Source organism: Pangasianodon hypophthalmus, chromosome 4 (assembly GCF_027358585.1).
Source record: "Pangasianodon hypophthalmus isolate fPanHyp1 chromosome 4, fPanHyp1.pri, whole genome shotgun sequence".
NCBI lineage: Eukaryota > Metazoa > Chordata > Actinopteri > Siluriformes > Pangasiidae > Pangasianodon > Pangasianodon hypophthalmus.
In genome coordinates, this window is record NC_069713.1 from 13,138,688 (window position 1) to 13,210,776 (window position 72,089).

Sequence of the window (72,089 nt, forward strand, 5' to 3'; positions counted from 1 at the left end):
ACATCCAGTTGGTGGAGGTAAGGGAAAGACTGGGTTCTACGATTTTTGTATTTCACATTTCTCATGATTTACATTAAAATCAGCACAATAACTGACATCTTTCACAAAAACTATGGATTATTAGAAGGCAGTTCTGAGATAAATGGATGCTTAGACTTGGCTTTGGCACTGAGTGTGCTTTCGGCAGAGCAGCATATAGCCAGATTCAGATCCAACACACACACACACACACACACACACAGTCTATACAATCTATGAGCATTCTGCTATAGGAGTGTGTGTACACAATCAAATCCCAGGTCAAACATTTTTTAACACCTTATATTTTAGCGTTTTTAGTGAACGAATTTACATTTTTTTTTTTTTTATCTAACCAATTAATAGGTATAAGTGAATTGAGAAATGGTAGAACATTACTGTATTGGAACAAAAAAAAAATCTTTATTTATTTATTTGTTTGTTTGTTTGTTTGTTTGTTAAGTTAAAATTAGCCCGTCTATGAGTCTTTGATCTACAGCCTTGACAGATTTACCTTCCATGTGTGCCTGCCTTTAATAAAGCACTCATTTAGAGTCCCATTAGCATCTGAGAGCGACCAGTTAATAACTTCCACAAAGATTCAGGTTTAATTGCTATTCTGTATCATGTTGTTTGGTCTGTGGCAATAACAGTGATTAAACTGCAATAAAACATAAGAAGAAACACCAGGTGTTCAAAAACTTTTGACTGGCAGTATATATAAGATTTATTTATTTTATTTTTTTTGCAGCATCTCTTTCATGCTCTTAACTATAAATTGTTCTGGGGAACAGGGTCTGCTGGAGGACAAAGTAAAGGGTAATATTTTTTTGTACAGTCCATATATTTCGAACGAGCCCATTACTGCGCCCTTTGGTATATCCTACAGCAAAGCTTCCTCTGTAACAAGGGAATCGATACCAGTCTCTGTCCTAATGGCTACTCTGTAATACAGCATAAATAAACAAGGTCATAGTGAGGCCAATAACAGAGCTGGGGATAATTGTGGAAACAATTCCAAGTTAATGATGAGAATAATGTAACACTTCAGCTCTGCTTCGTGAATTTATGTGAAGAACTTGTGGGTACGACCCCACTTAATTATGACTTCCTGCAAATACACTAAATCATATCATATCTACTAAACCATAAATGCCCTGTGATGGACAGGAGTCCGACCCAACTTGCACCTACTGTGACCCTAACAGAATAAAGCACTTACTGACAGATGGAAAAATTAATGAATGGATGAATGAATGAATGTACCATATAATTTATTTTACTGAGAATGCAAGAAAAGTAAATTCTTAATAAATAGTAAGTTGCCTTAGAATAGTAGTCTTAATAAATAGTAATAAATAGCAAATGGCTGTTAGAGTATCAAAAACATTTACAGTTGAAATTAAGATGCCAATATAACTTATCAGACAGCTTAAATGATTTTGTAATAAACAGTACTCCACTCATTCATTTCCATACATGCATTCAGTACCAAGAAAAATAAGCACACAGAGAAATCAAGTGGCTTTAACACAATCACAAATGAAAGTGGACTAAAGAGGTGAATAGAGCGGTGTACTCTAGCGTGTCACCATTACTTCAGTTCCAGAGTGTGGGTCAGCACCTACCAACACTACATTCATATTCAACATATTCAGCCTGCAGCTGGACTCTTGTGCTTTGAGGCAGGAAATCAAATGTGTAGGAAAAGCTGCTTGATGCAGTTTACAAGCTGCTGTGGCATGCAGCCACTGTTTGTCAGCTCAGCTACTCTTTGGTGGAATTTCTGCCATCTTTAGGGATGTCCCTTTATCAGCTCGAGTGAAATTCATTAGAGGAGCCCTTGGGTGACCGATGAATGGAGTCTACATAACATTATAAGACTGTAATCTGAAATAATTACCTTTTCACAAAAGAGAAAAATGGCAAACAAAGCCATTCATAACTGCAAGCAGGGATGTTTCATTCATTTTCCTTCCAGCATTCCCAAGCCAAGATATAATCTCTCTAGCAGGTCCTGGGTTTGCCCCGGGGTCTCCACCCAGTGAAATGTACCTGATACTGCTGTAGCTGACCAGGGGGCATTCTTGTAAGGTGCCCAAACTACCTCAACTGGCAGCAGCTCTACTTAAAGCCTCTCCCAGGCTGTCAAGCTCCTCACCCTGTCCCATAGAGTAAATCCAGCAACCCTGTGCAGGAAGCTCATTTCTGCTGGCTGCCCTCATAACCTTATTCTTTCAGTCACTATACAGCTTGTGAGGATAGGGATGTAGACTGTTACCAGGGCACGCACTTGGAGCCAGGCCTAGGGGTGGTGTTCACTTGTGACCAGGTCACCCACATAACCCAAAATGCCAGTGTGGAGCCATCTTGTGGGCTCACCACCTATAAGATGACAGGTAGGGGTCTGGTGCAATGGCATTCAGATGGCAGGCATGTCATGCCCAGACTAGGATCATGCCACTAGACAAGATTTTGTTTACTTTTGCTAGTTAAACATCATTAGCAAGCTTAGGTCTATCTAGCAAATATTTCTGTCTACCTAACATTAACATGAATTTGATGCATTCATTTCTGCATTTACTGAATAATTAGGGGAAACTGACAAGGATGCAAAGGCCTAGACTGTGTTCTTATAAAAAAAAAAATAGATAGATAGATAGATAGATAGATCCTATATAAGTATATAAATATATAAGCTTCCCATCATGATAAGGTTATGCTTAGCATTTTCAAATATTTAAAAATTGTTGATATAATTGAATTAAAAATTAAGGTATCTGGTTAAAACATAATTAGGTATCATAACTGATACATAGGCCCTAGACAGTACATTGTGCATTATTTAACTGGCATATCATTATACATCCATCAGCAAGGTTTGGATGTCATATTAAGACACTCTCTAAATGATGCCTTTTTGATAGACTATGTTGATAGATGGCAAACAAACACCTCAAATTATAAGAATATTAGGGGTTTGTGAAACCACAGCTAGTTTTCCCTCCTAAATGATCCTAAAGTCATCTGCAAAGTGACTCAGTTTCAAAAAATAAATAAAACCAAGATAAATAGTCCAGTTTTGGCTATGCTCAATGGACTTCCTGTAGTTTCAGCCTGGTTTTGTCTCAAAACCACCAGCAAAACAAACCAACCAATTAAAAAAACCAAGTTAAATGAGCAAATCAGTTCAACCAATCTAGTAAAAAAATCACTCAATGTCATATCTGATTCCACCCGGATCCCAATCCAGTCCAGACATTTACACACACACACACACACACACACACACTCACACACACACACACACACACACACACACACACACACACACACTCACTCGCTTGATCACTATCGCACCTGTTTTTATTTTAGCTCCAATCATTCTGTCTATTTAAACTGCTCTCAGGAACTTGTTCTTTGCAAAGTTTTGAGTCCATGTTCTGTAGCAACTCTGGTTGTTTATTGTTGGTTATCATAGTTAATGAGTTCCTCTCTTTTCCTTTCCATCTTCTGATCTGTTTTTGCCTCAAAGAATCCACAATGATTCTTATCATGATTAGATATGATTCAACATTGCTTCCTGTTTCTGAATAACTATAAAAATGATGTTGCCATATTTAGTAGAGGTTGGTACAGCCTGGATTGTTGCCACCTCTCGGCTATGAATGTTCTCCCTGTGCTCGTGTGGGTTTCCTTCAAGTTCTCTGGTTTCCTCCCACCTCCCAAAAACATGCTGATGGGTGGATTGACTACTCTATTGCCCCTATATGTAAATGTATGTGCATTGTGCCCTGAGATGGACTGTTGTTCAACACGTCACAATCCACCACGCTCCTTAAGATCTCAGAACTCTGGACTTCTGGTTGTTCCCAGAATATCAAAGTCTACAAAAGGAGGTAGAGCGTTTTCGTATTTAGCTCCTAAACTTTGGAATAGCCTTCCTGACAGTGTTCGGGGCTCAGAGTCTCCCAGAACACAGTCTCCCAGTTCAAACATAGATTAAAGACATATATCTTTAGCCAGGCATACACTTAACACACACCATAACCTTGTGCTTCAGTACATCTGATTAATTGCAAATTATGACTTAGGGCTTACTAATATTATGAACAGCAGCTACGCTAATTCCTTTTCCACTTGTTTCCCTTCTTCTACCCATCCCCGAGGCACATAGAGATTGTGCTAGCTCCAGTAGATGAGGCCAACCCTATGAGGATCCTGAGGCATCTCGAGATGGACCTGCTCCAGCTGGTTTCTGCCACGTGAGGATTTGGGTATTCAAAGCAATGCTGCCAACCCTATGTGGACTTTGAGGACTTTGAGGAAGACAACAACCTACATGACTATAAATAAATACAGAAAGGACATTGTTCATATCACTCTCTCCAGTGTCACCCAAATGAGGATGGGTTCCCTTTTGAGTCTGGTTCCTCTCAAGGTTTCTTCCTCATATCATCTAAGGGAGTTTTTCCTTGCCACAGTCGCCTCAGTCGCCTCAGGCTTGCTCACTAGGGATAATTCTGTCTAACATCTAGGACTGTTTGCATGTTTTTGTTTCTGTTTGCATGCTTTTTGTTTCTTATGTTCTGTAAAGCTGCTTTGAGTCAATGTTCATTGTTAAAAGTGCTATACAAATAAAATTGAATTGAATTGAATTGAATTGTCCCTTCCAGGCTGCTCAGTGTTCCCTGGATGGGCTCTAGATCTACTGTGACCCTGACCAATTAATACCTACTGTTTACTCAAGGAAGGAAAAAATGGAAGGAAAAAATCGTGGCTTGTTTCTAGTTGTTGAAAGACATGACAGCTGATGCTTCCATATTGTTCCAGCTCGGCTAGACCGAGTTCTCCAAGTTACCACTCTGAGGTTGACATCGATAGCTTTTACAAGTCAGAAATTCAAAATTAGTAAAGTCCAGCTAATGATATGAGTGTAGCATAAGCAAGTGCTGTTGAGTCTGGAAAGAGGACAGTGTTTACTGAAGCAAAAATGCATGCAAAGTACAAAAACACACTGGACAAATGTGCAAATCACAGAGCACTTTCAGAAAGCACGCTCTACATTAGGCTACTTCCTGGACTGTTTTTGTCCTTTCTCTTTCTCGCTTTGCTCTGAACAGATGCTATTTCATATCAAAGATTCAGCAGCATGACCAATTTCTGGCAGAGCCTCGAATTCCCTCCTGACACAGAGAGAGTAATTAAAATTTTAATTTAATTAATTAGAAAGACAGAAGAAGGAAGAGAGACAGATAACTGTCGATCAGACAGAATTTTTACGAGGCTGTAGTAAAGAAGCAGGGCAAGTGTAAGTGTATAAGGACAGACACCATTACTCATCTCTTGTTGTATGTCTTTTCTCAGCAGCAAGGCTACAAAAGTAACAGAAGGCAGGAGACAGTTTCTTGAAGCAGACTCAGCATTTATCCATTTCTCTAGTGAGTAATAAAGTGTGAAATCCCACAAGCTGAGACTAGTGAACACTAGGTGACTGCCAAGGACCCTGGTGTGCTGAGGGGGCCCCCATGTGGCCTTTTTTTGTTATATATTCAATTAAAATGATCTGCAGTGTTGTGCTCACATTGAGCAATTATGTTTATGTCTTATGTTATATCTTCATCCTAACAGTCAGTGATTGGGGTGTAATGTGGAAGTAGAAGTGTAATAAAAAGTAAAAACATGCTATCTGACTAGATGACTAACTAAGTCTGCCCAAATGACATATCACCCATAAGACATTGTGTAATTACATCACATTGAATGATGTACACTATATGGCCAAATGTTTGTGGACACCTGTTCATCACACCCATATGTGTGTCTTCTCCAAACTGTTGCTACAAATTGGAAACACAAAATTGTCCAGAATGTCTTTGTATGCTTCAGAATTATGATTTCCCTTCACTGGAACTAAGAGGCCCAAACATGTTTCAGCATGACAATGCCCCTGTGCACAAAGCAAGGTCCATAAAGATATGTTTTGTCGAGGTTGGTGTGGATAAACTCGAGTGTCCTGCACAGAGCCCTGACCTCAACTCCACTGAACACCTTCAGAATGAACTGGATTGCTGACTACGTGCCAGGCCTCCTCGTGCCAAACCTCATTGATGCTCTTGTGGCTGAATGAGCACAAATTCCCACAGCCATGCTCCAAAATCTAGTGGAAAGCCTTCCCAGAAGAGTGGAGGTTATTACAACAGCAAAGAGTGGACTAAATCTGCAATGGAATGTTCAACAAGCACATATTTTTCAGCCATATAGTCTATGAATATATTCTAATCCCTTAAGGTTGCAACTTATTATTCGGTTATTCATCTTGAAGCATATTATTCAATAGATTGCATTTTATTCATCTGACTGACATTTTTATCCATGGCAACTTACAATGAGTTAAGGGGTTTGCTCAAGAGCCCAACACTGGCAGCTTGTGTTGGGATTTGAACTCTGATCCAATTTCTTAACCACTTAACTCAATCATTTTTGACAATGATCTTCTATCTTGCATCCCCTAATGCAATAATTACCAGTTAAAGTGTATAATTATTACACTCCTGGTACTGGAGATGGTCTTCAATGAGAATACCAATGATACCTACTATGTGTTATTCAGTAGTCACAGTGATTTTACTAACAGTAAAGGTGTGTAAGTCTGGATCCACTGAAATGTGCTGGGAGTTTAAGGGATTAATACGTTTTGTTGCTGTGACTCTTGTACAGTTTTATTAAAGCAATTACAGATGAATCATAATATGAATAATCAAAAAAAATATTAATGATGATAGAGATCACCAGATCTCCACCCATTTGAACACCTGTGGGAGATTTTGGAACGACGTGCTGGAGTGACAACTGAGGGAACATGTTTTGAAAGCATGATGTTCATCCTATTCCAGGCATATGCACAACTGATGACGAGGTGGCTCGTGGTGGTCGAACACCTTACAGAGACAATTTATGGTGTTTTTTCCCCTTTAATTTGTCACCAGTCTGTATTTCGTCTAATCCAGTTTCCAACAAATCCAGCCGAAGAGCATTCCTCATTTTCTATATTAGGTTTCTTGAAAAGTGGATTAGAACCAAATGTGGAGTCCCCCAAGTCTGTGGAGGACCTTGACAATGCATGACGATTGGACATGTGTGTGCTGATAAAGCTTCGTGATCTAATCATCTGACTAGAGAAGACCAGAGAAGATTAAAGCAGCAAACTAATGTATCACCAGCCTGAGCAGAATTAAGGGAAACTGCACTGAGGGCGAGAGAGTAAATGAGAAGGCAACAGCACTGCAATACATCCCAGTCCAGGGACAGCTGAGCTTATGACTGCGATCAATAAGCTTTAATTACATTTAGCACTTATAATGATCCATCACATCACAATTTTCACACTTCAATTGTAAGCTATCTGAAATTACATGACCTTCAACCTGATAACCAGGACTTTGCTAGGAAGGCATTCTGGGTAAGTGGATGAGTTTTTTCACATCTATACACACATTTTCAAGCTCATTATTGAATAAATTGTGTTCAAATATGAAAAATTTAAGCAGCAATGAGTAATGAAAGAAGAAAGTATTTAGAAAGGTATTTATTTTTTTATTTTGCACTTGTTACCTTCATTTCACAATTTTATTTAAGTTTGTATTATTTGTTTTTTGCAAATCTGTACAGCATCTTATCAATGTGACTTTTTTGGTTAAACTATAGAACTATAAAAAAAAAACTATAAAAACTATATTAAACTATAGAAATGGAACATTTTTTTGTGTATAATAATTTTATTTACCCTGAGGGATGGCAGGTGTGGCCTCAGTCTCATCCAGGAGAATGTTCGTGAGCTGGTTGATGGCCTCAGCCCTTGCCCCATCATCCACCTCTTTCAGCATCTCCATTTTTATTTTTATTCTTTAAAGTTCAAAATGTTAGTTTTTTAACAGCAAAGTCAGAGCTGTGTAGCACAGTACATCACATTTTATGGTGATATTTTGTAACATTTTAGATTCCTTCATTGTCTCCCATTTAATTTCATGAGTTTATATTATTTCCTTTTGAAAATCTGTACAGAATTTTATCACTGTGAATTTAATTGAATTTTCAAATTTAAACATTATTGCCATATTATGAATTCAGTTTCTTTACTTACCCACTGGCAGGTCGATTGATTCCTCAGTCTCATCCAGGAGAATGCTCATGAGCTGGTTGATAGCTTCAGCCTCCGCGCCATCATCCACCTCTTTCAGCATCTGGTTTTTTTTTTTTAAGTTCACATGGTCAGTTTTTTAACAGCAAAGACAAAGCTGTCTAGCACATCAGTACATCACATTTCATAATATTATTTTGTAGCATTTCAGTTTCCTTATTTCTTTCATTCTCTTCCATTTGATTTCATTTAATTTCATAAGTTTGTATTATTTACTACTTACAGCATTTTGTCAACATGAATTTTATTTACCTTTGGAATTTAACCATTACCGCCATAATCAGCCTCTGCCCCATCATCCACCTCTTTCAGCATCTCTGTTTTTAACAAAAGCTAAAATTGTCAGTTTAACTTAGTGTCTATCAGCAAATCAAAAATTTATTTGTACATATTTCACATATGCTCCAATCTGAAGCTTATCTTTTCCTTGAATTCTACTTGATACAGACAACTAAAATGCCTTCAAAATGATTTTCGTGCCAATTATGTTTATGGTCCCTAATTAATCACAGCTTTTTTGCCCCAGCACTTTTCAAAACAAAGTTATGGCCATGTTATCATCTCCATGGGCTATAAGTGATTCCCAGGTTAGCAGTCATGTCAAGCAGTTATTTTCCATTTTGTCTTTTAAAAACAGGATTTTTGCTAAAATACTCTTTTGATTTTACTAAATTTCTATTACACTATATTTATAAAACAATATATTTTTACATTCTTTATACAGTTATAATAACTAGCAGAATTTTGCTATGTAAGAATTTCACAGATTTATACATTATTCCTAACAAAATTGAAGTGTAAGTGAATCTTAAGTGAGAATTGTGATCTCATGTTTGAGCCAAAAAAAAATCACATTTCACAGTTAATAAAGACTCAAGCGGTCCTAAATTACAATCAGACTTTTTCATTTTGTCCAGTCCTAAATGATAAGAACGTTTTTGATAATAACATCATTCATTTGTGGGACTGAATCATAGTGACAGATGAATATTTTTTAGTTTGCTATAGTAGACCAGAAAAAGAAACCATTAAATCAACATTATCTTTAAATCTAAGATACTACATTGTTAAGTCTAAGAGTCTTTGTCAGACATTTTGTTCTTAAACATTGCTAGCATTCTGAGGCAGAAAAATGCAGGTGCCTAGTGTGTGAGATGAGTATGTGCCCAAGAGCGCATGCAGACACACACACACACACACACACACACACATCCCACAAAGTAATACTGGCAGAATGTTTCACAGGGGAGACTGGCTAGGGCACAATGATTATTACTTCCAACAAGCTTTTTATGAAAAAACAAACAAAAAAAACAGAAACCATTTGGCTGAACTATCAGTCCCACAAAACATGGTGATAACTGTGAAATAATAAAAGCAAACAGGGAATTGTGGGTATTAGGTAAGGGAATTTAGCAAACCTGTGTAATTGAGAATAAGAGTTATAGGTGGTAGTGAATAGGCATGAGACAGAAATTCGTTGTCTTGAATAGCGTGATACAAAATTTGCTTCTCTGAGGTGTATCGCGATATTTCCAGTTAATATTTATTATGAGCTCTACCTCTTCTTACACAGTAGGCAGCAGCAGCGGAGGTAGTAACATAGAGAGCATGAGGTTTGCAAGTGGGAACCTAACTGCTTCAAAGCAGGCTTCCTTAATAGTCCAAAAAAGATAAGCTAATCATAAAGAAGTGTTATGGCACATGTTTCAAACACAAGGCATAAATGTATTTGATTTGGCCCACGTGAACTTGGAAAAATAATCCTGAAATGGCCGTAGTGCACTACTGCTCAATTTGTCACACTATTCAGAAGTAACAGATCCATAGCGTAGCCATCTAAAAACGATTCAGAAGCACAATGTGTGTCCTGCTGGAAGTGGCATAACCAGAGATTCATTTCGATGGGATGAGGAAATATACAAAAAATAAAATCCCGATTATTATCCTGATCTGTACAATTAAGTTAGTAAATGTGACACGTTCATGCATTTCAGGTTGATGTCAGACAGCAGTAGGATGACACTAATTTGTTATTTAATCATTTAAAACACAAGCTACTGTCAAACAATCTTTCCTTATTATAAACGTTGCCGTCGAATACATTTATGCCACTGAAAAAGATTAAAATAATGCAAAATTACACTTTATATTTTAAATCCTGATTTACATTTCTTTCAGTACAATGTATCGATATCGCAGTAGCTCGATCTCTTGTCCTTATACAATAAAAGTATTAAACTTTAATATTTTATTTGTGTCATTATGGTCCCGTGAAGCCTGTATTGAGATATGTGTCATATCGTGGCTTTAGTGTATTGTCTCATGCCTAGTAGTGAATGTAGGGAAACCCGTTCACATTCTTCCTCTGTCTCTAGTAAACATGAGAATCAGAGAGCGGTGAAAACATTCTCTCCAGAAACTATTAATGCTCATGCATTTCTAATGGAGATAAATGGGAACAGGCAACAGAGCAGGACAAAGCATGTGAGAGGCAATATAGAAGAGGAGAGGAACTAAGGGACAAGGATGAAAGATGGATGAAATTAGGTAGAATTGTTGGATGGTGGAAAGAAAGGAACAATGACCCGGAGGATAGAAACACCAGCACAAATAAATGAAGGAGAAAACAGTCATGATGGATCTGCACTCCCATATACGTCACACATACTGTACCATGTACAAACACGACAAATAAACTATCCCAAAGACAAAGAAAGATACAATTTAGTACAATTATTTCTAATTATACATTCCCTGGTGGTCTAGCAGTGCTCTCACCACTACAGCCACTGGGGGTGTACTCTCAGTGCCGGTCCCAAGCCCGGATAAAATGGGAGGGTTGTGACAGGAAGGGCATCCTGCATAAAACCTGTGCCAAATCAACATGCAGATCAGTGATTCGCTGTGGCGACCCCTAACGGGAGCAGCCGAAAAACAACAACAACAACATTTGTAATTATACAACAGTTAGTTCTGGTCCACTAATTTGATTGGTCGTGCTTGTTTCCAAGAGTCCCTAAATTTCCTAAAACTGCACTGGGACGTTTCACTGTGTGTATCACGCCACTAGTCTGTTTTCACCACATAGAATTCCACTTCCTAGTTCAAAATGGTTACTACAGTAGAGTTAGCGACATCATGATCGGACAAGGCAAACGATACTTTTCAGGAATATAACTTTTGGCTCAAAATATGAGCTGATCAGCTGAAGAAGAAAAGGAAGAAGGGACACCAGTTTTACCAGAGGCATCTTTAACGGGATTGTACAAATCCATGTGAGCTAGCTAGCCAGCTAGCTGGCGAGCTATAAAGTGAGTTTTCTGCTAGCTATATTTGTCTGAAATGTCACTTACTCTATATTAATTTCTCATTTATAGAACTGTTGTATGAAAGCAATATCTCACTTGCAGTAGTGCTGTTATACTGAATATCACCAAGGCTATGACTGCCTACGGTACTTGCTCGGTGGGCTCATGCCTGCGACTAATCACAAGTGTGCCGATATTCAGTATAATCGCACTCTTGCTCACGCAGTATTGCTTACGTGTAGTGATGCATGACATATTCTTTCCAATGCCAATGTCGATGTCAACACAAACCTCAGCTGGCAGATTTAGATCCTGCTCAGAATTATGGCCCAAGCCCAGCAACCTAAACAGCTTGCTCGTAGCAAGTGTCCACATCTGGCAATGACTGATTAGCACAATAGGAAGCCCAGAAAACAGCTTGAGTTTTCTCCCTAGATTTGAGCTTGACTCTCGGGATGAATTAACATCTTGGCAGTTCTTCTCAACAAAGTTCACTTTATAGTGCAATGACCAAGGATGCTATGTCTGGGGGATTCTTCCAGACCGTACCTCAGACACTGTTGAGACTGAAATTGAACACGTGTTGTGAGAGTTCATTATGCCTCAGTGCAAGGATTTTGTTGACAGTTTTCAGCATGGAGGATAGAATCACTGAAATTGCTAGGTTTGCTGAATTACAGGATTTTCAAAGTGGATTATCAGCCTATGGCTGGACCTCAAACATGGCCTTTTCTCAGCAAAAAGAGCCCAGGCATGGGCTTGCTGGAGATGCAAAGAGTCTGTTGGGAGTGGTGCTGCATCAAAGAGAGGTAATCACCTTGCACACCTTGCTGGGAAGTGGCACGGTGATGGTGTGAGGTCAGAACATATCAGGCAGCTAGAATTGAGGGCCCTTGTGCTTTTTTTACAGGTTGGTTCAGTCAGACATCATGATCAGCTACAGTATATCAACCATCAGGGTGGAACGACGTCAAGTGTCTCTCTCCATCTTGGATAGAATCTCCTCAAATGGGCGCATTCACAACTGGACTCAACAGTACAGAGGATGATCTGTCTATGGGAGTGGTGTCTACACGCAGAAATGGTAACCAATGCCAAGTCAAAACAGCCGATTGCGGGTCTCCCTTGCAGAACCAGACAGCCCGCTGGGACAGGATGCCCTGGCTCGTGCCTTTCCTCATCTACAAAATTCAGCAACAATGCCACAGAGTTGTGCTTGTGGCCTCCAGAAAGCCCTCAGGATCCTTCAGCCAATCTGCATATTTGTTGTTTCAGCACTAAAATCACCAGAATTAGGCAGCAGGATCTGGAACTGCCTGGGGGCCATCGCAGGCTGTTTAAGACACCTAAGGTCTTGAATGCCAAGTTACACTTGCAATAGATAATAATGAACAGCACATATGGGAGCATCTGCGTGCATAGGGATAAAAATAGAAGGGAATATATCTATCATATCCATATACAGAGTTTCACATCAATAAACACTCACACTTGGAATATCCTCCAAAGAAAAATAGTATTTTATTTATATACAGTATGATATTTATAAGACTTTTATAGATACTAAATATTTTAGTATTTTGTATTCCTTACAAAGATTAGTCCCAGGATTCTTTGAGCTTTATTATTACAGGCAGTGTGTGGGGAGAAGGAGCTTGAATCTGACCTTTGACGCCAGTGATGCATAGTCTAATGAGTGTTAGTCTGTCATCTTTATCTTTACTAACAAAACTGGCAGGAGCAGCGGCAATGGTAGTGTGCAGCAGTACACAGACCAAACTTCAGGCAACGTTTGCACCTTCTAAACCATATCCACTGCTTTAAAGTCCAGCATCATGAGTATCAATGCAACGTGCAATGTAAAATTTAAAAGTAATGAACATTTAATCTGTACGTCTAAATAGAAAAGTGGCATTACATGTATTGTCATAAATAGACATTTGCTATGAGAATGCATAGATAAATATGAGTAGACTGACATAACAGCCCATCCATCCCAGTTCTCTTGTAGCATTTCTCCAGTAAATAGGATTCACTGCTCCTTATATTGAATGTAAATTAGAGCGCTCAATTTTAATTCTTATCACCTCTTAGCTGTCTTGCTTTTTATAGGGTCTGTTGTGTTTTCTTTCAAATGTACCAGTAATGTAATTTAATGTTATGTAAATGTACTGTCATGCCATTGTATTGCTCCCACCTGCTGATCGCAACAACATCCCCAAAAATGAGTGTATTTCAGATGTTGTCAGAAAACGTAACAGTGCAGATAGTATTTGTGTTGTGTCTGTGTCCTTGGGATCCTGTGTAACCTCTGAATAAGGAGGTAAGGTTACATGGTGGCCTGGTTCCCCAACTGCCCGAGGTTCAGTCCAGTCCTGACCCACTTTACTTAGCCTAGGACACCAGACAAAAGGAATCACAATGGGATAAACCATAAATTAATAGCAAGGCTATATATTTTAATTCCTGCATTCTTACTGGGCCCCATGGTGGCCTGGGGGCCCTGAGCAACTACATATACTGCTTACAGCTAGACATAATGGTGTAGTTAGGGGTTTTGGTGGAGCTCAGAGGAAACTAGCTGTTCTGAAACCTAAAATTCAAATACACAGTCCCTTTGTGTTTCAGAGACATGCCCTGAAACATTCCCATAGTACAGGAAGTGGAGTTTTCAGAACTGACAGGCTATGTGATTGGCAGGCAAGTAGATATGCCACCTTGTCGTGATTAGTTGGATAATGGTGATTGTTTTTTTTTGTCCCGGTTACAGAGCCTGCGGCAGCACAGAGACTGAAGGTCAATTATGTTCAAAAAAACTGAAAACCATTTTTATTATTTACTAAGCATTCAACACGTAAAGTGTAGCACCACAGAGAAATAATCATATGGACTACCAGATTTAAGTTTGTTATTAAATGCAACTTTGTTATAAATTTATAACCATAATCTGTTTAATATGTTCTCTTTAATAGCCTGTCTTTGCCAAAGTCTGGTCTGTTTAGTCCAGCTCTTCTGGGATTGATTCTGCCTCCAGCTTCCCCCGTGCCTCCACTCAAGCTAGTGTGTATTGACAGCAGAGAAGGGAGAAGAAAAGGACATCGTCTTCTGGTTGAGTAAGGACGACAACGTCGTGTAATATCCAGCAGTGCTGGAGTAGCCATGGTTTTGAATGACAAGCAGGTGTAATGTGAGAGATCCCACATGCCAAATGATCCATGTGTCCCCTGTGCCCATGTGCCAGACTGCAAGGATGTATGTGTCTGGCTGTAAAACAGAAGGTCCAACACCTCTTCTTGCCTCTCGTAAGTATTGGCACACATCTCAGTCAGTTGCCCTTCACTCATTTAGTTTGAGGTGCTTAATTACTCTGTGGGTGTGAAAATGGACTAGTTGCATTCTGGACACTCTGGACATGAGCAGTCTATGAGCTGTATGAGCAATTTAGAGGTGTGTGTGTGATGTAGTTATTGAAAAAGGAGAAAGGAGAAAGATACACTAATGCATTTCACATGGAGTAGGTATTGCACAAAGATGTACCTGCTAGCCAGGATGAAGAGAAGAATGCGTGGTGTAAGACCACTGTCCTCTGCTCTACTGTCTGTTACATGTTTGCTTACGCTTTTATCACCAGCCTAATTATCTGATTAAAGCAGATCTGCAGTACAGAGACTGTGATGTGCTGTACCACAGCATCCCCTCTTGGCCTGATATGGCACTGCAGCCGCATTCGATCGCAGTTTCTATTTCTCCAGTATAAAATCAGCACAAGTAAATCGTTGGGTTAAAAAAATAAGTGTGAAAATGTTCATAACTGATAATAACAGATCACGTACACCAGGGGTTCTCAAGCTTCTTGCAGCCAAGGGCCCCTTTAACTGTTTGAAAAAAACACCCAGTGACCGCTACAGATAAATTTTACAAACATAATCCAACTATTCAACTATTAGACATATCATTGAAATATGTACAATAATATTTTGGATATGTCTATGGTTACTTAGACATAATAACTTCAAGTGGTGAGAATCACAACCCACTATTATCAAACAACATTAAAATGTCATGGACCCCATTTTTAAAACAAGGGATGCACAATAACATGATGGGATGGAGTGATAACAACATTGTCCACACGCTCGTTTCATGATGTAATATTTTATTTCATGCTACGATTAACAGCATCGCACATGATTAAAAAGATAAATAATAAAACAACCAAAATGCCTTTAGTGCATTACAGCAAAATACACACACGCAAAAAAAATCAGTAAATCATTTGGTACAAGAAATATATGCAATATAAACTCCTTTACATATCACTGCACAATTTCATTTTAGTCTTGTTTTCGATCCAGATTCATTGAGATGAAAAAGTAATTTAACATAAAACATGTATACATTCGTTAGCATTGTTCACTCCCTCACGTTATGACCACACTTCTGTACAGTCACTTTAATAACTGCCTGTTTGATAAAATTACAGCCTTGCTTTGTCAACGCGTAATGACTGCAAATGCTGGGGAAAGTAGCGATGGTTCTATGCTTTGGTTTTTATAAAGTTATCACATCCAAATTGTGGCTATTAGAACATCCTGTCATCCCCTGAGGCAGAAACTGTTCGATTTGTGCCACTGCAATCGTTTACTTCTGTATGAAATGTTCTTGGTAATTACCGCAGCCAGGGCAAGGGCTCATATTTCACTAAAACAGATATGCTCCTGACACACACAGCGAAATTGCATAGGACGATTGTTCATATAAGATTAGGCATTGTACGGTACAGTGATCAGACTTCAAGAAAACACATCCATTAATGTTCTGAAATGATATAAACACTCATATACATAGTGTACACAGTTCAAGCCTATTTAAAGAGCCTGTTTAAGCAACACCTTACATCCATTACATTCTGCAGTATCCGAGCATGATCTAAACTCATCCTTTGGCTTCTTTTTTTTTTCTTCAGTTGAAGTGTACAACAGTTATGTGCTTTCAGTCTATTCAGTAGTATCCCAACTCTCAAGTGCATGACATCAACCTATCAAATCTATCACATTTACAAGCAATTTACAGCTATTCAAAAAAGAAGACGATCACAATGAGCCTGTTTTACAGCACACATCATTCAAGAGCATGACTTCTGCTTTCTGGTTACATTCTGGGATGTGTCAAACGCAAAACTAAAGAAAGGATGCACTCTGATGGAGAGAGATGGATAAAAGAGAGAAACAAGGATGAGTCAGACATTACGAGAGCGTGAGAGATGGAGAGTGAGAGACACGGCTGTCTGAACTCCCAGGTGCTCCATCACTTCTGGCTAATCTGCCAGTGGAGACTGCTGCTGGGTTTCTCACTACATCCATCCCTCCATCCATCCCAAAGCAACCACGGCACATCTGCTAAGCAAGCTCTGACCCGAAACCACACACACAAACACTCTGCCAATTTCTCTGCGGATCTTTCCTATCACACGTGTACTATTATCATCCTCTCTTGCTATTATCATAATTAGCTTAGCTGATGAAACTAAAATTCTACAGAGTAGTTCAAAACACATTTATCAGGAGCTTCTGTATTTATGAGCTTTCTCTCACACGCACGCACGCACACACACACACACACACACACACACACACACACACACACACACACACACACACACACACCATTTTGATAGCAAACAAAAAAAATATGAGCATGAAAGTTACGATCATATATCTATATTGTAGAGATTACAATATAATCAAGCACCAAGCTGAGAGCAAATCAGCAAATCAATGTCAAAAGCTAAACCAACAAACATGATACACAATCATAGGACACATTACCAAATTTAATGAAATCATCTTTTGACAGGCAGAAATATTGACATTTCTTCATCAGGATAGTCAGATCAGAGCTTCTTTATTTGTGCCACTGGCAGAATTTTGCTCTGTGGTTCTGTTTGATTAAATGTATTGAATGCAAGTAAACAGAAAACGTGTCAGGAATGCACTAAGTGCTGATGCTGTTGTAAGAAAACTCAAGTTCTGAAAAGCTTCAGGCCCGTGGCTTTTCCTAAATATAGCTTTAGTGCAGTTATGGGGCTCAGTCTAGTCTTGCATAAGACAGGCTGACTTAAAATAATGCACTGGAGACTTGCTAGACCTTTATCTCAACCTCTCTTTTATCAGCTAGCCATCATGGCTTCCTAGCCTAAGGCTGCCTTTTAACTGTTGCCTGTCATTTGAGACAAATAAAATAGTAGGAGGCACAGAGGCAATACCATACACACTGGAAATGCCTTCATCTTCACAACAAAAAGTACCTGAGAAAGAGAACGAGATGAGTAAGAGATAAAGTAGAGGAGTGAAGAAAATCATATTCAGTGTTAAAGTCCATCAAATTCCTTTACAATAAAAACATTCAACATCCAGTGATTTGAAATGTACCTTGGTTTAGATCATTGCCCACCTTCCTGCTTACCAGTGTATAACAGAAAAGAAAGAGATTCGTAGCAGTATGTAGCAGGATTTAAAATCCCTTAACTGAACTATTGTTTCAAGCTGTGCAAGAAATTATAATCCAACACAGGTTGCAGGATTAAGATTTCACTGAGCAATACAGCTTCAAGGCCTCTCATCAAATGGCATACAGGATCCAAAAACAGCCGCTCTTATGCCTTCCTCCATTTGGTGATTTGTGTTTCTTTTGGTAGCAACAGCCATGTAGCTGACAGCAGACTTGATTTGGGACAGATGGTCTCTCTAGTAGCAGCTTAATCATATTTCGCAGAGCTGGCTTGCAGACTGTAGTGTTGGCCAAAATACATCACTGATTGTGCCCAGCCTGCATGTGAGGGGTTTAATACAGTACAGCACAGTGGAGGAGTGTATGTGTGCTCTTAACTTTATTAGCTTTACCTCAGTGGCTAAGGAAGAAAAGAGGGGCGTTACTTTTTCCTCAGGCAGTGTGTAGTGCTCTTGCTGGGGCTCCACCATTTCAGTAGAACTTATCGTCAATGCGGAAGTGCGGTCTCGTCACGTCATCTGGGTTGAGGAAGACCGAAATAGACTTGCCGGGGTTTTCTGTAACCAGCTGTTGCAGTCTCTGGGCTAGACGGTCATCTTGTGGGGAGGTGGCTTTGGAAGAGCTGGAGCTTGGCGATGATGCCCCGTGCCCGTTACTTGTCCCAGCAGCTTCTCGTTTCAGTTGGCATGCCTGCCGAGCTTGCTCCAGTGCCGCACGCAAATGTTCAGCTGGATCCGAGCGCAAGTGTGCTAGTTTCCGGGCCACTAGTAGGGCTGCGTCGTCAGTAAGATGTTCCAACATGTTGTACTGAGGGAGGAAATAGTTGGGGCAGTTTTTACCCAGCACACAATGCGCCAGGTCATCCAGGAGACCCAAGAACAGGCGGGCTGGCGTCTCTTGCTCTGAACAGCTCAAGTAGGCCGCAGGTAAGCGGTCACAAGCCCAGAAAAGTAGGGTGCGCAGGTGGTAAAGGCTAAGACCAGTACGGGGGCGTGCCAACAGTCTGGACACAACAGCTTTGGCTGCCTGGAAGGCTGCGGCCATAGGAAAAGGCACACACTTTTTCAACTGGACCTCACTCCGAGAAAATGCAAGTCTCCATTCGCGGTCTGGCCTGGAAGCCGAGCCAACAGCTGGGGAGCAGCAAGGCAGGAGATAAAACCCACTGATTGCCTCCTCCTCAGTGATCTTTCCATCCCAGAAGTGGTTGGTAGTGAGCCAGCTTTGCGCTACAGCTGGCCAGCCTCGAAACGACACAACAGGCAAGAGATCATAGAGGACACGGCTGGTGCCTGCTTTGAGGATCAGTGTGGTCAAAGGTCCATTGCGTTCCACGCGATCAGGAACTGGAATCCCTCTTTGTGGGTGCCGCTTTAGCTCCTCCACCGCTGTGCCCACTACGTTCCAAAACCATTCCGTGACCAACAGGGGTGAGAAGTAACATCCATCCAAGGACTGTGGAGATTGGAGGGAGGGAATTGAGCCCAATATGGAACCACCTTCTTCCTCTTCCCCATCTTCCTGGCGCTGAATGTTAGGTTCATCCTCGCAGCAGATACCCCACCGGGCTAGCATGGCTGGGTCACAAAGCCGTAAGCTGAGCCAGGAGTGGCACGGTGGAGACTGGCGCATGTCCAGAGTTACAGGCTGGTTGCGGTCGTGCAGTTTGAGGGCAGGCACCAGAAGGGTGAAGTCCAGGTCAAAGTCCACACCTCTGACATAGTCACCCAGCTCCTCTGGGTTAAGATCAAGAACACCCTCCCTGGCGCCACCTGACAATAGCAGGTATTCATTTGCGACTGGGAGCCTCTTGTCCACCTTCTGGACCAGGCCTGAGAGAAGACACATTCAGTGAGTCAGAAAATGAGTTTATTACACATTGGGAGAAAAAAGAGGACTCTGACTGCCTTTGAATGAAGCATGGTACAGAATGTTCAATGACATTATCACTAGGGTATGAATCCAATTGCCTTGGACTTTATGTTTTAAATGTCAGCCTTTCACAACCTAAGGTAGCATTTCACTGAACAGTATGGCTTTCAGAATTTTACCAGCCTTTGGAAAAGATAAAGTCATTTTTAGGTCTCACAAAAGCTCCAGAGACTTTCCATGTTAGCAGAACACAATAGGTATAAATGTGAGAGACAAAGAAATCCATCCTGCAGTTTAAATCTTATAATATAATTTGACTCATTCAATTATGTGCAAACTAAATCAGTGTGTGAACCTTGTTCCACACAGTGATGAAGCCGTGGGTGTAAAACTTTTCCTGCATGTGTGAATAAGTGTGAAAAGAGGGGGCTTAAAAGGGAAAAGAGAAAAAAAAATTGGTAAAGAGATTGAGAGCAAACATGCTGTGAAGCATGTAGTAGAGTGAAAAAAAAAAAAAAAAAAGCAGATTTCGAGTTCTTTTTAGTTGTTCACTGTACCATGAAATAAGCAGACATTTTAGATGCAATATCATTAGGTTATATTCATTTCTCCTGGCTAGTCACCATGACTCTGTACACTCTGCGGAAATATCAGCTGAACCACAAGACCATGAAACAAACTAACCAGCTTGTATAATGTTTAAAGATGAGAAAGTTTGACCTGCCATTCTTCCTTCATACTCACAGCATATTGGAGTTGCTTACTCATGAATTCCCTTCTACGCCAATCTGAGGTAATACGTAAGATCTATAAGAATATGTACGATCTGTAAAATAATACCTTATCGGACAACTTATGGGGAAATGATCAAAGATGATGTGGTGTGATGTGGCCCGATGCAAAGTGGAGTTGATTATTTTCCAATAATAGCACATCCCAAAGTGTGTTACTGCTCTTATACCACAGCAATTTGCCTACAATTACTATTTTTATTCATTAATGAATGACACATCATACTTTTTAGTTGTTTATAGTGACATTTAATGTCGTAAAATGCCTGTGACACAATTTAGTTCCTGTGATCACTTGTGTTAAAACAGCTATTTCGTAAAGTTATTAAGACCAAAAAAAAAAAAAAAAATCACAGATGGCAGCTTCCATTTTTCTTGGTAACATAACGAAGCCCTCTGAAGACTTTTCCATGGTGGAAAACATAATCGATGTTAAAGTGTTGGATGTTAAATGTCCCAAGACTCCTTCAATAAATGGTAATTTTAAAAAAATCACCTTATAGTAACCTTTATAACATTTTTAGATAAAAATACCTTTATGTGAGTTGTCCACCATACAAGAGAATAAGCTGTTACTATGGAAACAATAACCTGTTAGAACAACCGCATTAATATAAACCTACAATTTGAATTACAACCTACACTATTGACAGAGCTGCTGTTATAGAAAATTAATCAACACCTTCTGACCAATCAGATTTGAGAATTCAACAACACCTTAGTATAAGTAAAATGTATCACATATTCTACATACCAAGTTTCTCACATGCATAGATGATGATGCATAGATGATATGAATGAGTATGTGCCATACCCCTCTGCCAGAAACAGGCAGTGTATTCTCAAGCAAGATAAAAGGATAATAGGAATAGAAAGGAAATAAATAGTCAAGGGAAACCAGGCTGCGCAGAAGGGCAGAGGGCAGTGCTGTAACAAGGCCCTCATTCAAGTTTGGTTTGTTTTATCTCAGAGTGATAAAATGGGTTAAAATGGAGAGCAGAGGAGTAAAAACTCATCTCAGTGTAATAGCTTTATATACACAGAGAAACTATCTGTTAGAGGCAGTCTCTACATTCCACTAAGTATCAGTGGAGTCTTGCGCCTATCACCCAAGCAAGAATGAAAAAACATTTCCAAAATACTTTTTAAATCTGACTCCTGTCAATATTCAGGTTTCTGGGGAGATGTGCAGACTGGAAAATTAACTTACAGACTCTCAGCATTGACACTTTTTTATTCAAATATTACAGTTAGTCCTTTAAGTTGAGAAATATGCCCTGTCTTACTATACATTAGCTCCACAGTGATTACAACACTGATGGGTGATAACAGGATGGTGATAATGTGTACTTCAACTTCTAGATCAGTGCGTAATGTGTAATGTCACTGGTAGACTGGGGAAAGACTGTAACAAGGTGCAATTGCTATATAGAACTGGAAATCCTTTAATGAAGCTATTTTGCCACAAGCTGCAAGCCTGGATATTCAGCTGGTTTTTTTTAATAAGCATGAAAAGCATGAACGCTACTAAAGCCGTCTGGAAAGTCAAAGAGGAATAGAAGTGATCATCTTTTCTCTCTTGTAACAGAAAGAACCATCTCTGCGATTTTAAGAAAAAAAAAAGACTTTTTCTGTATTTATTAAGACAATTTATGTGATAGCACTGTTGGATTCTCAACTCTGATTGGTCAGAAGGTGTTGATCAATTTTCTATAACAGCAGCTATGACAATATTTATATTAATGCACTTGTTCTAATACATTATTGTTTCTATAGTAACAGCTAATTCACAGGGACTTGCATGGAAGACATTTTACATAGGCCTAATCCAAGACTAATAATAAGCACATAAACAGATGTGTTGTTATTTAACAAAGATAACTAACTGTTGATATAGTGAAGCTTTCTGTAAGGAGACATTTATTTAATATTTACTCAAGCAGTCTCCAGTTTCAGCACTTTGTAACTGTGAGGACGTTTTCGATCACCGCACAGTCTTCAAGACAGATGTCTTTGCACTTTTATTTTTGTTTTATTCACTTTAAGAGAGTGAAAAAAGAGGAGCTGGTCTATCGCTGCTCTAATGTAAATGATAACAGGAACTAATCTATCTCACGCACAGTCCACAATATAAAAGCAATTATAAATGCATTGTTTTTTAATAAATAAACAAGTATTAAGAGTTCACAAATAGCTGTGGTACAAGAGGAATAAAACACTTTGGGATGTGCTGGAAAATATATAATAATAATAATAATAATAATAATAATAATAATAATAATAATAATAAACTTGGGGGCAAGACGCTTCACGTGAGGCCGCATCCCACCCCAGCATTGATTATTTTCCTATAACAACACTCCCTGTCATCTTTCATTCCTCATATATAACAAACAGGTACAGTTCTCTAGATTAAATTAGCTAAGGATCTGAAAGCCAGAGTATTTTCTATTTGCTGTCATCTGGCTAAACGTCTATTATCTTTCCAGAGAGCTTTCTGTGACAGGGTAAAAGCCTTATATAGTTATAATGCATCTTTTTACATAGTCTTTAGTGTCAGATCTAAGTGCGCGGCCTGTCAGAGCCAAAATACGTTAGGCAGTGGTTCATCATGGCATATGATGCAGATCAGATACACAAGCACAGCAATATAATTATGCAAATGTGTTCCCTATGAGACCTAAAATCATTTTTAGCTCAACTCATTCTCTACTCTTTTTTCCCCTAACTACATTAATCCAACTTAATTAAATAAAGAGATGAGAAAATATACTTAGCTCCTTACTAGATATGCAGGTTAGCACTTGTGCTTCAATAGACAGACCACAGAGAAGCTTCACATCCAGAACCAAAACCTGTGATGGCATTTGATGTCATAGACACAATTCAGATGTGTTTATAAAATATGCAGGTAAGAATGCGGAATTAATCACATTCAACCTTTCAGTCGCTCATCTTTCAGCTGTCTCAGGTCAAGTCTGAGTTATATGAGGAATGAATTATAATCCACAGCAGTAAATGTGACTGTTATGCACAATATTACTCACCACATTCCTCTGTAATCACACTTTCTGATACTGTCTAAGCCCAATTACACACGACACACACTGAGGAGTGTGAACTCAGCCCTGTGACTCCCTCCACCCATTCAACAACATAAAATAATAATAATAATAATAATAATAATAATAATACTATTTTTTACAAAGTTGTAAACATAACTTATTCATATGAACACCGATTTCAATTAAAACAAAAACCCACTCTGAATAACGTGCATATCTATATGTGATCTTCGAGAATTATTTTATGATTATGACATGTTGGCCTATTTTCACTTTGGCCAACAGTCTCCTAAATTACCTACAATGTGGTTCAACGCTCTCCAGTGAGAATGCATCTCTACTGATAGCGAGTGATGCGGCAGCGCTTTACTGCTTTAGTCTGTCCAGCTCTCTCACCTCCTCATCTGTACACGCTGCTCAAACAGATCGTCTTTCAAAGCTTCAACTTTGCTAAAACAGCCGTCAAGTGAGAAACGAAGCTCTTGCATTTTGTTTTAGGAGTTAACTTAGAAACTTGGGCATTATGACTTATGTTTGAGATCGCTGACATTTTTCCTCCTGTTAAATGCTATTGTACCTGCGCCAGCATCTCCACCTGTGATGTCAGTGCAGGAGACAACTGCTAACATCTCACAGAACCAGCAAGAACACAGCAACTTAGCACCAGAATTGCTAAACACATCACAAACGTTGATGCTTCAGGGAAGTTTTACCTCCTACTGAATATATGCAGTAATGAACATACTTAAAATTATGGTTAATTATAAAACATTAAACATTAAATATGTTTGTCTTAAGGTGGTTTTGAGAACGAGTATTCAGGTACTCAGCTGGAAACATCAATCAATATTCAAAGCCAGTGACATGCTGTTCAGGTCAGCGGTAGTACCTAAATTATCGTGATTTTATGAAGGAGTTTAAAAAAAGAAAGAAAGGCAAAAAAAAAAAAAAAACCCCACCAAGAATAAGGGTTTTACATTACATTAAGTAAAACCTGTGTGTAATTACAGGCTGTTAAACAGTTAACTGCTCTTCAGCTATTTATTAAATGCTGTTCTATCTTAAATGTTATTATTATACATGTGGCTGATCAAAACCAAAGCTTTTTGTTCACATTTGAGTAAACAAATAGGTTTATAGGCAAAGAATGTATTTAAAGGCACCTTTATGGTAGAGTGTTTATGATATCGAAAATATGCTGTTAATACAGCAAGGCCGGTTACTTGGTCAGTAACTGTAGCTCTGATGACAACAACATTGTGCTTGAAATTCGGGTATAAGCGTAGACATGCAGCCAGAGGGTTGTTGTGTTGTTCTATACATGGAATATTTGATTAAGGCGTTGTGCTTTCTGACAGTGAGATATGTCTCTGGTGCCATGCTGCTGCAGGAGAAAGAGATATTCTGTCAAAACTTGCAGCATCATTACTGAAAAATTTCACTTCTTTTGGATGAATATATTCAGTGGCCAGCAGATCCCTAAACGACACCTCAACATAGCTTGCTTTTAGAGTTACCTGTGAGGACAGAAGTCCAGCTGCTTTGCTGCCTTTTGAATCCTCTTATAGTCACTGAGGCTAATAGTGTTATAATGCTGCTACAGTATAATGAGTCCTTCTGGGAGGGAAGAGCTGAGCGTTTGACTTTATTTCACAGATAAACATAACGAGATTATGCTAATGTCTGTAAGGAAAGGCGCTATAAGATAGGGTGTGCTGGTGCAACACACTATTTTAGCTGCAATGTGAATGTTTTTGCTCCCTTTCATCATCAGAATAAATTTGGGATGACAAACAGATGGTAAAAACATCAATGCAGCTCTTTCAGGGAATATCTGTATTAAAAACAAACAGCGCACATTTTTAATCTTCTTAATTAGGCTGGTTTTGATCGAAAGCATGTACGGAGGTATAAATTAATTGCACCCATCAGCCTAGATACAGTCTCAAAGCTTGTGTGATATGTTCAATACTAAAACAATCTTTTAATCATTAAACAACTACAAACCAAATAAAGAGAAAGGATGGAATATAGTTTTGCAGTCTCTAAAAGGATCTTCGCTTAGTTTCCAAACACCAATCGACAGGAACATGGGAGGGCATAAATGCAGGAAAAATAAAGCACAGAGAGATGAGCGGAGCGATAAAAAAACCATATGAAAAAATCTGTTTGCACCCTCGGGGGTAGGGGCAGATAAAGAGAAACACTCGGCATACAGGAGATAAATAAATCTCTCCAGCAGGCGGAGAACAGAAAACGTAAGACGGATTATGTAGCACGAGGAAAACTCAAGGCGACAATGAGACAAACAGGACAAAGAGAAAATGTCTGAGAGAGAGAGAGAGAGAGAGAGAGAGAGAGAGGGGCTGAGACGGATACAGAGAAGCTGTCAGTGAACTAATCCAGTGTTTGACAAGATTATGGGCGGTTATGATATTTTAAGATTTAACAGAAGTATAAAGAGCTCAAGCAAGTATCTCTTCCCCGTCCTATTGTCACAGCGAGGAGGAAAGGCAGGCAGGATGACAGTTACCCTGTGTGTGTGGGCTGGATGATGAGAAAGGGGATATTCAGGAGAGAGAATGACTTTATAAAGCGAGAGAGAAAAAAAAACTGCAGGAGACAAAGAAAGAGGATGGGAGCAGTGCCACCTATTGGTCACAGGAGATCACCTAAAACAAGAAAACACCAAGGTGTGTGGCAATCTCCTCACTGTTTGACAAAATCTATGGACTCTGAACTGTCACTATTGTGCTTCTGAAGCATAGAGACATTTAAACTTACTGCAACACTGGTAGTGAAGTGTGTTCGTTAAACGCGGGGTGGAGCAATTTCGAGCAAATAATTCTGTTCATTCTGAATGTGTGGAAGCCTGGGAAAACTCTTCGCATGGTCGCATTTTGCCAAACTTCTAGCATTTTAAACTCTGGTTACACAAAACACTGTAAAATGTTCGTTCTAGTTCCAATGAAAGACGCCCTGCTACCTCTACATCTCCAACCCAATCTACTGAAACAACATTGCTGTCAAATTTTTCAGAATGATATGTTTACATTAAGAAATGGCTTCTCACTTTATCATCAGCATCATCCTCTTCAGTTTCTGCTTCATCACCTGAGATAAAAGTCATTCACAGCATTTAAACACGAGAAAAGCTTGATTTTTTTAAAATTCATAAACAATTCCCAATTACAATTATGAACAATTCTCAATTTTTAATTCATCATCACTGATGCCAAATCAGAGGAAAAGTGAGTGTAGAAACCCCTTTATACATTTTTCTATTTATTTATGCAGAATGTAAAGATTTTAATACGCATGATAAATAATATTTTGATTTTATATATATATATATATATATATATATATATATATATATATTTTATTTTTTTTTTTTTTTAGTTCTTAGATAATCCTGTTGAACTCTTTTGAGAATTTACTCTCGCTGGTGTAAATGGGCACCATGTCTTTCGCAATATGAAATGCCACCGTATCAATAATTTCTTTCCTCGCCGGGACTCTTCTTATCGTATGGAACAGCGATTGAAATTTTTTCAGCAACATTCAACGCGAGCTCGCAACTTGTAATTCCCAAACTCCGACCAGTAAAAGCCAAAGAAAACACTCCCTTGACTTGATCAACTTATCAACTTGGGGCAGTCTTCTCAACTCTGATTTGAGTGACGTCAAATCAAGCATTACAAATAAACACTGTAGCACTTCATACCTTTAACTGACTTATACTGTACTGTATATACAACTATTAGCTTTAGATTAACCAAAATACAGATATAGCCATCCATCCATTCTTATCCTATGCAGGATTGCAAGGATCCTGGTGGGTGCCAACCCACCGGAGGGCACAAACACACACATTCGCACACTACAGACAATCTGGAAATGCCAATCAGCCTATGATGCATATCTTCAGACTGGGAGAGGAAAACGGAGGACCCAGAAGATACCCCCAAAGCACGGGGAGAACATGCAAACTCTGTGCACACAGGGTGGAGGCGGGATTCGAATCCCCAACCCCAGAGATGAGAGGCATATGTGCTAACCACTAAGCCACCGTGCCCTCATATAGATATATGTTTGAGGAGGAAAATATACATCACTCATCACGATCAGCCAGCTAACTTGTTGCTATCAAAAAACTGATATGGAAGTGTTCGATTTTCCACTTCGTCTGTCCATCATGCAGAGGAATAAAACACGACCGGAGAATTTCCACTTAGGAATGCAGCATTATATTTTACATAAACTTGTTCTTCTGACTTTTCAAACTCTCTAAAGTGATATTTCCACCTTTCTTTGCTGTGAGCTCAGTCCTCGGTGAAGTGCTGCCTGTTTATCTTGGTGGGTTTTTTTATCTAAGCACAGCAGTGGTTGGGAGAAGCGCAGGCTGTAGGAGGCGTTTATCAAGTTAAGAAGGCTGTGTTCTTTCTTCATACTGGTTTAAAATTTTTAATAGCGTTTTCTATAATAACAATAACAACAATCTCAATTAGAACATTTTGAAAATCGAGTTAAAACACTCATTCAAATTAACTGTGAAAAATCGACCAGCACTATGATGATGATGATGATGATGATGGCACTGATTCATGGTGGACATTTTGACAGGCGGTTTCTGATCACAAGCTGAACTGACTGGTCATTTGCCCACTTTGCTATGCATGTAGCTATCCAAAACTCGATCAAATCATGAGCACACTTAACTAGCAAGATTTTAGGCATCTTCAGATCTTTAGACTGACTGCATTTACTGTTATGTTTGTTAAACTCCTCCTTACCCAGTTTGACTGACCACCAAGGCAAGGTTAAAAATGAACCTAAATAAAAAGATCATTTTGGTAAAATGTTTGTACGTTTTTGTAAAATAGAGACAAAGTATATTCCAGAATTCAGTTGCAGCAGCATCCGATGGGTTTTCCCAGACCACCACACATATAATTCCTGTATATATTTGGAAAATACACATGCCATCACTTGATCAAATTTTAACTTGATTGATATAACTATTTGGACTTTCATCCAGTATCCTTTTTTTGAAACATAAAATATGACATTTCTGAGCAAAGCAGTATATTTGAGCAAGAAATAATGCATGGCTGGACTTATCCATCAGGATATTATTGTCATCAAGCCAATAATGGCAATTATTTTCTGTGCCTGTGCATAAATGTTTATGTAGTCAAAGATGTTTAAAGATGATGTTTAGAGGCTGGTAAAAGTCTGTATTTTGATGGAGGATTATGGAAACACAAGAATTTTCTTTCAAATGATTGATACTGGTGAATCTGTCACAATTAAATCATGGACATAAACTTACAGACTTACGACTTACAGAACAGCACTTCTGTATTAATAGTTACAGTAAGACTGTATTTATAGTTACACATTAAATGTAACTATAAACGGATAAAACGTACAACATGTCATTATTAAAGTGCTGTTATTGGAAACTAATCTTGAGGATGGTAACTCATCGCAACACCACGCCGCTGATGATCTCAGAACAGGCTGACCCGAACTGTTTTATTCCTTATGCAGTGTCTAATATAAATCTCTTTTTCTTTTCTTTCTTTTTTTTTTAATATGTGGACTTTTGAAAGCAGTTTCTTCTCACCAAGCATGTTGAAGATGAAGTCTTTGGCCGTGTGCACCTCGAGTGCAGTCTGATCCCCGAACTCGCCTTGCTCAAGCTGCACGAGCTCCTGCACGTGCGAGGCCAGCTGCTCAAGCGCCGTGCCTGAGCGGAAGTCCACCTCGGACACACGCTTCACCGGCGCCGGTGCGCGCGGAGTCACTGCGCTCCTGATCGCCTCCATCGAGCACAACCTGAGACAACACAACTATGAAATACAGCATGCTGGATTCCTTACTATACATACAACAATGAACAGCTGGACTTTTTTTTTTTTTTTTTTTTTTAATTTAATGAACATCAGCCAAAGATAGAGGTTTTGTAATGTTAAAGTTAAGACACTATCATACTGAATATGTCCAAATAGTGACATAACACCAGTATAGAGTACTTTTTTTTATATATATTATAATTAATACAGTAGTATACTCTTTGGGATTATAAGTATTACAGGATTCCCGTTCCACATTTAAAAAAAGGACATTTTCACTTGTTAATGTTCTGTTTTCTTGCTAATAGCAATAAAAAAATAGCTAATGGCAAAGCTTAAGGAAGAGGAAAGTTAAGGAAAGATAAGGATTGTGGTTTGAAAACCTTCTAAATTAATAACATATTTTTAATATAACTTAATTTATATTATCTATAGTCTGTATTAATTTGACAACAGATTAAGAAAACATTTTTCTGATACTCTTTCCAAGTCTGGAAGTAAGTGTTTAGGTTTACATCTTAGCAACGACTTTACTTTGATGGCAACCGCACACTAGCTTACTACACAGTATGTGAGAACAGTATGGTAGTTATGGTAACTTGCCACGGCGTCTACTCTGTCCACATACTAATTAGTACGGTAGTATACGGTTTGGGCCGAAGACTATGTCCATTAGCTAGTGTTCAGCTGTCATTAACACATAAACTACCATGTTAACACTGACTTGCACTACACGTTACTTATGTTTTTGACATTATTATTATTTATTTGTTTATTTTTTGCTTCAAAAGCATTAAATAACTACCCAGTGAGCGGGCTACGTAGCACCGTGGCTAACTAATTAGCCAGCTAATGTCCAGCTAACTTGCCAAATACTACAGAATTGTTCATCATTCAGGTAGCTAGCTCTCTGCATCTGTGATTTCCAACTCCCCTGAATGCTCAGCACAAAGCCGGGTTATGCAGCTAAGAAATCACGACAGGAGAAGATCTGCACGTTTAGCTCATTAGTAGCTAAAAGTCCCAGCGCCAAAAAGAAAAAGAGAAAAAAATCAAATTCCACAGCTCTGGTCAAGGATTAGCTGGCACGCTAGTCAGAGCAGGTGGGACGAAGTGCATGAATCTAGCAAGATAAACACTTTAAACAGTTCATGCCAAGCTTAATTAAACACACACACACACACAAACACACACATACACACTAGGTCGCAGTGTCCAAGCTCTGTGCCTTATGCCCCGCTGGTTTTGTTTGGATATGTGATTAGGAATCCGGTTTCAGCTCCCGTCATTTCCAACTAGTCTCCGCGGCACACGCCTTCCCACGGCAACACCAAACCCGGAAATCACGGTCGCCCCAGAGGATGCTGGGATTTGTAGTTTTTCAATGGGGATCAAGCCGCGTGTCCGAAATTACGCCATATTCCCTATATTCACTACATTCACTATATTCTCTATATTCACAGTATTCACTATATTCTCTATATTCACAGTATTCACTATATTCTCTATATTCACAGTATTCACTGTATTTACTATATTCACATTATTCACTGTATTTACTATATTCACAGTATTCACTATATTCTCTATATTTAATATATTCTCTATATTCACATTATTCTCTATATTCACTATATTTAATATATCCTCTATATTCACAGTATTCACTATATTCACAGTATTCACTGTATTTACTATATTCACATTATTCTCTATATTCACTATATTTAATATATCCTCTATATTCACAGTATTCACTATATTCTCTATATTTTCTATATTCACTATATTCTCTATATTTAATATATTCTCTATTTTCACATTATTCTCTATATTCACTATATTTAATATATCCTCTATATTCACTATATTCACTATATTCTCTATATTCACTATATTCTCTATATTACTACATTCACAGTATTCTCTATATTCACTATATTCACTATATTCACTACATTCACATTATTCACTATATTCACTATATTCACTGCTTAGAAATAACACTTTATTATAATGTAGTCGAGTGTAGAATTATCCAGCACACTCGTGAAATCCCACAATGCACTGCACAATGCACTACAAACGTAACCTAGTTCATGGCTAAGTAAGTAAGTAAGTAAATGAGTAAATATTCATTCATTCATTCATTTGTTTGCCAACTGTTTGTCCTGGTGAAGGTCAGCCCCAGACTTCTCTATCTACATCCACAGATTCCAGCTCTTCCTGAAAGATTCCCAGACGTTCCCAAACCAACTGCGAGATATAATCTCTACAGTAGGTCCTGGGATTGCCCCAGGGTCTCCATCCAGTGAAATGTGCCTGATAAACCTCTAGCGAGAACTAACTAGTCAGCATCTTCAGTTTCTTGTGGCTCAAATCACCCTAACTGGCTCCTCTCAATTCGCAGGAGCATGGGCTCTACTCCGAGGCACTCCTGGATTGTCAAGCTCCTCATACTTTCACAGAGAGTAAACCCAGCAACCCTGCTTACAAGAACCTCATTACACGCACAATCCTTAGCCTTTCACTCAATACCCACTACAGATCATGACTACAGGTGAGGACTGGGATGTAGATTGACCAGTAAACAGAGACCTTCATCTGCAAATTGAGTGACCGTAACACTGCTGCCACTGACCTGATCCGTTTATCAATCGTATGCTCTCGTTCTCCATCACTCATGAATAAGCTTCCAAGATACTTTAACTCCTCTATCAGAGACAAGATCTTCCCCTTACCTGAAGGGAACATATTCCACTCTTTCCTGGGAGAGAACCATGGTCTCAGAATCAGAGGTGCTAATTTTCATCCCAGCTGCTTCACACAACTCTATTTTCTGAACAGTATTCAAATATGAATTCATTCAAATATTAAGCAGGCAAATGCGTAGCATCATGTTTATTTATTGGAGCCATCTGAGCGTTTTATTTCTCTCTGAACCCAAATTAATTAGACCTTATTAAAATGTAGATTCATAATGTTTTGTAGATAATTAACAGCACTCAGTTTGCGGTTAGATTCAAGTTGACATTGTTTACACTTTTCAGATTGAGGTTATTGAGGTTAGGACTGAAATTCAATTTAGGCTTATAAATATAATAATAAAATAACAACTATGCGTGTATACAAAAGTTTGGGCACCCCTGGCCAAATTACACATTTTGTTGATTTTTGAAGTGAATAGAAGTAAACACAACATCCGCACAGCTATTTTATAAGTGATAAAGTAGAATAGAAAAAAATAGTAATTGTGGCATATGCAAAAGTTTGGACACCCTTTCAGTTGTAAAGTCTCAGTACTAAACTTGCTCGGCCTCATTAGAACTCATTAGGATTAGAATTGTCATTAGGAATATTAATATCAGAGTGTAATAAATTTCTGACTCTTCAAACCTTGCGATAACAATCAACAACCATGGGCTCCTCTAAATAGCTGACTGATGATCTGAAAATCAATGTAATTGATGTTTACAAAGCAAAGGAAGGCTATAAAAAGATATCAAAGTGCTTCCAGCTCACACTTTCCACTGTACAAAATGTCATTAAGAAGTGGCAGTTAAGGGGAACCCACAGTTAGGCAAGCTCTGAAAGACCAAGAACATTTTCAGATAGAACTGCTTGTATGCTGGGCAATAAGGCAAGGCAAAACCCCTACATGACACTAAGGACATGCACGAAGGTTTAGTCAAAAGGGGAGTTGTGGTGCACCATTTCACTGCGCAGCATTGCTTGCACAAACATCTGCATGGAAGAGTCATCAGAAGGAGACTTTACCTACATCTGACAATATCTAGATAAGCCAGAGGCATTTTGGAAACCAGTGATGTGGACTGATGAAGTAAAAATGGAACTCTTTGGGTTACGATCACCGAAAAGAACACATTTCCAGCTGTTAAACATGGGATGTGGAACTATTATGCTTTAAGATTGTGTGGCAGCCAGTGGTACAGGAAACAGTGCAGGGGTAAATGGAATAATGGAAGCAAATATAACACAGTCAGTCAAGAAACTGAAGCTGAAAAGAGACTGGTAACTACAACAGGACAATAATCAAAAACATACCTTAAATCCACCTTGAACTACTTCAAGAAATGCAAGCTGAAGCTTTGGGAATGGCCCTCACAGTCCCCTGACTTCAACAGCATTGAAAATATGTAGGTAGATCTGAAACATGCTGTTATCCTATCAAGAATATCTCAGAACTATAAGCATTATGCAAGGAAAAGAGGGTGAACAATCCAAAAACAGGAAAAGAAAGATGCCTAGCTGGCTAAAAAATGCGTTCAGAGCTGTGATATCTGCCAAAGGGGTAAATACTGACAGTCGGGTGCCCAACCCTTTGCACATGCCACAATTACTATGTGAAGTTTTTCCCCATTTTTTTTTAGAGTTCTTTGCACTGCACTTTTTTTTTTTTAAAGAATTTTAAAAAATTGTTTGCTGCAGAGGTTGTGAAAACTCTGAACCCCTTCATGTTATTTTTGGCGCTTTGAGATCCATAGGCCTAAATGACACACTTTAGCTTTTTTACACTTCATTGATGTGTGCCTTATATTCAATAGCGTAAATGAGTGTGAATACCATTTCAGCTTTTATTAAACGACAAAGAGCCACCAGAGGCACTTTTCAGGCATACCCACAGACAGCTTTTAAACTCTTCCTCTCCCCATTTCTCCCTCGCTTTTCAGCATGAAGTGAAATGTGATAAAAAAAAAAAATCTTCAGAAGTACTGCTGGGTGCAGCATCCTGTCTCCTCCTAACCCCATTCACTGCAGTGTCACCTTGAAATTCCACCCTTTTGAACAGGCATCTGAGAGACTGGCAGGGCTGATAATTGGCTCTGTGGTGGGAGGGTCAAAGAGAGTTCCTCAAAGCTGCAACATAGTGCTTCCCTCGCAGCACTCTCACAGCTTTTAATATAATAAAGAGGCTGAAGAATGAATTTTATTTTCTAGTAGATGTACAAGACAAGACATTAGACACCTTGGTACATGTGATGCTGCCAATTACAAAAATAATCATATACATTAGATTGAATATACATTTTTTTCAATGTCTTGTTGATGTGTTGACATGGCTTATGATTATACACGTGTATATTTTTTCCTGAACCAAAATGTATTTTGTACTTCAAACAAGTAGTTTTACTCAAAAAAACAAGTAGTTTTTCAAAAAAAAAAAAAAAAAGGCATATATGCACCAAATTTTGGCAAGCTAGACCTAAAACATGTCTTTTTTTCCCCATGCTTTTGACACTTATACACATTCTGCCTATATAGTGCACTTCTTTTTTGACCTAATTTATGTTCATGTTCATGTATTTTATTTTGCTTTTAGTTATGCAAAGCCCTTTGAATTGTGTTGGTGTATGAAATGTGGAAAAAATTGATTTGTTTCCACAAACAAGTAGTTTTCATTCAGATCTTAAGAGAAGCAGCTGCTCGGCCTGTCAGGTAAGTGACATGAAAAAAAAGCATGAAGCAGGTTGGAAAGATGCAAAGAGTGTGCAGCTTCATCAGGAATACTGTTGAGAATTGAAAGTGGAAAATAATTTAGATTTTTTAAAGCAATTTTCTTAGTCATTGCATAATTCTAAACTTGTTAGTTCATAATGTTAATGCCTTCAGTATCTTTCTAAACTAGCAAAAAATATTAAAAATAAAGAAAACTAAACTTTTGACTGGTATTGTACATTGGTGGGCATTCACTTCAAGATCAAACTCTGTTCTCCTGAAAGTCAATCTGGCAGTTATATGTATTTTCGCCACAATATCTTTCTGGGTTAAATAAATTCTCAGAATATGTGTTAGAGGTACACAAGGGTAAAATAGCTCAAATAAGCTTTGTTGATTTGAACCTTATACACGTCATTGTATCTTTTACACAGTCTCTGTAATGTGCCTATCAGGTTACAGCCACCATTTCACCAGACCATATAGTGGCATTTAATAACGGATTTGATGAGCTAGCAACCCTAAATCCCAGGTTCATATGCCATTTACTTTGTGCGAGTTTTACTGCAAACCATAAAAGGCCACTGGAGGATATGGTCACCTTTAGAACAGGTGGAATGGGGAAGCTGAGAGCAGTGCTGCAGGGAACTGTTCAGAGATCCCACTGATTCTGATTACAGGCTGCATTATTATGTCAGAGAAAGAGAAGTATCTGTGTCTGAACTAAAGGATGAGGAGAGTACCTTAGAAGTTATGAGTGAGTAGGTCACTATACTATTTCGACTCATTATGGTGTCTTTCTGTCTAAGGGATTTGGGTATTTGCAGTAATGTGTAGGGGGAAAATCACAATTTCAGAATGGTACATCCTTTCACAAACCTAAAGGAAAAATCCAAATTGAACGACTTGCAATATTTATAATTAATATATGATCTTCAATGGTGTCCAATATTTATTTTATAATATAATTCTGCATGTGTCATGTTGCTTTGTTTTGACTGTTCCACCATCCGTCCAACTAGCTGCTGATAGTGGCACCTTTGTTTCATCTTTACCGGAAGAGGCTGATGCGGCAGCGCTTTAGTCTTTTAGTTTGTCTCGCTCACTCACCTCCTCATCTGTACACACTGCTCAAACAGATCAGGTTCAAAAGCTTCAACTTTCATGCTAATACTGCAGTCAACGCCATGCTGCTTGTCATCTCGTAAATCACTAACTAGCTGAGATGAGTCTCTGTCGTAACTCAGTGCAATTCTGACATACAGCTGCATTCAATTTTGGAACTTTGAGTGCAACATTTTTTGTCTCTAATAATTCTAGGATTGGTTGAATTTCTCACTGATAGGACACTGAAATGGTGAGTGAGAAAAGAAGCGCTTGGTCTTTTGTTTTTAGGAGCTAAAGGCAAAACCTGGCTGTTATCACTTATGTTTCAGATCACAAAAATATTTTGTCCTACAAACAGAACTGTAACTGCGCTAGCAAAAGACCTCTGTGATGTCAGTGTGGCACATAACTGCTAACATCTGACAGGAGTAATGAAACTACAGCGCCAACAAACAATTTCACACAAGAATCAATAAGTACATCACAAATGTTTCAAGAGAAAGCCATTTAATGTTTTTAAATTTTCCTTTAAGACAGAATTTATCCAGGAATTTATGTATTTCTCTGAAGCTGCTTTGTGACAATGTCCATTGTTAAAAGCATTATACAAACAGAATTGAATTGAATTGAATAGAATAGAATGTGTGTGTGTATGTGTGTGTGTAATTATTCAGAGCCATTGTCATTCCTACTTGGACAGGTAGTCGAAAATCAGTTGAGCTCTAAGCTCAGTGAAGCGAGAGAATTACAGGCTGTCTGGATGTGCAGAGGAAGAGAATTAATAAAATACACAAGCTTGTTTCAACATAATCTTTAGAAATCACATCTGTAACGTATGAGTGAATGCCACAGATTAAATTTTTGGACTTCTTTGCATATAATGAGAAAAGAACAGAAAACATGCTAAGTCTAAGGACAATTGTGCAATTGAAATATGAAATATTTGAAATTTGAAATATGACTGGAGCAATACAGTAAACAGCAGCTTCCAAACGTTCTGTGGTATCCATGCTTGATCAAGCCTGCACTTGTGCACAAGTCACACACACAACAAGAGATAATCCCACACCTATCTACAGATTTAGAGCTCAATTTGCAAATACCTTTGACTGAATAAATGTCGAAGCGACATGGTGGAGCAGTGGGTAGTGTTTCCGCCTCACAGCTAAAGGATCCCAGGTGTGTGTTGAGTTTTACTGGTTTTCCCAGTGTCTGCATGGGTTCCCTGCAGGTTCTTCTGGTTTCCTACCACTGTCCCAAAACATGCAGGTAAGCCGACTGGCAACACTAAATTGGCCGTAGGTGAGAATGTGAGTGTGTGCGCATGGTGCCCTGCAATGGACTGGCATCTCATCCAGGGTGAATTCTCATGCCTTTCCCCCCATTGTTCCCAGGATAGACTCCAGATTCACAGATTCACCATGACTTTTTTCCAGGTTAAAGTGTTTACTTAAGATGAATGAATGAATCTCGAAAATGTTCTACAAAAATGTTTTGCATAGACATTTACTGAAAGAATTTAACAACTGCCCCTTAGACTTCAGTTTTGAGCAAACAGGTTTTCTGTTCTTATCTCAATAAAGGTGCTGAAATTCTTGTTGTGGTAATCACGCATGCAGTACAGATAGAGATATGGAGATATGGAGTATTCCTTTAAAGAAATGTGTGTGTGTGTGTGTGTGTGTGTGTGTGTGAATGAGACAAGGCAGATAAAAGAGGGACAGGTGAAATGCAATTAGGGATATCTTTTGTGCACCCTGCCTATCATGCTGGACGGTGGTTCAGCTACAAGCACCTCAGCCACCACGCTAATTACCCACAATGCTGTGGCTCAGCTCTGAGCTCCAGCACACAGAGATAACACGAGAACTGACTAACAGAGTGACCGCAAAGACTGTGGCGAGGTGCCAGGCATGTAAGACAGTGACTTCTGCAGTGCAAACCTTCCCAAACAGCTGAGAGAAAATAGATGAGAGAGAACACAGACACTTCATGGTCCATAAGAGCATAGCAGGTCTCCCAGAGCAGAGAGGAATGCTATACCCTTATGGATTTTAACAAGGAGACGCTGATCTGACTCCGGTAATGAGTGGGTGGTATAATTCCTGCACTAGCAAAATGTCAGGGCAGAGGGGAAAAAATGCGAAGGAAATCCAAAAAAAAAAAAAAAAAACATCAAAACAGCCTCCACGTACAAGTTTTATAACACTTCCCCTAACACCGAGATCCTCAGGAGACCTCAACTCCAAATTAGGCCCAATTAAATGTGACAGTGACATTTAAAATCATTATAAAATGTAGTTAGATCAGCTGAGACCCTTATTTTCAAGATAGATGCCCTATTTGTGCTGGGAAGTGTGTGCTCTCCCACAGGCCCGATGCAGTGCGGACTCAAGTGGCTTTGATTGCTTGACCCCGATTTGTGCAGTGGCGCTAATAGACCCAATTAATGAGGGTTTTATGCGAGACTATCAGGGTTTATTGGGGCATGCAGTGTCTATATGAGACCCCCTCTCCATGCTTACGAGCCAGGCCTTGCAAACTGAGCTGGAGATTTATTAACCAATTTTCTAAAAAGGTCCCCAAATCCGGTGCTCGGCATAAAGTCAGGGATCCAGGATTTAGCGCTTCTATAGATTTTTCTCTTCATTTGAATACAGAGATGTTGGAACTCTGGCCGCTTTAAAATGAGCGCTGACAGTAATGGACAGCTTTGTGCCATTTTGCTCACAAGCTCAATCCCCGAAGGGTTATTGAGACATCTCAACACTGACCTGTGAAACTTATTCACCAAGCCTTCTCCTCCACAATATCAGAAGGTCAACCTGGCAATCACTTCCTCAGATAGATTTATTTTTCAACCTGAGAAACAAAGGTGCTAAATCACAATTTAAAAAGACACACACTTGGACTATGCCTTATCTTTCAAATATGATTTTTTTTTTTGCCTGGATTTAATCAGCCTTGATGATTTACATTTGTAAATGGAACATTTCTGAAATCAAGATCACATGCATGAGCCAAATGTATCATGAACAACAACAAAAAAGTCAATCCATCACAGGGAAAGGAATAAGCAAGCAGCACAAGTCTTCTAATCTTAAAGATTATGTGCTTTGGTGGTTGACTGGCATTTCACTGGCTGTTAGTGATTAGGGCATGAAGGCAAAACGGCTAGAGGTTTTTGCTGGGGTTTTTTTCCCCTATTATTACTGGCAGTCATCCATTTTTTAAAGTAAGGCCCTGCTGGCAAGCTGCCAATGTTGGACAGTAATATGATATAATTCAAAAACATGAATTCCAATTGGCCATGTCCTGGATATGTAACAGCACTAGGATTGGATTGAGAAGATTAGATTTGCAGCTCTGAAAAGAAAAAAAATAATAATAAAATAAAAAAACAAGCCTACGTCACTGTCACACACAAAAAAATAAAAGATATGTGCCACTATATAATGTGAATGTAGCCAACTACTGATCATATTATCACAACTCTAGAGTTTTTCTGTATAAAGAAATTTATTTCTGTAATAAGAAAGAGTGATCCTAAAGCTTTATCATCATCTTCCAGATGTGACTCAACAACTCCACCCTCCACCTCATATCTCCAGCTCTTAACACTCAAATTTAACACTCCCTGTCAGAAAGCAATCGTCAACAATCAGGAGGCTGTGTAGAAAAGAAATGGAAGGTCAAAGCTCAGACAGCCATTGCAAGCCAGCCAACGATGAAAAGCACACCCCCGATGGGTGCCAGCTTGCTGAAGGTGGGATCACCCGTTAAAGCCTGGTGGTAGAGAGGACCACAGAAGCAGCCCATGCCTGTCAGGAGAACTGCTCCAGCCTAGAAACACAAAGGCAACATTACAAATGCAAAATTTGCATCAATATGAGCCAGGAGACATTCTTTATAAAGTTCTACTACTGGCTCATATGTTCTTCTTTTAACAACATTTTATTATGTGTAGATTTATGTAACACAGCTGTATGTTATCTGTGGTGCATATGTGCTTACCAGAGCAGGTTTCCTGCATCGAGAGGCTCCCAAAAGAGCCAAACTGTGGTAGAAATGATAGGTATTGGCTGTGCTGTAGAGCTGAGGATAAAGCTTGTTAGATTCATCAGTTACGTAAAGAATAAAACATGACAGGGAATGCTGTTATAGGAAAATAATACATGACGTGTTCATAATCCATGGCATGCTACCACTGTGATTATTTGCCTATAACAGCACCTCTCGAAGTGTTTAATTCCTGTTTATACCACAGCGATTTGCTAATGATGATCATTTTTGATTTATTACTGAACGACGTACATCATGCCTTTTAACCATGTATAGTTACATTTAATGTTGTGGAATGTCCAAGAGACAAGCTATTAGATAAGCTGTTATCACATAACTTATAAGAGCTATAAACGATCGTTCCCTCACCATCTTTTTTCTCTTTCTTGAAGTTCATAAGACTAAAAAATGCAGCTCGTCATGTTAGTGCTAAACCAGCAGGCACACTCTCATCTGTCCTGAAGAGTCTCCCATTGCAGAAAACTTACTGACCGTTACAAAGCGCTGACACTGGAGACTCCTTCCATAAATCGTAACTAAACGTCTCCTTGAAAGATTCACCATGTCAACGATTTTCTTTGTTAAATAAAAACATATTTTCTGTCTTCTATACAAGTCCCTGTGAATGACTCGGTACTCTACTGTACAAACAATAAGGTATTAGAATGAGCGTGTTAATATAATACTAACATATAATTATTTATACATATCGTATACGGCAGGAACTATTGTCAGGGCTGCTGTTTTAGAAAATTAATCAACACCTTGAGTTTCGAGAATTCTACAGCACTATGGTATAATGATGCATAAACATATTTATTATGTTGGATTGCTTATAATATTGGTTTGCTTAATAAGCATAAACCCACCTCTCTCTGGTACTCATCCCTGTTACTCAGTCTGAACCCTATGATAGAAATCATACAAGTTTAATGTACAGAATGATTCATCATAGTTACAGCTGTCATCAGAAGATATGATCACACTGCACATGATCTTATTATTATTCATTTACAGTGTGGAATGAAGTTCACTCAAAGCTTTAAGTGAAGTTAGTTATTTAGGAGTCTATCCAACACAGTGACGTGACAAGGAGTCAGCGCCGCCCTAAAAGGCTGTCTACTAGGAAAGTGATCATTATTTAAAAATGCAGCTCACCATGAGCCCCATAAGCGCCGGCGGTGACCGCCAGAGCCCCGCTCACAGCCGCTAACCTCTGCACCGCTAACGACGCGCTCATGCTTCAGCACAAACAGAACAGAAGAAACAGGTGACATGCACGAGAGAGAAACTTCCTGCTGCTACTTCCGTACTGAGCCACACTGGCCAATCAGCGCACGGGTTCTGGTCACGTGATCTCCCCCGTCAGGAAGCAGCACTATCTCAGGAAGTCCTTTTTACTCAAGATTATTATGGAAGGATTTAGAAGCTTATATCAATAGAAAACTGGGATGTGTAATAGAAATTTGATGTGATTATTTTTTATTATTTTTTTTTTCAAAATGACATTTTGGAATGTACACAACAATACATTGTGCAGTTGTTTATTTTATTAGGTAAATACCATTTACACAAGAAGAAATGGAGTCTTTGTAAACCCAGTTTTCTACATTTTATAAATGACTTATACATAAACCTTCCGGAACAAACAAAAAACAAAAAAGCACTGAAAACATGCAATGTTTTAAAAGAACTGAATTTTATCTAAGAAATTTTGTCTGGCAGCATTAATGTTGTAAATAATATGACTGTACATTACTTCTTGTACTTGTGGCATTTAAAAAAAAAATCTCAGCAAGTCCTTCTACACTGTATTATTTGGGCTTACTAATCATGATCGAGAACTTGAAAATGAATATTTTATTCGTAATTTAACAAGTTTCCTGACAAAGTATTATATACATAGGTGCAAGGTGCTAAATATGAAACTCCCTTTTTGTCATTTTGAAAAAAGATGTTTGTGTAAAATCTTGTATTTTATATTAGTATATACAGTATTATTATTATATTGTGTGCTTCATTTATCCATCCATCCATCCATAGCACTTATCCAACACAGGGTCACAGGGGAGCCTGGAGCCTATCCCAGGGCCCTCGGGGTGCCAACCCATCACAGGGCACAATCACACACACTCACACACTGTGGACAATTTGGAAATGCCAATCAGCCTACAATGCACGTCTTTGGACTGGGGGAGGAAACTGGAGTACTCGGAGAAAACCCCCAAAGCATGGGGAGAACATGCAAACTCCATGGACACAGGGCGGAGGTGGGGTTCAAACCCCCAACCCCAGAGGTGTGAGGCGCGAGGCAAACGTGCTAACCACTAAGCTACTGTGGACCCCTTATTTATTTATTTATTTATTTATTTATTTATCTATCTATCTATCTATCTATCTATCTATCTATCTATCTATTCATTCTTTCATTCATTGTACATTAGTCTATTTGTAGCTTCCCCATGGCATTTATTTGTTTGTATTGTTTATATTGTCTGTTTGTATATGATATCCAATGTATTGTTTACATTGTCTGTATGTATGTGATATGATAGTCTTTTATTACTAAATAAAATGGACTGGCTTTTATAAGTTATTAAGAAGAATTCAAACAATATAAAAATATTATATAGCTGACAAAAATTAGAATAAAGATATGCAAGGTTATCAGTTATTTTGAGTCCTAAATGAATGAGTTCAAGATTGTCATGTACTTCATATTTTTTCTCAGTCCATTGATATTTACTTTCTTTTTAGTTTTATTTTTAGCTTAAAGAGGTTACTGAAGAGGACTGAATGTATTGTATTAAATATACTGAGATTTAAAAAAACACATTTGAAATTTGAAATAATGTATTGAAATAATTCACTTGTTTCTCTCTATTTTTGAGATACTACATGACAAGAGAAAAAGAAAAATGTGACCAGAAAAAAAAAACCTTCAACCCCTAAGTCTAGACAAGAACAGAACTATTGTAGTTGAAATAAATAGACCACATAAAATAAGTTTATGGCCAAGTTTATAACTTGCTCTATACAATTCTCCCTCAAAGGTCACTGAAGACACCAGGAAATGGGCTAAAACTAAACATTTACAAAAAGAAGGTGCATGTCAGAAGATAAAATGACTATTTCAGTGAATTAATTACTTAGCCTTTCCCCTGAGTAATAAAACCGGAGATAAAGGTAAGAGATTCCAAATTGTTTCGAACGCTCATTGCAACCCGCATGACCCCAATTCTCTGTTTAAAATATCACAGGCAGTTCATCTAGCTCAAAACTACATAATTCATGTGCCATCTAAATTATATGAATGTGGTTTTGTGAATTATTAATAATCTGCCATTTCACAGACACAAAAAAATATTATTATCCTGGTGCCTTGGCTTTGAGGCTTGCTTTGAAAAGTAGACTGAAATATATGTGTATATTGTTCACCTCTTGTGCCAGTTCATATAATAACATGGCAGTGTTTGTTAGCATGATTATCTTGAAATACGCCTTGCCACACCAATTGCCCGAGATGTCTGTTACTCCTTGCAGTTCATCCTGATGTAATGAATCTGACTCTTGCTATACGCAAATCGTCATTGCAGTGTTGTAGGTGTAAAAAAAAAAAGAAGAGCATGGCCATGAATTAATACATTAAAGCTAGAAGTTAATATTTCAAGGTCACAAACTAAGTATCTGAATTGTGTAACTTGAACCCACAAGTTAATATGCTGTGGAATGTCATTCTTAATGGGTACATGGCCTCCAGTGTTCGCTTTGAGAATTCTCTTAATATGAGGTGTGCTCATGGGATATCCATGTCGCCACACCACTGACTCCAGCATGTCTTTATGCACCATTCCAAGATTGATGTAAAGAGTAATATTATTAATCATCTCCATGCTTAGGTCTCCCGTTCAATCCTGAGCTCTGGATAGTATCTGCTTGGAGTTTCTGTGCATGCTCTCCCTGTGTCCACGGATTCCTCCTGTCTCATGACGTCAATTCAGTAATGACATTATGTGGCCAAATTATGCACAGATTAGATATTCTGCAAACATAGCCTTAGCCCACACATACTTAGGTAAGCATGTTCTCCCTGCATTTGATACCTCACTACTTGGTCTTCAGGTTGTCAAGTGAGCCCTTGTTTGTTTATTTAATTCTGAATCTCAGCACTTCAGTCTATAATTGGCAGATAGATATTGAAGACTCCAGTGGGGGGCACTGTTTTTCTACCACTGTAAACACACCTGCCTTATTTATAGACTAAAACAGTATCTGGGGTGACACAGTAAATCCGTAAAGCTTTCAAAATTCGGTCGTAAAGAGGCCAGATTTAAATCTGAGTTTATGATTAATACATTTTAATTACCATCCCATTATAAAGCAGCCCGTTAATTGATCCTGCAGCAGACTCAAATCCTGCTTCTCTGTCATTACATCCTCAAACTCTGATACACACAACCACATATTCTTGCATGCATGCTTCCATCCTCTATGTCTCCTGAGTGCTGATATGTGAGAATCTGAACCAGTGTGAGAATAATAAGCAATTCTGTCATACAGCACTGAGCTGGACTTGGCTGTCATTTATCAGCATCGTGCTGCACCTCACTTTTTAATTGTTTCTTTGGATTTCTGGTGTAAAGTCCATGCATGGAGCACATATATGTCACTAAGTGGGTCTTTGAATATCTTTAGAACTTTACAACATGGCAATATGTTCAAATAAAACCCACCTGCATTTTCAAATTTACATTTTCTCCCCTTTTATCTATGAGTGACAGGCAGTACTGAACAAGACAGGACAGTTATGAAAGATTCTCTTATAAAAGCACTAATGATTTACCCTGCCAGGGTAGTAAGCATCCATTTTATTACAGAGCATCTGTTTTTTTCTGTGCTTTGGGACAAACAATCCTTTTTAACCATGGTGGCTTACTGTGTCATGCCATGTTATTGGCAAACAATTAAAAAAGACCCACTTGACATTCCCTAATTAAAACAATCAAAATTAAACTGGCCCAAAATCAGGACCTTGTAGTTTTCAGAAAGCCATTTTCTTACTCAAAAACTTACAGTATGTGAAAACTGCTTCTTTCTGTCCTTGATGCTCCTTGTAGTCAGAAAATCTGAGTCCTGTAGTGGTGAAGTACATGCTTTTTGACAATACAGTATATTGTGTTATACAGTATAAGATCAGTGTAAATTCATACAGTATAAGATCAGTATAAATTCATTTTAGTTACTGTTAGGCATGTGCTGAAAATCAGTTCGAATATATGTAAGGAATAATACAGATGGAACATGCTTTTATAGGAAAATAATCAACGAGGGGGTAGTGTGATATGTTACCTCAAAGTGCTGACACTGGAGACTCCTTCCAAAAAAGCTAAATAGATATCTTCTCACAGAAAAATTCACCATGTCAAAAATCACACACATTTTTTTATTTGTTTATGTAGAGCATCTGCCATACAAGTCCCTGTGTAAGTTGTTACTATAGAAAGGTTAATATATATAGAACAAGCACGTTAATATAAACTTAGTGTTTGCGTTGCAGTTGGAACTAATGTCAGAGCTGTTGTTATAGAAAATCAAAACCTTCTGACCAATCAGATTTGAGAATTCAATAGTGCTGTGGTATAAAAAACAATATTCTATTCTATTCTATTCTATTCATCATTTGTGTAACAACAACAGACTAGTTATATCTTACAAACTCACACTGTTTACAATGTTTTACAGGATGTCCTGCTACGGCATTCGACCTTGGGTTCCTCCTGAAACATGGAGCTTCAATAAAACATAAGAAGCTCTAGCAGATCTGGCAACCAGGACGTCTGTACTCTCGTTATAGAGAAGCTTCCTGCAGTGCAGGAGGCAAACATCAAATAATATCTGCAGGAGGCTACGAGAGGAAATGTGACTTTTTAGTGCTGAGTTTGCACATTTGCAGATCACCCAGCTCTTATAATATAAAATAATGATAAGTAGCTGATGTGTATAACTTGACAGTAACTCCATATTTGTAACGATCATGTGCTTAATCCTCTAATCTTACTTAGCTGATCCAACTTCTGAAGCACTTGGATGAATTAACAGTGGAACAGCTTGTGGGCTGGTAGATCATGGAAAACGTATATATGGTGTCCATAGTAGCAGCTTGCAATAACGTGACATTCTGGAGTTTGTGATGATCACTTACAGTAGGGGAATGCACAGTTTCATCCGTGACATATGAGCTTCAGTAGTGAGGTCCCAATCCCTTGTTTCAGCTGTAAAAAATGAGAAAGATATCTACAGCAAAGAGCACTATCATAAGGGCTCATTAAGCTCATCTGCATCTCCGCTTCAAAGGCGATCAATGCAAATTGACGTAGTTTAGTCACCAGTTGTTGTTTGAAAAGCCCACTGCTGCATATCCCTGTCTGCTCCATTCAGCCACTCTGAATGCTGTTTGAGGAAAATAGATACACTTCCTTTAGTGTTTTCCTCCCTTTTTATCCACAGTCTCGCTCGTTACCCGACCGACACATCATCCTTACATTCTTATTCTTAATCTTCTGTGTAAGGAGAGGTTGTTGCCAAGGCTGTGATTTTGGGCAAACTATTCATTTAGCCTTGATAAGGTGTAAGGGATTGTCATTTAGGTAATGAAAACAAAATACCAGTTCTGGAATCATGTTTCAGGAAAAAAGGTTCAAACAGAAGGATCTCGCTCTGTTGCTACAGCGATGTGTGTTTGCAGTCTGCTGCACAGGGTCTCTGCAGCGATGACGTGCTATCACTAAGCAGCTCTTTCTGGGGTTCAGAGAATATTTGGGTGGTTGCTAGGTGATGTTCCGTGCTGTCTCCAAGAACTGCTCTCAGAAAGTCACGTCTTCTCTCTCTATCCCTCTCTCTCTCCCTCTCTCTCTCTGTCTTTCTCTCTCTCTCTTATTTCTTTTTATCTTTGACAGTGTTTCTTAGAGGTCATTGACTTGATCTAATAAGCCAAGATTCACTGCTTTCCCCAATGCCTTCCTTGTGAGTAATGACTTCCCAATGGAGCTTACTTTAACTATCATAACATGGAGATCAATGTGCATGGATTTTTCCTTATACTGATCGAATGAGGAGGTGGTGGTGGTGGGAGGATCTTGAGGTGAACCTCAAGTTCAACCGCTACCTCTTGAGCAAGGTGTTAAAATAATTTGCAAAATAATATTTAAAAAAAAAATGATTCGTTGCTCTTGGCTCTCACTCATGACTCCTATTAGCAAGGTTAATTGTAAGAGGATTAGGACTGTACTGGCCTCAGGGGCTGTTAGACTCTCTTTAAGAAGATATAGTTAGTAGCTCGAGTCTAGACTCAGAATGTCTTGTTCAATACATACATTAACACTCAGAGGCCAGTTTATTAGGTAAACCCACCATATAGATGCATTTTGTAGGTAAGACAGTAGCTCATCTGTTAGCACAGCTTGCTATCCAGCCTTTATTCCATTCTTTAATTGAAAGTAACCACTGTTGGATCACCACTGACCAGATTTTATTTGGATCATTCTGCCAAACTGTGCATAGCAACAGATGAGCTACAGACAGGAACTGAAAACCTACACAGTGCATGATATGTTAAGCTTATATAGCCAACCATGCACATACAGATTCCTGAGACAAATGTCTGCACCATGAAGTAGTGATTTTGATGCACAGTTCAGCCATACCCAGAAATCTAAAGCATATAATATAACTGCATAAAAGGTTATTGGAAAAATATGACCAAAAATATGTTGGATGTCACTGTGGCTGTATTTCAGGTTTTGACCAACTTTTTTCTGGCTACAATATACTGTGACACCTGTATTTAAAAAAAAAAAAAAACATAAACATACTGAATTAGATATTTATTTTAAGATTTTTGCATTATTGGGTCATTACAAAAACATTTTAGATTTCCAAACATTACTTTTTCAACATAAAAATTAAATATTTCTGCATTTCCAGAAAAATGTACATCAGTGTGAGACAGTCAACGTCTCCAGAAGAACTCTAACAGATTCTCCAATTCAGTCAATCAGCCAATTTCCTTATAAAACTGTACAAAGTTTACCTAACACTACTAATGCTTTTTTAAAAAAGCAAAGGGCTGTCACGACAAATACTGACTTTGTGTAGTCCATTGCTTTTTACTTCTCTTTATAGTAGATTTATTTTAGGTAGAAATGTTTAATTTTCACTATTTTTGAGGGCATCTTTGCGTTACAGAATTTCTTTGCATGTGCCTAAGACCTTTGCACAATACGACATAAAACGAAAATTATGGTATGAATACGAATTTGAATACTAATATAAAAGAAAAATTTAGCCAGTATTACAAAACTCATTGAGTTAATCAGCATTTACCTCAAATGATAAGACTAGAGAGGCTGATGTGGATGATGTTTATGATCAAAGTGATTACTCATTTTCCATCAATAAACAGTCATATTTATTATTACATTTAATATATGACATGTTTCATTAAATGCAAATTAAAACAATAAAGTATAGTAGTTGCTTATAGAAAATGTGTTCATCTCTTTCACTGCAATTACAAGTAACAAAATTCCACAGAACAAGTAACCAGACTTTAACATGCTAGAACTTTTCTCATGAAATGCAAAGAGAAACCTATGGGCAGACATCCTGCAATTGCTCAGTATTCAAGAAGGTTTCAATGTTCAGCAATAATAATACCTCAAGCTCAATAAATAGCCAAACAAAAACAAAAAGGGCACCTGTGAGGAAGACACTACCTTATGATATATTGACTATTACAGACAATAGAATGAACAAAGGGGGTTGAATTGGAGAGCTGGCCAACAGGTTTGTACTGGCTTAAGGAAAAATGATGACTTGCAGGAAATTATACGGCCTACAATTTCCTGTCACTGGTAGGAGTGTCACAATCAATCATTCAGTTTTTTCTATTCTACTCTGTTACAGCCGCCTGTTTGTTCTCCATCCATCCATTCATCCACCCACCCATCCAACCCTCCACATCCATCCATCCATCCATCCATCCATCCAGGGGTTGGGATTTAGGAGGTGTAAGAGCCATACTTCTTTGGGTATTGACAGTTTATGTATTATTACATCCCAGGTAGCAGCACAATGTCACAGTGTAGCTTCTATTTAGTGTTTTTCATGTACACATGCTTGTTAGTGGAGCTCTACATTTAATTGCCCCTAGGTGTTCCTGGGATAGGCTCTGGATCCACAGTGACCCTGACCTGGAAAACGCAGTTAAAGAAGATGAATGAAGGAATATATGCCATTCTGAACAGTGATATAATGGACATATGTTTCTGGTAAAGTGGTGCAAACAAGGTAAAGCCTTTACACTAGCAAAATAAACACATTTTACTTCAGCGGTCAAATGTATACACACAGCTGTTAACAGTTGCCTTGTGTGTAAAAATCCAATTTTAAAATGAAAGCATGTCTCTGTGAAGCAATGTGAAACTGTATTATCACTGTTATGCCATGCAATGATGTACATTTCTATTACATTACAGTACCAGAGCTCAGCTCCACTTACCATTCTTATTAACTAAAGGTTGAGGCTAAAATTCATTTTTCTTACGCACCATCCCCATTTAACCCCTGCATTCATCCACCTGTCTATTTGATTTATTTTATGGTTTATGGTGCATGGTTAGTCTTGTTTCTCATTTTCTTAAGCTTAATGCATGATTTGTCATTCTTCATTTCTCCCTAATATGCCTGTATAATCAGTTCCCACAGACTGTAATGAATGGCAGTAAACAAACAGAATTACAAGCAAAATAACAATGAACCCAACAAATAAATATGAATAAATGAGGATAATTACTAGAGTCAGCACTACATGGTTGAGACGAGGATGAGTTGATTTGATAATCTGTGAAATTGCGAGAATTTTACCAAGAATGTGGAAATGCGTTTGTGTTAGAGAGAATAAATGTGCATGTCACCTTTTACACAGTGGCTTCCATGACTCTCAAGGAGACGTGAGGTGAGAGTCACGTAAGCCAATGTGTAAAAGGTGATGTTGCATAAGAGGGAAGACAAATGATAAAACCTGCAATCCCTGTAGAGCGCAAGAAAATAGAAAAGGGATGAGGGGGACAGAGCTAACCATAGCAACTGGCGTTAGTGTGGGCGTGTATCAAACTGGCCTCGATTCAAGCTGTACATGTGTGAGGGAGCAGTACTACGTGTCCTTCGATGCATCATTACAGACTGAGAACTCCCTTCAAAAAAATAATGAAACATCTATACTTTTCTCATGCAGAGATTTTTACGAGCCTCCTGTCATGAATAAAACATCAACCACAGGGTTTCATTCTCAGTGGGACAGAACACACACACACACACACACACATACACACAAAACTTTCAGCTCTATTCATAACCATTATGTATGGTACATAAAGAGGAACAGTATGAGAAATAACTGTAGAGTAACATTCATTCTAGCTGTCAGGTACCTCACATTTTTGCTCTATTCTTCATGTAAACTGCAATCCAGGCACCTTCATTACCTGCTGCGGGTGTGTTAGGAGCAAGGATTTTGTACCTAAGAACTCCTGCTGTAATAATAAAGACTGTCCTGTGCTCATCCCAGGATTTTTATTCACAATATATTCATACTGAAAGTCCTTTCAACACACTTAATACATTTGGCTGAGTGCACGTCTTGGAGGAAGAACATGTTATCCTTCACTCTTTCTAGTCGGTAGCTGGTGTATGAGAGCTGGCTGGTGGGAGGTAATTGGCAGATGACCTAATTAATCAAGGACAAAAACAGGGGGAAAACATCCAAAAATAAGTGAATAAATAAAATAAAGCATGTCACAGCACACATTTTAACTCATTCGCTTTCACTAACCGCTTTATGTCAGAGTCATGGCAGATCCGGAGCCCATCCCCGAAACATGCATGAGATGGGAATACACCCTGAATGAGACACCAGTGCATTTTATTTTGAAACTTTCACTTACTGTATTTTGTTTTCTTTTACACACATGTATGCATTTGTTCTGTAAATTTCTTCTCAGATATATTCTCTTCTTTCTTGCTTTCTCTCCTTATTACTACACTTCTCCTCTTTCTAGTCTCTTTTCCAGTGAGGGTAGGTGGGCACAATTACTGCCCGTCTCCTTAAGCTTCTCCAGCTGAGTCTGTCTACTCCATACTACAGCCCAGGGCTCAGATGACATCAGTTAACAGCAGATGCCAAGGGAGTGTGAGACTGTGAACACACATGCACACACACACGCTACATCCCATTAGTACCAAACTTAGCAATCTGTCTCTGATCACACGGATGAGAGACAGCGAGAGACTGAGAGAAGAGAGAGAAAGAGGGAGAAAGAAGCAGAGGGATGGCAGTCTCCGTTGCCCCCGGCGACTGCCTGTGTTCCTCTGCCAGTGCCAGGTGGTAGCCATTCACACAGATGCCCGTTCACTCGACTGGCAGCGGATTGACATGGAGGTCACTGCTTCTTAATTAAGATTTAAGCGTGAGCAAAAACATTTGCTTGCTCTGTCAGACATCCTAGGAAGTCCTGAGGTGCTTTTTAATGCACTTGTGCTGCCTAGTTTTCCTACTTTGCTACAGTGGAGCTCTGTCCTACAGCCTTATACTGTAGTTGCCAACAGAATTGTTATTAACAGTTCTCTGTTGGCAAGAATGAAACTCTGCCGAATACATTTATCTCTGCTCCACTGCTTTGCTTTATGCAAGTAGGAGAAAAATCCATTCTATAACATAATACTTTATGTAATTCAATTTACTGCATAACATAAAGACACAAGAGAAGGTTTGAATTCATGGTTGATGTCTAGTGTCTGAATTATGACACCTGGCCTGAATACTCGAGTCTGTACCCAGGATCAAATTTAATCTGGGTTCTTCAATATCATTGCAGATTTTTTTTTTTTTTTTTACACAGATGAATTCCAGGACAGCATGGCGGCACAGCAGGTAGTTTTGCTGCCTCAGTGCTCCAGGGTCAGAGGTTCAGTTACTGTCTGTGCTGAGTTTCACATGTTTCTTCCTGTACCTTATATGCAGTATTTCTGGCATAGGCTCCAGATCCACTGTGACCTAAATAATACGCCATTTCTGCTTTGTGTACCTTTTAGCAAATTATGAGACAACATCCTTTTATTGTCCTTATTAAAGTTTATTAAATGATTTTATACCACAACAATGTTGAATTTTCTTGAATTTTCGGTACCTGCACAGTTATGATGTAGTTCCTCCTGCAAGGCAAATTCACAGGTTTATATTATTTACTCATTCTATACTTATTGTTTCTATAGTAACAGCTCATTCACATGGACTTTATGGCAGATGTTCTGTTGAACCTTTCTGTAAGGAGACTTTTTTTTTTAAATGTATGAAAGAATACAGTGCTTTGAGGTAAAGCTGTTCCTTTATGTTTTCTGCCATGGGAAAGTCTTCAGGACAGAGGACTTTGCACTTTGTGGTTCCTCAGTAACATGGCAAGCTCAAAATTTTAACTTCAACAGAGAGAGAGAGAAAAAAAAGAAGCTTGTGCGAGAATAGCTGTTTATAGCCTCTAAAATGTAAGTGTTAACAGGAACTTGCTTCAAGGATTTTCCACAACATTAAATGTAACTATAAATGCATAAAAAGTATGTGGTTTTTTTTTTGTTCAATAGTAAATGAAAATAAATAAAAATCTGGGCTAGACCCTTGTTCAAAATTTGTTTCCATACAAACTCCTGGTGCAAAAGGCCTTGGGAATGGGGAGAAAACGTCTTAAAAACACCGTAAAATTATATTCTGTCATGGAAAATATGCACCATAATTCTACTGAATTATTTCATGAGACATCTTCAGTAACCGCTTTATCCTGATCGCAGGGGATCTGGAGCCTATCCCAGCAACAATGGGTGTCTTTCATACCTAGGGGCATTTTTTTTTAGCATAGCTACCGGCATGTTTTTAGAAGGTTGTTGGAAACTGGAAAACCTGGAGGAAACCCAAGTGGAAACTCCTTGCAAACAGTAGCCCAAGTGTAGGATCAAACCAGAGACCCTGGAGGTGTGAGGCAGCAACACAACCTGATACCACAGGTTGCTGCCATTGAAGCATTTCAGTGAGGAGAAAAGTCAGATTTAGCCAGGTTTCTTCCACCCCAGACATCTTCCTCACAGAACTTCGGGTGTTTTGAATAGGCTATGAATTATACATTTGGCACAATTCTTTCAGTATTTCATATAGTCTCACGTGATATGTTTGAGTACAGATATGTACATAGTTTCAAGAAAAAATGAATAAAAAATCTTTTAATTTGCACCAGCAATACGTTTATTGTATTAGATTTCACAGATGTTCCTTTATTACAAAAATACTTGCATGGTATATGTTAATTTATTAATAGTGAAGAGGGAAAAGAATTTATACGTTTGCATTTCCCTTTCTGCTTATTCATGCAATTATCCAATTATCAGCCAATCATGTGGCAGCAGCGCAATGCATAAAATCATACAAACCAGGTGACATTTTCCCAATCATCTGTGATCCTGTGCCCCCTGTAGATTTCTGTTCTTGGCTGACAGGAGTGGAAATCAATGTGGTCTTCTGCTGTTATAGTCTATCCATCTATAGATTTGACTTGTGCATTCTGAGATGCTTTTCTGCTCATCATAGGTGTAAAGAGTGGTTATTTGAGTGACCGTAGCCTTCCTGTCAGCTCGAACCAGTCTCAAAACCTCCCCTCACTGGATGTTTTTTGCTTTCTACACCATTCTGTGTAAACTCTAGAGACTGTTGTGTATGAAAAGCCCAGGAGATCAGCAGTTTCTGAAATACTTTCAGAAGTCAACATTAACTGAAGCTCTTGACTTGTACCTGCATGATTTACTGCATTGTGCTGCTGCCACATATATGTAATTGGCTGATTGGATAATTTTATGAATCAGAAGGTGTATGTGTGTTCTTAAAAAAGTGGCCGGTGAGTATATGTTCTAATACCATGTATTCCTTATTGAAAAAGGTCCATGAAAACTGCTAACATGGACAAACTTGATTTGAGCAGCATTTGTAGCATTTCCATCATTTACATTTGTACTGTTGGTGATCTACTTCAACTAAGTGCCGAAGAATCATGCTGATTGTCAACAAGCCAACAATCCAAATTTATGTCACCACAGGTTATGCTAACTATGACTTAGCACACAAACTCACATAGCACGCAATGCCATCTGCATCCTGCTGTCTAGACTGAAAGTGTTTTGACACCAGTGCCTGCCTCTGTCTGATGTTCATGGTGGTGACAGGTGTCATGGTGCAGTTCAGATGCAGCTTTGGAGAGGCTGAGGCGGAGGCTGTCAGCTTGGCTTTATAATAAACAAAAGTGCTATCAGCAAGGCATTAAAAGATTTCCCTCAGTTTTGCTGTAGGATAGGGAGTATTCTTCAGTTTCACGATTCTGTCAAACAGCCAAACATGGCCTCCTGTTGTGCGAAAAGGGATTTAGTCCCATATGCGAATAGCAAGGTGTAAATCTGCTGTGTTCCATGTTATAAGAGATGCCTGCACTGTGTGTGTGTGTGTGTGTGTGTGTGTGTTAGATGATCTGTAGGTGGGTTAAGGTGTGATTGTGGTGAATGTGGCGATAGGGGTGTGAGAGTGAGTTCAGTATCGTCTAGGTGTTAGAATCAAAAAGAGAATAAGTGTTTCTTTGTATGAAAGGAAAGGTGAGTGCCTTCACAGAATCTCACTCCTGCCTGCCTACGGCATGAGTCACGAGCTCAGATTAACAAATATTATACTTCTAGCTTTCAACCACCCAATATACATGTTTTAGATGTGTACATGACTTACATATTCTGTGTATATATATATATATATATATATATATATATATATATATATATATATATATATATTTTTTAAGTTAATTCTTGTACATTTACATCTCAAGCTCCAAGGGACAACAGTGTTATTTAAGATCTAATTAGTACTTTTCATAAGTCTTAAAGGTACACGGCATGCATTCAAAGTACAAAATACATAATAAAGGTACAAAAGATGCACTTGAGTGTATAACATCTCAAAAAAGGTAAATGTACAGTATCTGTTTTTCTGAGAGTATAAAGTGTGTCCACTTTAAGATTTTACTTCATGACAGTACGATGCTTTAATAGCGTGGCGTGTTCATGGACTGCTGTGTGTGGGCGTATAAAAGTCAGCGTGTGTGTAAATCATCTTTTTAAAGACCCTGTGGAGTGAACCACAGCGAAAAATCCTTTAAGAAACTTCAAAGCACCTTTTCACCGGTCACTTAACGAGATTGACATCAAACATAGATTCAATCAGAGAAAGGAGGAAGTGTGAGAGAGCGAGGAGTGAAAAATATGTGACTATGCTGGCTATCAGAATTCATTTCAGCCTAATGTACAGCTTAAATGAAGCTCTGCTGGGCTTTTGACAAAATACTTGCACAAAAGTGAATATGGAAGCATAATATGGCTCATGCTTTCGCTGATAAATCATGCCTATACCTGATTTATTACTTTCACTATAAGTACTCTTGCATTTACATCTAGCAGATATTTTTATCCAAAGTGACGTACATGGTTAGAATCTTACCCAAACACAGAGCTTGTGAAGTAGCTGATGGTGATACAAGAACCACAAGATGAAATTTCCACCAAGTGACCAGAAATGAGTGTGAGGCAGCTGTAGGAGGAATAGAAGTGTTACAGAAAAAAAAAAAAAACACAAAGGGTTGGACAAAGTGTTAATACTCAGGAATGCTACAAACACTAGTAACGCAGTCAAAGTATCACATTAATGATATTCTTAACACCAACATGTTTGTCTACTTAATCTAGCCAGTTATGACTTCTTCAGCTGACTGTTCTGGTCAAAATCAGTCAGCTTCAACAAGGTCCCAGGTCGGGGTCGTTTTGTTTTCAGTCACTGTTGAAGCATAGCTCAGGCAGACACACACACATCCTCTGAGACCAAAGCTCTGGTCCCAGCTCTGCCTCAGGCAGATGTTTAGATTGCTTTAACAGATTTAGATGCACCTGCTGCCACCTAACTCACTTCATATGAAGATGAAAGCCGCCAGTGATAACCAATTTTTTGTCTCTTCAGTTTGTTGTCTTTGCATGAGCGGTTCAATATTATTTTGTGCTTTTGGTGTAGACTTCATACAGGCTCATGAACTTGAGCAAATATCTCCACAAAACTAAAGTGTAGAAGGTAGAGCTTCAGTAGGCCTTAAAATGATGTCACATTCACGTATCCATAGCACAATAAATAGACTAATGACATACGCTAAACATATATGGTTATAATCCGTAATTAACGGCAAGACACTACAGGTAGCAACAACAATTTTCGCTGTTAATCATTTTTCAGATTTTTGGATAAACTGAATCAATGACATATCTACTATTGAACTGTAATAATAAAATATCAAAAAATATAAAAAATATTTATTTCACTGCTTTTGTCCACTTGTGACCACTACATTATCTGAAAGGGGAAAGCTCATTTCCTGATACATGTCAATGTACAGTATGTGGCAACATAATATACAGGTCAATTTCATTTATAAACATTAAATGTTAGAAGATATTTACTGTTTCTGTAAATGTATGGTATTTTCTTGATTAAACAGTAAAAAACAATATTCCAACAAAATCTTCTGTAAGATTCTTTCTCCTGAGAGTGTATTTACAGTGAAATAAACATTTAAATTTTGAAAAACATTGAAAAACTAGATTTTTTTGTGTTATTAATTATGCAAATTTATACATATTTTTTAGCCAATGCATTATTTGGATGAATATATGTATATTATTTTTTTTTAAATGTTCCAATATTTTATACATATATATATATATATATATATATATATATATATATATATATATATATATATATATATATGTATACATATATATGTATACATATATATGTATGTATATATATATATATATATATATATATATATATATTTTTTAATATTGTATTTTGATCCTTTGAATCCATGGTGATACTTTGCCCAGGTTCTCTAAATGAAGGCAGAAGTTCTTGGAATACTGTCCATTATTCATTTCATTCAGCTTCTCTCTTTTCTTCTCTTTCTATCTCTCACTGTAGGTGCCAGAGTCAGCTTAATTAAGACTAAAATGGAATCACAGACCACACAAGAAAGTCTCACAGGTTAGATGGGCTATAAAAACATCTGCCTGTTTGCCTGGCACTGTTTCATGAGACTCTCTGATAAATTGTCTACGTGATTACTTGATTACTCTGGGCTGTGATTAATAATTTCACTCTAAGTTCAATTTCATATAATTGATGTTGATAACAGTGTGCCTGAACCATATACGCTACAATATCTGTCTTTGTCATTGGTTTCAGAGGTTATAATTATTTGCATTTAAAATGCCTGTTTCCTGCCCTGATTATAAGTTATTCATAAATAGCTGTCAATTTCAGAAGGTATCCTATTATTCAATGTTACACTGTAAAGGTTGAAGAGTAACCTGTTTACTTTATAATATTAGGTTCCTTGAAACTTGATAAATAATTATGCAATAAGTGCAATTGGGATTCCATTTTTGAGTCTCAAGGTTTCTTCCTGTATTATGGAGTTTTCTTGTCACTGTGTCCTTTGGCTTGCTTATTAAGAGGTCTAGACTCTTTAAGAGATCTAGAAAGGGAGATGTACCACATGACAAGATCCACTGCCATATAACGTTCAACTATCTAACTGGTAGTATTCGTGCTAACTCAATTACAGAAAGCTAAAATGCTCTCACTCCCTTAATGCTCTGTACAGGATTTTCATCTGTCTCTACAGAAAATGAATGAAGAATATAATTTCAATTAAATCATTTTCAATAAGTGCTTTATCGTCGTCAAGGTCATGGTGGATCCAGAACGTATCCTGGGAATACTGGGTCTGAGGTGTGAATACATCCTGGATGGAACAGCAATCCATCACAGGGCACAATGCCCACACACATTCACACCTAGGGGGAATTTGGTGTTTTTATTCCACCTACTGGCCTGTTATTTTTGGAAATGGGAGGAAATTGGAGAACCTGGAGGAAACCTACATGGACACACATTAATCCGAGATCAGAAACTAACCAGGGACTACAGAGCTGTGAGGCAGGAAAGCTATCTACTGCAAAGCCACCATGCCACCCTTAATTAATTTCAACTGTACAGAAAATTGCATCTTTAACCAATGTGTCAGGTCAGTCAGGAAATCAGGCCTCAGATGACACATCACTGTCACAAAGCTGCAATATGTTATGTCACCATGGCTGTAACTAGCTATGTCCAGTTGTCCAGTTGTCAAATTCAATATGGAAACAGTGATATCCTGATAATGTAGTGGTAGAATGCTAAAGCCTGCATACTTATACAGAAAAACTTGCATTCCAAGACTACCTAAGCAGTAGTGATGATTACTTCTCAAATGACCTCAGAACAGCTAAATATGACACTTTAGGTTTGCTTAATCATTAGACTTAATCAATGTGTTTAGCTCTCACAAGATTCTACTCATCCAAGTAGCTTTAAGTTCTTGTTGAGAAGTATGCAACGCACATCTGACTTGTATCTGCTATGATATAAAGGTTTGAGTTTATGCCAGAACATGTGATGTATGTTAATGTGTAACTAGGCTATAAAATGTAAACTACTTGTAACATTGCAAGCCGAATCAGTTTGCTGGTTGCAGTGATGTTATCTAATCTCAGTAAGGTCAGCTGATGCACTCTCTGTCAGCTGCGGGGTACATTGCATTTTTAATGTATGCTTTTTCAGTGTCAGTGTGAAGAAGCGAGAGAGAATGGGTGGATGAGCAGACACAGGGAAATGTTGCTGAAAAATCCAGCTTAGTCTGACTAGATACCAGCTGCCAAAACACAAGCTGAGTGTGTGCTGGTAAAAAGGAAGCAGTTTCTGAATGGCTGCTACTAATGTTACATCATTGGCAAGTTATTATTTAAGAAAATAACACAACACTAGGACAGTTCGAAAATCTCAGAATGTATTGATCGGTTTAGTCAAGTAATAAGGTAGCTGGAAAATAACTTACCAGCTGGTGAAGATGGTCTACCAGATTGATGAGCTCAGCCTGTGATTTCGTAGCTGGTAGTTATGGTAGTAGCTGGTAGTTTGATCAAGTTTGACTGAAAGTTTTCCGCAGGGAAGACAAAGGGAGAGAGAAAGAGTGTGCAAGTCTGAAACCACATTGAAAGAGTGAAAGAGTGTGCAAGTCTGAAACCACATTGAAAATCTGGGCTATTTTTTTTTTCATTAAAAATTGGAAATAAACAGAAGGTTTTAGAATTTCTAAATATTTAAAACAAAGAAAGTAAATGTGCAATATCTTGAATATTTAATGTTCATGATTCTCCACTATTTCTAGGTCAATATTTAAATGTCAGCAAATTTGTGATACTGACCATGTTAACTGGGGGCATGGTGGCTTAATGGTTAGCGCTGTTGCCTTGCACCTCCAGGGTTAGGGGTTTGAATCGCCTGTGTGCGTGGAGTTTACATGTACTCCCCGTGCTTAGGGGGTTTCTGCCAGGTACTCTGGTTTCCTCCGCCAGTCCAAAGACAAAGACCCTTATAGGCATTTCTGATTGGCATTTCCAAATTGTCCATAGTGTTTGAATGTGTGTGCCATTGTGTCCTGCGATGGACTGGCACCCTGTCCAGGGTGTCCCCCGCCTTGTGCCCCGAGTCCTCTGGGATAGGCTCCAGGCTCCCCTGTGACTCTGTGGTGGATAAACAGTACAGAAAATGGATGGATGGACCATGTTAACTCTGTACAAAAGGTCAGATTTTCCTCATGCCTAATCTCTTCTTTTGAATAATGTGTTCAGACGACACAATGATGGATTGGATCTAAGACGGATCATAAGGTTTTGCACAAACAGCTCAAGTGCACACTGTCATTAAAGCAAAAAGGGGACGTACCAAATACTAAGAAACTCTGAATTTCATGTAAATATTTCGAAGATTCTACTTTGCACTCAAGCTGTTGCCAATGATATAATTTGTAATGAAAATTGTTCTATTAAATGAGAAAGGAATGCAAAAAAGAAGCATTTTCATTAGTGCTCTCAGACTTTTAGACTCCACTGTATGGTATGTAACTTAATTAAACTTGGATCTGTGCCGTTTATGGAAAAAAGGAAGTAGAACAGGACAGAGATTAGACATTAGCAATTAGTGTAGTACTCATTTGGCATTGTGGTATATTGAATGTGGGGAAATGGTAGCTCAGTGGTCATGACACTGACCTTCTGATTGGACGGTTGAGAGTTCAGATCCCAGCATCACCAAGCTGCCACCACTGGGCCCCTGTGCAAGGCCCTTAACCCCCAACTGCTCAGTTGTATAAATGAGATAATTGTACGTTGCTCTGGCAAATGGCATAAATGTAAATGAATGTGAGGTGGGTCACATTCATTGTCATCATTGTAGAGTACTATACACTGGAATATTATGGGTGCATGGGATTCTAAGCAGAAAAAAAAAGTGCGTATCGCTTTAACGACGGGTTTCTGACGTCATCCTGATGTGCATCATCCAGATGACGGAGAGAGAGAGAGAAAAAGAGAGAGAGAGAGATGTTCATCCTCTGCATTTCGATGGTCGCAGAGTGGCTGAGAAAACACAGTGCTTTATAAAAGGCAGGACAGCCAGTGAGGTTATGTGCTAAATGTGTGTTAACTCCAAGCCCTGGAGCCTGTAGGTGGGATGCGAGCGTTGTCAAGGCGACAAGCTAGGGGGCGGGGCCTGGAGCATCATCTCAGAGAGCTGTAAGAGAGAGAGAGAGAGAGAGAGAGGGAGAGAGAGAGATGCCTATGCGAGTGAGGGGAGATCGGAAACGCGCAGCATCTCCTCCCGACGCTGGAGCACTACGCCTCCCATCACCACTAGAAACATGCAGACGGATGGACAGACATGCTGACGGATTTAACAAGATGAATTCACACTGACAGTTTTGGAAAGAAAAAAAAGGAGGTTCTCGTTAAACAGTGACGAAACGCCGCGCTATTTTAAGCCCAGGAGACTCGGATCAGAGGCGCTGCGTTTGGATGAAGAGATCAGACCCGGCTATTCACTTTCTCCTTGTTTCCTGTCAGCCTCATCACACAGGCTATCTATCTCTGTAGACAGGATTCCTGACAGCAACCTCAACAAAAACAAGTGGTAGTAAAATGCTAGATGCTTGATAAAGGTTTTCAGTTCACATGAGAATATTTGGAGTTTGGCAGTGAGAAGAAAACCACAGGCGAGGGAAGTACAGACTGTCCACTCCACACAACACGACACCTAAATCAAGGATTTCTGTCATCTTCTGATCATCTCATCATCAGGTAAGAACATTTACATATGTCTCAGCCTTACCTAAAACACTGGCATTCAACAGCTCTTTTCATAGGCTATATGATCTCTATGATAATTCAGCTAATTATTATTCATCTGTCACTGTGGGCTTCATGTGTTGCATTCTGTTTTTTTTTTTTTTTTTAAACGCCTCCAGGTTTGTTCCACACAGTGTTGAAACAACACCTACAGGGTTGATTTGACAGCTACAGTGTCAAACACACACCGTCAGTGCTGAATTAACACCTACCGTGCCAAATTAACACCCAGGCACAAATAGACACTGTAGGTGTTAATTCGACACAGGTTAGGCCTGCCATGTTCACGGCTACCTGCCCAACACAACTCAGCTCCTCTGCAATCTACTAAATTAGATGGCTGGCATGTCTGGATGCACTGCTTTTCAAATTGCTTGGTGCGTTAATGTGGTTTGAGAAAATGGACATCAGAATCATTAGACAATCTCTTTCAGTCTGTCTCTTTCCTTCTGTTACATTCTCTCTCTCTCACACACACACATATACACACGCATGCATACATAATCATAAATCAAAGATGAGTAATTGCTGCTTCTATGATGTGCTGATGGTGAGCAGTGTAGAACAGCACACATACACATACACACACACACACACACACACACACACAGACACACACACAGGAAGAAAGGGCCACATTTATATGCTGTTCTGGTGTGTCCATTCCAAGCCCGAGTGGATGGTGGAATTCAACAGAGACAAGAAGATCTCTGTTCTTTGGTGGAGAGTCCTGCTCTCTCTCTCTCTCGTTCTCTCTCTCTCTCTCTGGCCCAAATAACAAATATGGATGGCTCACGGTGTCATTTGGGATTTTTGTAATGGATTGAACTGTCACAGTCCTTGTGACCAACTGATCTTTCACCAAAGTTCTCTTTCTGCTGCTGAAACTTTTCTTGCCAAAGTCTTTATTTATTTTTTTAATACATGTATGTACATGTTTTTATGTATAAAAATATATACACATATACACCATTTTCACTTAGCAAATTCAGTTGTAAACCTGCTCTACAGGTTTTTTTATTACCTTGTAAATTTACAGCAACTTGCTGCTAGCACGTAGTTACTCTAAATAACATCTACAGCATTCACACTATAATGTTTGTTTACATTAACTGCAAATTGCACTGTATTTTTAGAGCGCAAAACAGTATTTTTTGCAGGACTACATATTGACAACGGTATATTACCACTGCAATTTTACTGTTCTACTGCAGTTTTAACTCATTTATTTCCAAATATACATCTTAAATAATTCCAGTTGAAAATTCTAATAAAAGAATCTGATAAAAATTGTTTACTAATGCATCCATTTAATTTCAGTTCACATACAAACAAATGTAAGCTTAAGGTACACATTAATAATTTACTGAAATGAGCAGTCAAGTCAGTGAGAACAACTGTGACAGAATTGGTTTAAAGCACACACAAGTGCTTTTGTGTGTGTGTGTGTGCAATCTGTTGTACGGTGGCCTGACATTGGCAATGCCTGTAGACCAGCGTTGTTCATTCCTACCGAAGCAGCAGATCGATGAGCTCTAACTGATCTGCAATGAGCTGATTAAACACAGGCAGACAGGTGGTCATGTCATTGAGAGGATTGTGTGTGTGATGTTTCTGTGGGGGACTCAGAAGGTACACAGAAATCAAATCATAGGATAGAGTCTCAGGGCAAATGGGGTTTTGTGGGGAAATGTAGGATCGTGTGTGACAAATGTGTGTGTCTCTTGCCCACCAGATTGAGAGCTCATTGCCTAAAATACAATTTTCCAATTTTCCTTTTTGGTCCTTCTTAATTTCTGGCAGCTCTACACAGTCAAGTCACATAAGGCTACATTTTGATTACAGTTCAGGTAATTTCATCTGTGTGTGTGTGTGTGTCTTTGTATGCGTGCATGTGCTCTATTTGGCTCCTGTGCATATATACCAGAGTGTGTTTATGTAATCAAAACAGGGATCCATGTAACTTGCACAGGTGCCTGGCTATGTATGTGGTGTTGCATGTTGGGAATTTTAAGACAGAAACATTTTATACACACACTTGTAATACACAGAGAGGAGACTGTCTGGTCAGTCCTGATGGGCTGTGATGTGTTTGGAGCTTTAAGTTATCGCTGGCCATCATGCAAATATGCTGCAGGCCTTTTAATGAGATTTGTGTCCTCTAGGGAAGTGTGATGGCTCTCTGGGTTTCTCTTGGACTGAGTTTCTGAGGCAACAAGTCTTCTAATCAATCTTAGCATTACTGGTAGACCGAGATTCTGTCAGTCAACTAATTGTATTCATTTAAACATGTACTGTATGTATGTGTGTAACTGTGTATGTTTAGGGGTGTGTCACAATGGCACTGTAACTGTTTCATGCTCCAATTATACATCACTCGAATTGGTCTCAACTATTTTTTAAATTCTGCACACAGTTATTATTTTTTGCTTGTACCTGCACTCAGTATTGTCTAACTTATTTGCTTGGTTCTATTTCTCAAAGTATAAACAACCCACTAGCCTAATTTAGCCACTGCAGCCTCGGCCAGGAGGTTACTAAGGATGAGTGAATGAATGCTGTAAATGAATGTGCTATGTGTGTATGTATGTATGTATGTATGTATGTGTGTGTGTGTGTGTATGCACTATATGACCAAAAGTTTGTGGACACCTGACCATCACACCCATATGTGGGTTTTCCCCAAACTGTTGCCACAAAGTTGGAAGCACACAATTGTATAGGATGTCTCTGTGTGCTGTAGCATTACTATTTCCCTTCAGTGGAATATATTTAATATTTTGGTGAATGCTGGGAAGCCACATTCCTTATGATTGGCTTTCAGTCAAGATTCCAGTTTAGATTTTTTACCAGAATCTGCAAATGAAGGATCATGTCTGCACAAAACAGGAGGCGTACTGTTCGACACCACGTGACTGGATTACCATCTCTAAGGAAGAAATCCATGCAAGGAAACTATGTCACCTCCAAAGCTGGCCTGTTGTCCTTTGTGTGGTCCTCTACTCTGCTTTTAATTTGTCTTTTGGTCTTTATTAAGGTCTTTTGGTCTTTATAAGGATGCTTCTGGGGGAAGGAGGAAATTAAGTTAAGGTTAAATTTAGGTAGCAGTGTGGATGTAGCGATATTTACCTACAGTAATGTATAGTTCATTGGAATTTTTTTCAGTGGTATTGTTAATACAGGGGTTTGCATGCATGTGTATGTGTGGTCATAGTTCATGGTAGAGCAAGAAGGTTCTTGAGTCTTCTGAAGTCTTTTGATTCCTCCTAATGAGTATTTTTATCAACAGTGTCATTTATTATCTGTATCTCACAGGTCGCTTGCTGAAAAGAAGCTTGAAGTACACACACTGTCCTTCAGTTGGTGAAACACCGTCACATGGTAGTGAGCAAACTACAGAGACAAACAGACATCATAGATTGTTCAAAGAAAGAAAACGAAAGAGAAACACACACACACACAGATGTGTATAGGCCTGCTGTGGAGCTGACTGTGACTCGGTTGACTGCAGACAGAGATTGTGTGACAGTGAGAATAAGGCTACATCAGTGACAGGCATCTGATTACTCGCTGTATAAGAAATGTCTCAGTGTTTGATCTGTCTGACCTGATTTAGTATTAACATGAAGAGAACCACATACAGACTTACAGGTCAGAGTTATACATTGCCATTTGTAATGGTTTAGGGATGGTTTTATGGATCAGGGGCAGGAAGTTTGGCCTAAAATATTTTAACAATAGTAAAATATATAAGCGATGATGGCTTAGTGATGTAATGGTGTCTGTAGGAAGATGATAAAAAAAACATTGTACTGTTCTTCAGTGATCATTGCAGATTATTTTAAGCTTTAGGCATAAAATACCTGGACAACATCAAAGCTAAGTGCTGAGTATAAGCGAATCTCATCATTTGCATCTAAATGCACATGAGAGACCCATCACAAACATTTGAAATATCAACATTATGATGGAGATTGTACTATGAGCCTGCTCTTCTAGTTTCTACTCTAATTAGCACTGCTGGTAACATTGGGGATTATGTATTATTCATTGTGCAGTTCGCTTAGGAAAAAGGTACTAAACTGGGATTTTAAGATACAAACACTTGTCACTGGAGTGGTACCGTCACAGATGCTTCTTTTATACCTTACACCTTAAAGGAACATAATTGTATAGAAGCAACATAAGATACTTAATTGGGCATTATGGATCACTGCTGTATGTTTTACATTGGATCCTGGGGAACAGAAAAGTACAATGCATCAAATGGTCTAACTACCTAATGTACATACTTCTTTGACAGTGTTCTATCCATCCATCCATCCATCCATCCTACTTCAATGACAGTGTTCCATCTATCCATCCACCCAACCATCCATCCATTTATCCATGTATCTATTCTACCTACTGAATGTTTCATACATACAGTACACACATACAGACTTTTTTTGCCAGTGTTCCATCCAATCATCCATCCATCCGTCCATTCAACCCACCAACCATTAAACATAAAAAACCTTTCTAAAGGTCAGTCAGACCTTTATTGCCCCATTTGTACAAGCACCAGCTGTCTCTGAGGTTCCTCATTAAAACTCACCATTATTAAAAAAAAAAAAAAAACCTCACCATTACTTCTTATTGATTATATCAGGATGATCTGGCCTGACTCTTGTGTTGTAACTCATCCACATCATTCATGCACAAAAATGTAAATTTGGATGGCGTAATGGCAGTCAGCTAGATTAGTGCATGTACACACATATAAATATGAAGGCAGCTATCTATCTTTTTGAAGGCATACCATGATAATAGTGCCACTGACGCTGTACTAAAATGACTACTTGGATTCAGGTCATGCAAATTCTTCCATAATATCAGCATTACATCCAGGAGTTAAAGGGTAAAGTGTGTATTAGCTTACTAAACCCCTCCCACCTGTTTGACTATTTTATATATAGAAACCCAGACACCCATGGAAGCTTTTAAGCCTGATGGTTATGAATGGTCAGACCCATTTTAAAAAATTACCAGTTCCAAGAAAAATTAAACAATTTAGGGCACTCTAGCATCAGTGTGTCATTACCCAGCAGGCATGTAGTTCATGTGATCTGTTTGGTTTTTTTTAACCTGTTACCACTACAGTTACCTTTATTTTCTTCCCCTTTCCTTTCTGTCATCTCTCTTCCATACATTTCTCTCCCTCTATGTGCACTTCCTATAGCTGTGTTGGTAATCTGGTGGCCTGGACTGCAGTGCGACGATGGTGCTGTGTGAGGGGGATGTGGGTGGCTGCCTTTGTCTATGTCCTTGTCTGAATGTTAATGTTTAATAGCAGCTATCAGTGAGGAGATGGCCATTGCTATCAGCTGCATAATGGCCAGGGAAGGTCACAGGTGCCCGTCACAGACTGGCTGGGATGGAGACTAATGAAGTGTTGAACGTTTTATCTTTGTGCCTCATTTTTGCACTCATAAACGCATGTACACACTTACACAGTTATAACTAACTGTCTCTAACAGGCATTATGACAGCTTTTATTTAAGAAGTGAAGAGCGGCAAGAAAACGGTTATTGAGGTTAAAGTGCCTTTATCTGTTCTAATGTGTATTTCTGTGGAAAACTGTAAAGATAGTAAGACAAGAGAACAGAGCAACTGATGCCTCTGGAGTGCTTCTTGCTTTCTTGGCTGACTGGATATGTAGGTTACGATGGCTAATGGGCACAGCGGGAACAGCGGGGATCGGCTGAGCAGCAGCACACTCCTGGCACTGGTGAGCTGATTGGCGAGGCCCTCTGGCACTGCAAGGCCACTTTTTCCAGATCAGGCACTGCAGTCAACCCTTGCCTGCTTTGGCACAAAACTGAGAGTGCCCTTCTTCAAATGAAGACTTTAACCCCTATTTTCTGATGCTCAATTAGCACTCTCTTCCATTCTCTCTCTCATAAACAGTGGGAGTTAGCACTTTACTGTCTTACTCATGTGATGCAGTCTTTCATCAAATGAGGACACACCTGTTAGAGGCAGGGAAAGAGGGAGAGATGAGATGGTGAGCAGTATGATAGTAATGAAGACGAGCCAAATCTGAAGTGTCACTTGTTTTTTCCTCCTATTTCTTCACAGCGGTAGTGATGATTGTCACTGCTGCTGTTACAATCAGCACCGAAAGCATCAACCCTGTGCCAGAGTGACTTAGAGAAGACTTGTACAAGTACAAATAACTAAAAGAATACTTGGAAAACAAAACAAAACAAAAAAATGTACATTTTTTCTTGGCCAGTTTAGTTTTACAGTGCTGCTTTCTTAGGTACTTCAAAATATAGTGCACTTCTTGATATTTGATTGAGTGTGTGATGTATAAAATTGATTTAAACAATTTTAGTGATTATAAAATATATTGCAATATGATATGATTATAGGGCAATCACCTAAAAACTTTTGCAAAAACTGTTGGCTTTGAGAAATGGGAGGACATCCATCCTTCTCTTGGACTGATGGACATAGAGGACACACCTCCCTCCCTGGAGATGACAGGCACAGAGGCCACGCCTCCTTTACTAAGACTCATAGGCACTCTTTCAGTGAGACGGATAGGCACACTGAACACGGTTCCTTTACTGGGACTGACAGACACAGAGGCCACACCTCCTTCAGGGTTTCTGTTATATGCTTTATAATTAGAAACATGTCTGCACTAACAACGATAATATAATTGATTTTGATGTTGGTGGAGATGGTGATAGTCATAGAGACCTGTCTATATATCTTCATGACTCTATGCTGTGTTAGTGTGCTATAATGTGAACCATTAGTATGCAGCTGATAACATCCAGACTGAGTGAACCTGAGTATTTGGAGATCTTGAGATGTTTTTGGCTTATTTGTGTGCTAGTTGTCCAGAGAGCTCATTTCTCAATGTTATTTTACTTCACTGACTCATTTGTTAAATGGCAGTCTTTGCCCCTGTGCGGGAAGCCTAATAACCTCCCATTAGGTTTGTTCTGATTGCGACTCTGCTGATGGGCACACACTCGAATGAATGAGGAAGAGAAAGAGAAAGAAAGAATAGTGCTAAAAAAGTACAGTTGATATTTCTAAATAACTGGATATTGCTGTTTTGATTTGTACCAATACAGAAAATGTGAACTTGTGTGCTCAGCAGTGATACAAACTCTCTCTGTACAAGCTGTTTATAACCACAGCTCCTTAAACTGACTCCTTAACCAACATGAACTTTGCAATAAATAATACCATTTCCATATAATTTTGGTGAAATACTGTATGTTATAGGCAGAAAAACCCAATTTTGGCCAACACTTGATTTTTCATCTTTTTTTGGCTGTTTGCCAAAAATTCAGCCACAGCAACATCTGATGGCTTTTCACAGATCTCTGCACATAGACATAAACACCAATGATAATGTGTCTTTTACATTGTATGTACAGTGCATTATGAATACAACTAATAGTAGCAGTAGAAGTAATATATATTGTACTGTGCAACTGACTACAGCTCAATGGAAGTTAAATACAGCTTTGTTGCGAGGTCAAGCTTGAACGAGAGCAAATATAGCAACAGAATCCCTTCACCTTTTCTCCAAAGCCAGACTTTCCATAAGCAGAGGGTAATGTTAGTTTTTCTGGGATCATCCAGCTTCTTATACTTAGCATGTCTCTGTAAGGACAACACTGAGAACACACAAAGATCAGTGCAACTGCACAAAGATGGTTTAGTACATGCTTTTTATGACATTAAATAATGAATCAGCATTTTCAAGCTAAGATTATAACAGATTACAAAACACTGGTCTCAAGTGCTTCTCCATAACATTAGCTAGCCACGTAGCTATAAACTTAGCACTCTGAGACTTCTTGCCGCCTTGAATGGCCATGCGTTTTTTCTTTTTTTTTTTTTCTAGTGACCTCAAGATAACAAAAGTTGTTTTCTTTAGATCAGAACTTATTTTTCCCATATGTTGAAATGCATTATTAGGCATTTGGGAAACATATAATTGAACTCCACATAGTCTCCTAAACTCGCCACAACTCTACCACTGTCCCGGCCATTTCCTGTAAAGGCACTAATTCAGAAAGTTAAAAATGGATGCTATCATCTACGATGCATAGTACTGTATGTATGCCTAATAATGCATTTCAACAAATGAGAAAAATATGTCGTGATCTCGAGAAAACAACTTTTGTTATCTTGAGATCACAAGAAAAAAAAAAGAAACAACACATGGCCTTTCTGGACTTCAATATCCGTGAGCATTTCGTGACTCTTTTTTCCTCATATTCTTTGTTAGCGTTGCATATTGGAACTTACTCTTGTTAACTAATGAATATTAATGAACATTGAGGTGGGTCAGCTTATAAATATTAATAAATAGCAGCCAGTCTGAGTGAAAACAGGCCCTGAGTTGGAGATATCGAGAAAGACACTGCAGAGCAATTTAGTGAAAATACATGGTCATGATTTTTGGAGAACAAATCACTTGAGCTGTGTTTCACAGAAACTCAGAAACATTTAACAGTAAATAAGTTATGTTCTTGTGTTATCAGATTTTAACACACGCAGAGAGTATCGATTTTCTCATCATTGCTTCACAGTTTATTCTTAAATAAATGCTGTTTTGAACCACTGCAGCAGCAATGAGACCAGAAAACCAATTCGAATTGGTGGATCTTTACATCCCAGTGTGTAAAATATTGCTTGTAGTGCAGTGGTACAGTTTCACTAAAAGCATATGTGAATTAAAGGATATTGAATGAGACATTTCTAAGGAGATATGCAGTGCTAGGCTATAAATAAGCTTTCCACTGCTGGCTAGAATTGTTGTTCATCGAGCATTATCAGGTTAGTGCCCAGTACAACAGTTATGCTCGTGGATATAAACAGCAACAGTGTTTTATAATTCTGCAGCTTAGAATTGTGGTTAAAAGCATGCCAATGCTGTGCAGAGTTAAATTACAGTACAGAGCAAGAGAGAGAGAGAGAGAAGCCTGGAAGGGAGAAACTTTCTACAGTCCCTTGGTGCTGAGATGAAATGGTCTTCTCCAGTAAAAACTGCTGTTAGTGATTTTTTTTCTAAATCCCTAGGAACAGAAATCTGTGATTACTTTTAATTAGGTTAATGTAGGTCTTATGGGCACAAAACATGCATGTATAAAGTATGAATAATGCCAGAATTTCTTCTCTTTCAATGCTTTTGGTGTAATTTGTGAGGACCTAACAAGCTAACGCAACCTTTACTCAGACCAATCAAAAGGCTGGGCCAAATGTTTATTTGTGAATGGTCATCAACATAACACATATACAGCACAGCTATTTATATATGTGTCAAATAACATTGTTTTGCACAGTTATTGCACTATAATGATTTTAATGAAAGGTCAATGACATCAAATTACAATTTCTACATACTTAATCACCCCAGACAGCCAACGAATGCCTCCTTTGTTTTGCTTTAATCACAAGCCCCAGCTGAGAAACAGGGTTAACCAATCAGGATCATGCTTCTTCCATGTTTATGTTTGAAAGCTGCTAGCCAACTAGCTACACTCTGAGCTCAGGGGATTTCAATGTGAAAGTTGATAAAGTACTGGAGATCTACTGCAGGAGGACAAAAAGAAGGGTAGATCTGGTTTTATAATGTAAGCCTTCCATTTCCACCTATTACTAGCCTGTTGTTTTAATCATTTTCAGTGGAACTGTAATACTGGTATTTTATCTCCTATGCTTATTAATGTTATTAATCTGGCAAGATTGGTTGACACTTCAGTAATTAAATTCTGGCATCCACCCAAAATATGCTTCTCCATTTAATTGTACAGATCAGACGAGGCTATTTAGCACATTTACTCATCCCCCCAAAATTAATACTGCATCCGACTAAAGCTCATAATTTCTGACCTTCGACTAGGATAAACCAAAGGAAATGGCTCCTCAATTTGGAATTCCTGGTCGGAAAGTCAGGAAGGTCTCCTCAACCATGAGTTCAGCACATGACATAATATCAGCATGGCTGCTCACACCATCAACAGTAAATAAAATTTCTTTTCACTACTTTAAATGAGTTTATAGTAGGATTTGCTTTAGATCAATCAACATAGACATATTAGTTTATTAAATCTACAACATTTAAAATACAGTTTGCTGTTTTGAGAAAGTAAATACACCATGAAATCATGATCACTAATGCTAGCTGGCAAGCTTGTTGCTAATAAAACACACACTTTTATGGAGCTGTCCATATTTTTCCCCTACTTTGTAGCTTGAACACGCCAAGCTCGAAATTTGCATAATTCCGCGTTCAGACTTCCGAGTTAAATCGAATGCAGCATAATTCCTGGCTACACCCCTGGGCTTGGCTTGCC

General features: G+C 38.6%; 3 protein-coding genes across 5 annotated transcripts in view; 1 reads left to right on the forward strand and 2 right to left on the reverse strand.

Annotated features, from left to right (window-relative positions):
* Positions 1-15,668: 15,668 nt before the first annotated feature.
* On the reverse strand, positions 15,669-30,971 carry tmem102 (transmembrane protein 102). Of its 2 annotated transcripts, none has more exons than XM_026937108.3 (3): positions 30,827-30,971; positions 29,400-29,611; positions 15,669-19,871 (listed from the first exon to the last, which is right to left on the reverse strand). In XM_026937108.3, the coding sequence occupies exons 2-3, from the start codon at positions 29,599-29,601 to the stop codon at positions 18,511-18,513; spliced, it is 1,563 nt and encodes a 520-aa protein (XP_026792909.1). In that variant the 5' UTR covers positions 29,602-29,611; positions 30,827-30,971; the 3' UTR covers positions 15,669-18,510. The 2 variants fall into 2 exon arrangements, with proteins under 2 accessions (XP_026792909.1, XP_026792910.1); XM_026937109.3 differs by having other exon boundaries at positions 30,831-30,968.
* Positions 30,972-36,682: 5,711 nt separating this feature from the next.
* tmem256 (transmembrane protein 256) lies at positions 36,683-41,576 on the reverse strand. The gene is made up of 4 exons (XM_026936858.3): positions 41,413-41,576; positions 41,124-41,161; positions 40,207-40,287; positions 36,683-40,035 (listed from the first exon to the last, which is right to left on the reverse strand). The coding sequence occupies exons 1-4, from the start codon at positions 41,492-41,494 to the stop codon at positions 39,892-39,894; spliced, it is 345 nt and encodes a 114-aa protein (XP_026792659.1). The 5' UTR covers positions 41,495-41,576; the 3' UTR covers positions 36,683-39,891.
* A 19,342-nt stretch (positions 41,577-60,918) lies between these two features.
* The window catches only part of nlgn2a (neuroligin 2a), a 161,892-nt gene continuing 150,721 nt past the window's right edge, over positions 60,919-72,089 (forward strand). For both annotated transcript variants that reach the window (XM_026936982.3, XM_026936983.3), the window contains exon 1: positions 60,919-61,668. The gene's annotated coding sequence lies outside the window, so the exon portion shown is untranslated. The remainder of the gene's footprint in view (positions 61,669-72,089) is intronic.

Excerpts from the sequence above, each read along its gene's own strand:
- tmem102 (XM_026937108.3), bottom strand. The coding sequence starts at position 29,601 with ATGGAGGCGATCAGGAGCGCAGTGACTCCGCGCGCACCGGCGCCGGTG. Across the intron at positions 19,872-29,399 it reads CTTCATCTTCAACATGCTTG|GCCTGGTCCAGAAGGTGGAC; the intron begins GTGAGAAGAAAC and ends GTCTTCTCTCAG.
- tmem256 (XM_026936858.3), bottom strand. The coding sequence starts at position 41,494 with ATGAGCGCGTCGTTAGCGGTGCAGAGGTTAGCGGCTGTGAGCGGGGCT. Across the intron at positions 40,288-41,123 it reads GGGATGAGTACCAGAGAGAG|CTCTACAGCACAGCCAATAC; the intron begins GTGGGTTTATGC and ends CTTTATCCTCAG. Across the intron at positions 40,036-40,206 it reads GATGCAGGAAACCTGCTCTG|GCTGGAGCAGTTCTCCTGAC; the intron begins GTAAGCACATAT and ends TTGTGTTTCTAG.